Below are 72089 nucleotides of genomic sequence, written 5' to 3' on the forward strand. Positions count from 1 at the left end.
CCGTGGCCCGAGAGCCATGGCTGCGGGCCCCCCCCCCCCCACTGGACTCCAGGTAATTTAAAACATTTTGGGGGGCTTCGGGAGGGTGGGGGATTTATTTTAAAGGGTCGGGGTTGGTTTTAGGGTTTTTTTGGTGTGCCGGTTTTCCCGCCCTCCCCCGATTTATGATTTTTTACGATTTAAAAAAAACAAAAACCATGACGATCAGATTTCCCTCCCCCCCAGCCAAAATCTATCATTAAGATGATCGATCACCCGATTCACATCCCTGCTAAGCATGGGTTATTGTTCTTTATATGCACCACATTAAATTTTATCTGCCATTTGGATACCAAATCTTCCAGTCTCACAAGGTCCTCCTGCAATTATCACAATCTGCTTGTGATTTAACTACTCTGAATAACTATATCATCTGCAAATCTGATTACCTCACTCATTGTATTCCTTTCTAGATCATTTATAAATATATTGAAAAGCACCATTCCAAATAGAGATACCTGAGGCACTCCACTGTTTACCTTTTTCACTGTAAAAACTGACCATTTAATCTTACTCTCTGCGTCCTGTCTTTTAAACAGTTTATAATCCACGAAAGGACATCATCTCCTATCCCATGACTTTTTAGTTTTCTTAGAAGCCTCTCATGAGGGACTACATCAAACACGTCTGAAAATCCACATACACTACATCTACTGGTTCACCTTTATCTACATATTTATTAACCCCTTCAAAAAATGAAGCAGATTTGTGAGGCAAGACTTCTCTTGTGTAAATCCATGCTATATGCTATATGCTCTGTGATTTTGACCTTTAGAATAATTTCCACTATTTGTCCCAACACTGAAGTCAGGTTCACCAGTTTCCCGGATCAACACTGAAGTCAGGTTCACTGAAGTCAGGTTCACCAGTTTCCCGGATCAACCCTGGAGCCCTTTTTAAATATTGAGGTTACATTGGCCACCCTCCAGTCTTCGGATACAATGGATGATTTTAATGATAAGTTACCAATTTTAACTAATAGATCTGAAATTTAATTTTTTAGTTCATTCAGACCCCTGGGGTACACAACTTCCAGTCCAGGTGATTTGTTACTCTGGAAGAAGCCAGTTTGGTGAAACATGGTAACATGTAGGAGGCTGGAAGCACCAGATAGAGACAGCTCATGGCTACTTTTGAATTGTTTCCTTCATGCAAGATGAGTATGATAATGTCTTGGGCATGTGTGGGAAAGGATTTCAACTTTTTTCATTTTTCATACAAGAATCATTGAAATAGATGTGCTTCTTTAGAAAGGATTTTATTTTGCACACGGAAAGCTTATTAGAAAATGTTTTTGGTACAATAAAATAGAAAAAAAGATGGTAACATAAAGAGTAGATTAGCAAGTGATAATAAAGTTCTTTTTGAGCTGTTTCACTATCTATTGGCTGCTTCGCCCAGAATAGCGTGGGCAATAGATACTGTTGTGTGGCTCCCATTGGACTATATAATTAATTAACAATATACAATCAACATTTTAATAGAAGCATGCAACACAAATCTTGTGTTCATAGGTGTCATTCAATTTTACTTTTGTGAAGCCTTTGTTCCATATTTCTCCATTTCCTACTTTTTGCACTGATTTTTTCTTATTTTTTGCCAGTTTTTCCTGCACTTACAGTTTTCAAAAATATACTTCAGTTTTCACCTTTGCTCTTCTTTTGATGCACTATAAACAATGTTGAAAGTGGCTTCATTGTAACAATGCATTAACCTATCTAAGCAGTATTTTAGAAAAACATTTTATGGCACTAGCTACCTTTTTTTATCTTTTAGTACAGGAATATTAGTTCTGGCTCTCCTAATGGAACAGCATGAGCCAAAATCACTTTGGAAAACCTTACTTTCCACTTAGTTAAACATACTTTTGCACAGAGCAAATTGTAAACTCCACAGCAGTCCACTCAATGATTATGTATAGTATATACAAAATGAAAAAACAGCAGTATAGCAATAGTTTAGCTTTCCTATAGATAACAGAACTAAACATCAATATGGTTAGAAGGTCCTGTGGGGTACAGTAATCATGAAAATATATTAAAGTTTAAACTGTACCTGTGGGTTATATGCATAAAACAAAATTGAAATAGTACAGGATGGGTTTATAAGGACCTAATGTGCCATAGTAGACAACATATTGAGTTTGATGCAATATTCAACCAGGTACTACTGAAAAGCAAATGAAATTTAAAATAAGATTTGCAAACCCAAAAACTGAAGGAAAGTTTCTAATGATGACAGAATTTAGGCATTAGAGTTAGCTTAAATAAAAGGCTATTTAGCATGCTCAAAAAAGTGTACTTTAACTAAATTCCTAATGTACCATACTTTCTAAAGGGACCCTGATGATGTTACCAGTTAAGCACTCCTTAAGGCCTAAAATGCAAGACCTTCCTTGGACCAGGTGCTAAAGTTTTAGCAAGCATGCTATTGAAAAGGTTTAGGTAATAAGATGAGCTAGAGATTACTGATGGAAGAGATGGCTGCTAAAGGGGAGATGTATGGAAGCTTATCAAGAAGAGGACAGGAGAGAGCTGGCGGGGAGGGGAGAGAGCAGGAGAGAGAAAATAAGAGAAGGGAGACACAGACATATTCATGAGCACTTAAAAAAAAAGGTTCCACAGTATGAAGAAATAAAATGAATTTTCAAATCAGGGATGGTAACTTGTAAACAAGATCATGAGTAACCATATGCATGAGGTTAGGGAAGCTAACCAAATTGGTAGTGCGGTAATAATGGGTAGTGCGGTAATAATGGGAGACTTCAAGTACTCCAATATTGACTGGGTAAATGTATCATCGGGACACGCTAGAGAGATAAAGTTCCTGGATGGAATAAATGATAGCTTTATGGAGCAATTGGTTCAGGAACTGTCGAAAGAGGGAGCGATTTTAGATCTAATTCTCAGTGGAGAACAGGATTTGGTGAGAGAGGTAACGGTGGTGGGGCCGCTTGGCAATAGAAACATATAGAAACATAGAAACATAGAAATGACGGCAGAAGAAGACCAAATGGCCCATCCAGTCTGCCCAGCAAGCTTCACACATTTTTTCTCTCATACTTATCTGTTTCTCTTAGCTCTTGGTTCTATTTCCCTTCCACCCCCACCTTTAATGTAGAGAGCAGTGATGGAGCTGCATCCAAGTGAAATATCTAGCTTGATTCGTTAGGGGTAGTAGCAGCCGCAATAAGCAAGCTACACCCATGCTTATTTGTTTTACCCAGACTATGTTATACAGCCCTTATTGATTGTTTTTCTTCTCCCCTGCCGTTGAAGCAGGGAGCTATGCTGGATATGCGTGAAGTATCAGTCTTCTCCCATGCTGTTGAAGCAGAGAGCCATGCTGGATGTGCATCGAAAGTGAAGTATCAGGCACATTTGGTTTGGGGTAGTAACTGCCGTAACAAGCCAGCTACTCCCCGCTTTGTGAGTGCGAACCCTCTTTTCTTCTCCCCTGCCGTTGAAGCAGAGAGCTCTGCTGGATGTGTGAAGTATCAGTTTTTCTTCTCCCCTGCCGTTGAATCAGAGAACTATGCTGTATATGCATTGAATAGTGATCATAATATGATCAAATTTGAATTTGAATAGTGATCATAATATGAATAGTGATCAATATGATCACAAATTTGAATAGTGATCAATATGAATAGTGATCAATATGAATAGTGATCAATATGATCACAAATTTGAATAGTGATCATAATATGATCAAATTTGATTTAATGACTGGAAGGGGGACAGTAAGCAAATCCACGGCTCTCATGCTAAACTTTCAAAAGGGAAGCTTTGATAAAATGAGAAAAATAGAAAAAAATGAAAGGCGCAGATTCAAAAGTAAAAAGTGTGCAAGAGGCATGGTCATGGTTAAAAAATACCATCCTAGAAGCACAATCCAGATGTATTCCACATATTAAGAAAGGTGGAAAGAAGGCAAAACAATTACTGGCATGGTTAAAAGGGGAGGTGAAAGAAGCTATTATAGCCAAAAGATCTTCATTTTTAAATTGGAAGAAGGATCCAACAGAAGAAAATAAGATAATGCATAAATGTTGGCAAGACAGGCTAAGAGAGAATTTGAAAAGAAGTTGGCCGTAGAGGCAAAAACTCACAGTAAAAACTTTTTTAAATATATCCGAAGCAGAAAGCCTGTGAGGGAGTCAGTTGGACCGTTAGATGATCAAGGGGGTTAAAGGGGCACTTAGAGAAGATAAGGCCATCGCGGAAAGATTAAATGATTTCTTTGCTTCGGTGTTTACTGAAGAGGATGTTGGGGAGGTACGTGTACTGGAGAAGGTTTTCATGGTAATGATTCAGATGGACTGAACCAAATCACGGTGAACCTAGAAGATGTGGTAGACCTGATTGACAAACTTAAGAGTAGTAAATTATCTGGACCGGATGGTATACACCCCAGAGTTCTGAAGGAACTGAAAAATGAAATTTCAGACCTATTAGTAAAATTTTGTAACCTGTCATTAAAATCATCCATTTAACCTGAAGACTGGAGGATAGCTAATGTAACCCCCATATTTAAAAAGGGCTACAGGGGCGATTCGGGAAACTACAGACTGGTTAGCCTGACTTCAGTGCCAGGAAAAATAGTGGAAAGTATTCTAAACATCAAAATCACAGAACAAATAAAAAGACATGGTTTAATGGAACAAGTCAGCATGGCTTTACCCAGGGCAAGTCTTGCCTCACAAATCTGCTTCACTTTTTTGAAAGAGTTAATAAACATGTGGCTAAAGGTTAACCTGTAGATGTAGTGTACTTGGATTTTCAGAAGGCATTTGACAAAGTTCCTCATGAGAGGCTTCTAGGAAAAATAAAAAGTCATGGGATAGGTGGTGATGTCCTTTCGTGAATTACAACTGGCTAAAAGACAGGAAACAGAGAGTAGGATTAAATAGACAATTTTCACAGTGGAATGGTGTGGGCAGTGGAGTGCCTCAGGGATCTGTATTGGAACCCTTACTTTTCAATATATTTATAAATGATCTGGAAAGAAATAGGACGTGAGGTAATTAAATTTGCAGATGATACAAAAGTGTTCAGAGTAGTTAAATCACAAGCAGATTGTGATAAATTGCAGGAAGACCTTGTGAGGCTGGAAAATTGGGCATCAAAATGGCAGATGAAATTTAATGTGGACAAGTGCAAGGTGATGCATATAGGGAAAAATAACCCATGCTATAGTTACACAATGTTGGGTTCCATGTTAAGTGCTACTACCCAAGAAAGAGATCTAGGCGTCATAGTGGATAACACATTGAAATTGTCGGTTCAGTGTGCTGCGGCAGTCAAAAAAGCAAACAGAATGTTGGGAATTATTAGAAAGGGAATGGTGAATAAAACGGAAAATGTCATAATGCCTCTGTATCGCTCCATGGTGAGACCGCACCTTGAATACTGTGTACAATTCTGGTTGCCACATCTCAAAAAAGATATAATTGCTATTGAGAAGGTACAGAGAAGGGCGACCAAAATGATAAAGGGAATAGAACAGCTCCCCTATGAAGAAAGACTAAAGAGGTTAGGACTTTTCAGCTTGGAGAAGAGATGGCTGAGGGGGGATATGATAGAGGTGTTTAAAATCATGAGAGGTCTAGAATGGGTAGATGTGAATTGGTTTTTTACTCTTTCGGATAATAGAAAGACTAGGGGGCACTCCATGAAGTTAGCATGTGGCACATTTAAAACTAATCGGAGAAAGTTCTTTTTCACTCAACACACAATTAAACTCTGGAATTTGTTGCCAGAAGATGTGGTTAGTACAATTAGCATAGCTGTGTTTAAAAAAGGATTGGATAAGTTCTTGGAGGATAAGTCCATTACCTACTATTAATTAAGTTGACTTAGATAATAACCACTGCTATTACTAGCAACAGTAACATGGAATAGACTTCATTTTTGGGTACTTGCCAGGTTCTTATGGCCTGGATTGGCCACTGTTGGAAACAGGATGCTGGGCTTGATGGACCCTTGGTCTGACCCAGTATGGCATGTTCTTATGTTCTTATGAGTATGTGGGCGCATGGACACATATGCAGGAATCTTATATCATCTGCACAAGTGCACACATATTCTATAAAATATGCTTAGCATGCATATGGGTGCTCCTACTTTTAAGCATTTACATGAGCAACTGCTATTCTTGCATTTTTCTTAGGCTTTGTCATTTTTTATACGCACAAGTAAGCTAATTTTATAACATGCGCTCATGATGGAAATGCCCAGGTTTACCAATTAGTGTACCAGTTTGCCCAGTCTAGGTCATCAAAACCCCCTAGTTCTTTAGCCTGAACTCTACCGCACCCCCCCCCCCCCCCCCAAGTTTCCCCAGACTCCACATTTATTTATTTATTTATTTAACATTTTTCTATACCGACATTCGCACGAGACATCACATCGGTTTCCAGACAACACCAAATTCAGCCAACAGGGCTTTACATTGTAACTGATATTTAACTGGGGGGGAGGAGGGGGAAGGGGCAGGGCAGTAACTTGGAGCTAATGAGTATGCTGGGAACAGGGGAGGGGAGTACGGGGGTTAATTTACAAAAAGCAGGAGTAATGTACATGCTATATACAATCTATTATGTAGTCCATAGTTGCCTATAGTTTTATTCAGACTTACACCTGATAAATAGCAGAAGTAAATATACACAGATACAAGCTCTACATGTGTTGCATTTGCTGGATATAAAATTGCAACTTACATGCATATATTTTGTCCCCAGCCTGGAATACATCTGATCTGCCTCAAATCCATCCCTTTTTTACACCATAAAACATATTTACACATCGGTACTTTCGCGTATGCATGAGGTTTATAAAATAGCCCCAGCATGATTAAGTGCTATTTATTAGAGGTGTGAATCGTGTTCCCAATCGTCTTAACGATTGAAATCGTCTAGCAGGAGAAGAAAATCGTGTTTGGCACACTTACAGAAAATGATAAATTTTGACACTTTTCAGCTCAGTTAAGGTCAGTTTAGGAATGAATCTGTATTCCTATTGGCTGCCCTCTTATTTATTCATGTTACCAAGGTTGCAACTGACAAAATATGGGGGATGGGAAATGGAAACAGTTGGTAGCTTGACAAAAAAAGTAATGTGATCAGTCAATGTGACTAGAACTTGTGCCCTATCCCTGATAACGGGAGTGTTGTGATCTTCCTGCACACAGTGCCCTATCCCTAATACCAGGAGTGTTGTGATCTTCCTGCACTCAGTGCCATATTCTTGATAATGGCAGTGTTGTGATCTTCATGCACACAGTGCCCTAACCCTGATACCTGGAGTGTTGTGATCTTCCTGCATGCAGTGCCCTATCCCTGATACCAGGGGTGTTGTGATCTTCCTGCACACAGTGCCCTAACCCTGATACCAGGGGTGTTGTGATCTTCCTGCACACAGTGCCCTATCCCTGATACCGGGAGTGTTGTGATCTTCCTGCACACAGTGCCCTATCCCTAATACCAGGAGTGTTGTGATCTTCCTGCACTCAGTGCCATATCCCTGATAATGGCAGTGTTGTGATCTTCCTGCACACAGTGCCCTAACCCTGATACCTGGAGTGTTGTGATCTTCCTGCATGCAGTGCCCTATCCCTGATACCAGGGGTGTTGTGATCTTCCTGCACACAGTGCCCTAACCCTGATACCAGGTGTGTTGTGATCTTCCTGCACACAGTGCCCTATCCCTGATACCGGGAGTGATGTGATCTTCCTGCACTCAGTGCCATATCCCTGATACTGGGAGTGTTGTGATCTTCCTGCATGCAGTGCCCTAAATACCAGGAGTGTTGTGATCTTCCTGCACCCAGTGCCCTATCCCTGATACCAGGAATGTTGTGATCTTCCTGCACACAGTGCCCTATCCCTAATACCAGGAGTGTTGTGATCTTCCTGCACTCAGTGCCATATCCCTGATAATGGCAGTGTTGTGATCTTCCTGCATGCAGTGCCCTAGCTACCAGGAGTGTTGTGATCTTTCTGCACACAGTGCCCTATCCCTAATACCAGGAGTGTTGTGATCTTCCTGCACTCAGTGCCATATCCCTGATACTGGGAGTGTTGTGATCTTCCTGCATGCAGTGCCCTAAATACCAGGAGTGTTGTGATCTTCCTGCACACAGTGCCCTATCCCTGATACCAGGAATGTTGTGATCTTCCTCCACACAGTGCCCTATCCATAATACCAGGAGTGTTGTGATCTTCCTGCTCTCAGTGCCATATCCCTGATAATGGCAGCGTTGTGATCTTCCTGCATGCAGTGCCCTAAATACCAGGAGTGTTGTGATCTTCCTGCACACAGTACCCTATCCCTGATACTGGGAGTGTTGTGATCTTCCTGCATGCAGTGCCCTTAATACCAGGAGTGTTGTGATCTTCCTGCACACAGTGCCATATCCCTGATAGTACTCAAAATAATAAATCCAGATGGTCCCTGATAATGGCAGTGTTGTGATCTTTCTGCATGCAGTGCCCTAAATACCAGGAGTGTTGTGATCTTCCTGCACACAGTGCCCTATCCCTAATACCAGTAGTGTTGTGATCTTCCTGCACTCAGTGCCATATCCCTGATAATGGCAGTGTTGTGATCTTCCTGCACACAGTGCCCTAACCCTGATACCTGGAGTGTTGTGATCTTCCTGCATGCAGTGCCCTATCCCTGATACCAGGGGTGTTGTGATCTTCCTCCACATAGTGCCCTAACCCTGATACCAGGGGTGTTGTGATCTTCCTGCACACAGTGCCCTATCCCTGATACCAGGAGTGTTGTGATCTTCCTGCACTCAGTGCCATAACCCTGATACTGGGAGTGTTGTGATCTTCCTGCACACAGTACCCTATCCCTGATACTGGGAGTGTTGTGATCTTCCTGCATGCAGTGCCCTTAATACCAGGAGTGTTGTGATCTTCCTGCACACAGTGCCCTATCCCTGATACCAGGAGTGTTGTGATCTTCCTGCACACAGTGCCCTATCCCTGATACCAGGGGTGTTGTGATCTTCCTGCACACAGTGCCCTATCCCTGATACCAGGGGTGTTGTGATCTTCTTGCACACATCCCGGTATCAGGGATAGGGCACTGTGTGCAGGAAGATCACAACACTCCTGGTATTTAGGGCACTGCATGCAGGAAGATCACAACACTCCCGGTATCAGGGATAGGGCACTGTGTGCAGGAAGATCACAACACCCATGGTGTCAGGGTTAGGGCACTGTGTGTAGGAAGATAACAACACCCCTGGTATCAGGGATAGGGCACTGTGTGCAGGAAGATCACAACACCCCTGGTAACAGGGATAGGGCACTGTGTGCAGGAAGATCACAACACTCCCGGTATCAGGGATAGGGCACTGTGTGCAGGAAGATCACAACACTCCTGGTATTTAGGGCACTGCATGCAGGAAGATCACAACACTCCCAGTATCAGGGATATGGCACTGTGTGCAGGAAGATCACAATACTCCCGGTATCAGGGACAGGGCACTGTGTGCAGGAAGATCACAACACTCCCGGTATCAGGGATAGGGCACTGTGTGCAGTGTGTGCAGGAAGATCACAACACCCCTGGTATCAGGGTTAGGGTCACTGTGTGCAGGAAGATCACAACACCCCTGGTATCAGGGATAGGGCACTGTGTGCAGGAAGATCACAACACTCCTGGTATTTAGGGCACTGCATGCAGGAAGATCACAACACTCCCAGTATCAGGGATATGGCACTGAGTGCAGGAAGATCACAACACTCCTGGTATCAGGGATAGGGCACTGTGTGCAGGAAGATCACAACTCCCCTGGTATCAGGGTTAGGGCACTGTGTGCAGGAAGTTCACAACACCCCTGGTATCAGGGATAGGGCACTGCATGCAGGCAGATCACAAAACTCCAGGTATCAGGGTTATGACACTGTGTGCAGGAAGATCACAACACTGCCATTATCAGGATTATGGCACTGAGTGCAGGAAGATCACAACACTCCTGGTATTAGGGATAGGGCACTGTATGCAGGAAGATCACCACACTCCCGGTATCAGGGATAGGGCACTCCCAGTATCAGGGATAGGGCACTTTGTGCAGGAAGATCACAACACTCCTGATATCAGGGATAGGGCACTGTGTGCCAGAATATCACAACACTCCTGGTATTTAGGGCACTGCATGCAGGAAGATCACAACGCTCCCAGTATCAGGGATATGGCACTGAGTGCAGGAAGATCACAACACTCCCGTTATCAGGGATAGGGCACTGTGTGTAGGAAGATCACAACATCCCTGGTATCAGGGTTGGGCACTGTGTGCAGGAAGATCACAACACCCCTGGTATCAGGGATAGGGCACTGCATGCAGGAAGATCACAACACTCCAGGTATCAGGGTTAGGACACTGTGTGCAGGAAGATCACAACACTGCCATTATCAGGGATATGGCACTGAGTGCAGGAAAATCACAACACTCCTGGTATTAGGGATAGGGCACTACCAGTATCAGGGATAGGGCACTGTGTGCAGGAAGATCACAACACTCCCGGTATCAGGGATAGGGCACTCCCAGTATCAGGGATAGGGCACTGTGTGCAGGAAGATCACAACACTCCTGGTATTTAGGGCACTGCATGCAGGAAGATCACAACACTGCCATTATCAGGGAAATGGCACTGAGTGCAGGAAGATCACAACACTCCTGGTATTAGGGATAGGGCATTGCATGCAGGAAGATCACAACACTCCCAGTATCAGGGATAGGGCACTGTGTGCAGGAAGATCACAACACTCCCAGTATCAGGGATATGGCACTGCGTGCAGGAAGATCACAACACTCCCGGTATCAGGAATCGGGCACAAGTTCTAGTCACATTGACTGATCACTTTTTTTGTCAAGCTACCAACAGTTTCCATTTCCCATCCCCCAAACCATCACCTCAGTGGGAACCTTGGTAACATAGATAAGAGGGCAGCCAGCCAATAGGAATACATATTCATTCCTAACTGACCTGAAAAGTGTCAATTTGTTTCATTTTCTGTTACTCTTAGTGAGTTTCCATTTCCATTTAGTGCATTTCCATTTTCCATCCCCCCAACCATCACCTCAGTGGGAACCTTGGTAACATCAATAGATAAGAGGGCAGCCAGCCAATAGGAATACATATTCATTCCTAACTGACCTTTACTGACCTGGAAAGTGTCAATTTGTATCATTATCTGTTAGTGCGCACTAACTCCCGTTAGTGCGCACTAACACGATTTAATGATTTTTAACGATAAGTCGATAGAATTTCTATTTGATTCTGTTTCTTAACGATTTAAGATGATATTATAAGTATCGGACGATAATTTTAATAGTTGAAAAACGATTCACATCCCTACTATTTATGAACTCATCCCTTTTAAAATTCACCTTAAAGGGTTAAGAACAAAGGACATAAGAAATTGCCATGCTGGGTCAGACCAAGGGTCCATCAAGCCCAGTATTCTGTTTCCAACAGAGGCCAAACCAGGCAACAAGAACCTGGCAAGTACCTAAACACTAGAAGATCCCATGCTACTGATGCCAGTAATTGAAAAGGCCATTCCCTAAGTCAATTTGATTAATAGCAGTTAATGGACTTCTCCTCCAAGAACTTATCCAAACCTTTTTCTAAACACAGCTGCCCTAACTGCACTAACCACATCCTCTGGCAACAAATTCCAGAGCTTAATTGTATGTTGAGTGAAAAAGAATTTTCTTTGATTAGTTTTAAATGTGCAACTTGCTAACTTCATGGAGTGACTCTAGTCCTTCTATTATCCAAAAGTGTAAATAACCAATTCACATCTACTTGTTCATGACCACTCATGAATTGAAAGACCTCTATCATATCCCCCCTCAGCCATATCTTCTCCAAGCTGAACAGCCCTAACCTCTTCAGCCTTTCCCCTTTATCATTTTGGTCGCCCTTCTCTGTACCTTCTCCATCGTAACTATATCTTTTTTGAGATGCGGTGACCAGAATTGCACACAGTATTCAAGTTGCGGTCTCACCATGGAGCGATAAAGAGGCATTATGACATTTTCCATTTTGTTAACCATTCCCTTCTTAATAATTCCTCAAATTCTGTTTGTTTTTTTGACTGCTGCAACACACTGATTACACTGGGAAACACAATTTTCGTTGAGTTAGATCTGACACCTGTTTTTGATTAACCTTTGACATCTGAATCCAAAAATGACCCCAGTTTTTCTCTATCACATCAACTTTTTTTTTTTAATTCTTTATTTATCACTTTTCTAATACAATTTGTATCATAAAGTATAAAAAAAACATGTTACATTACATTAGCATGAAAATAATATCATAATAATTTTAATCGATTCCCAGAGATTAACTTCTAATGTAGTAACCAATTCTCATTTTAATATAGGCTTGGGGGATAACTTTCAAGGAGATTATGGGAAATAATTAATTAATATGATTTTAACCTGAAAAAGGGAGCTGTTTCTCCTTTATTCCCCTGAAGTTACATTATTCCCTGGGGGGTTTTGAGAATCTAAGTAAAGCCTTAATTGTTCTGGAGAAAAAAAAAAAGTATCTACTTCTTTTTTTATGATACACTTACAAGGGTATCTAAGCAGAAAGGTAGCCCCCAAAGATATCACATCCTGCCTCATACTCAAGAAATCCTTCCGTCGTTCCTGGGTTATCTTTGAAATATCTGGAAACATACGAACCTTACTGCCATGAAACAGTGTATTTAGGTTCTTGAAATATGCTATCATTAACCTGCTAACATCTTGTTCCATTATCAAAGAGACTAGTAGAGTAGAGAAATCAATAATCTCAATGGCAGAAGATTCAAGAAAGTTAGTAAGATTTTGTAAATCCATAGGGGGTGCTGCCTGTTGATTTGAGCGGTTCTGTCCTACAAGGAAATATGCCTTGTTTATTAACGGAAATTGGGTTTCAGGTAATAAGAGAACCTCAACAAAATATCTTTTTAAAGTGGTGATAGGCATTTCCCCCATAACTCTAGGAAAATTGATGTCTTAAGTTTAAACGGCAGTTCCAGTTCTCCAACAGTTCAAGCCTTCTAGAGAGAGCAGCTCTATCTTGGATAGTAACCATATTAAATTATTTAATTTGTGAAATTTCGGTTTCTACTTTTCCCACTGCAGTCTGAAGCTGTGTCAAGGTATTATCTTGAGCAAGAATTCTATTATTAACTTGAGAAGCAAACAAGTCCAAGCAAACAAGTCCAGTTTGGTATTGCAATCACGAACAGCTAATGTTAACCCCGCAGAGAGTTCCCATAGAGTTTCAAGGGTGACGACCGCTAGCCTTACCAGAGGTTCAGGTCGTGCACCAGTTGTTGTGGGGATCGATTCATAGATTGCAGATGAAGTTGCTGGTTCAGCGTGAGTTAAAATTTCTCCCCTCGCTGAAATTTCTCCATTTCCTGATTCTTCGAAGCTCACCGTCACTTCTCCCAGCAGTCCTGCAGCTGTGACCTCATCGGTCCGCGTCGGCTGCTGTGCATCCGAGGTCGAAGTTCCTCTGGCTGCCGGTGGACGTGTATCGGGGGGGCTGAGGGAAACCTCGGTCCCAGGTGAATTCGCCTCTCCTCCAGGCGTTTTCACAACAGGATTCACCGCCTCGATTTGTGCAGCTCCCTGGGCGAGGAAGGACATTATCAGAGCTTGCTCGGTTAACTGGGTAGGTATTGAGGGAAAAACCCTCACCTTCCCTTTTCTTTTCGGTGGCATTTTAGGAAACTTCTCAAGAGTTAGAGCAGCTCTCTTCCATACACCCGGTCAGGACGCCATCTTGCCCCCTAAGGTAACTTCTCTCATCAACATTTTAAGGTACAGGATACCCTTCCTTTATCTCAAAAATCATACAAAATGTATATACAAAGGAAATAAAAGAAAAAATTACCTGAATATACTGTTTATTTAGTTATTGTATTCATACAAAGGCTATATATTGTTACTGTAAGTCAAATTGTGTACAAGTAGTAAAGTTCTGCTTATAGCTTTTCTGGCAGTGTTCAATCTGTGGACAATCTCGTCTGATGTTCCAACAATAGTCAGCCATCATGTACATCCCATCTACCCTGATACCATGCCTCCATTACCTTCAAATCTTGGTGGAATCGTTCACCTTGCTCATCACTGACTGCACCAAGGTTTTTCGGGAAGTCAGCAAGATGGCTATGCAGAAAATGTACCTTGATGCTCATGTTGCAACGAAGCATTTTGTAGCTCTCCAAGAGTTTCTGGACAATTTTGGTGTAATTCTGTGCTCGTGTATTTCCAAGAAAGTCCTTGACAAGGTTTTTGAATGACAACCAAGCATTCTTTTGGAGTTCTGACATTGTCCCGATGAAATGTTCATCTTTAATGAACTGCCGAATCTGTGGACTGTCAAACACACCGGCCTTTATCTTTTCAAACAACAGGCTAGGAAATAACAAAATGAGATACTTGAAACAGTCTCCTTCAGTTGGCAAATCTTTAACAAATTGCTTCATGAGACCCAGTTTTATGTGCAGAGGTGGGAATATAATGTTTTTTCTGTCAACAAGTGGCTCATGTAGAATGTTTGGATCCCCAGGTTTGAGGTCAGATCTTGGAGGCCAATTCGACTGCACCCAATGCTTCTAAGAGCTCTACTGTCCCACATACACAGAAAACAGGGATACTTGGTGTATCTGCATTGCTGACCAAGAAGGAAGCAGACCATTTTAAGATCAACACAGATGATCCAATTGTGCTTGTGATATTACAACAGATCAATGACTCTCTTTATGTCTTCATAGTCTTTATGAAAACAAACTAAAAGGCCAATTGGGACTGCACCAAATAAATTGCCATTGTGAAGGACACACTTCAAGCTCCGCTTTGAGCTATCGATGAACAGTCGCCATTCAGTTGCGTTATAGTTTGGAATTCTCAATTCCTCCATTAAACCATGTATGATATGTCAATAGACAAAGCCACCGTCACTTCGAAAGTACTGCAGAAATGCACTTTCTCTTGATCGAAAGTAGGATACTTGCGCTCCTTTTTCAAGTAAGTTTTTCTCGTGAAGTCTTGATGCTAGGAGTTCTGAAGCCTTTTTGGATAGTCCCAAATCTCTTGCCAAATCATTCAGCACATGCTGATCAAATCCCTTACAAACTGAGTCAGCTTCAATTTCAAAATCTTTATCATTGTTGTCACTTAGTTCTTCACCATACTCCTGTTTTTCAAAAGAGGGTAGTTCAATGAAATCTGGCACTGGAATTTCAGATGAATGAGGCACTGGGCATATAGTTGATGGTAGACTAGGATACTCTATTTTACATTTATTTTTCTTGTTATATCCTGACGTTTTCACTATACAAAAGTAACAGTTACTTGAATGATCTCTGGGCTCTCGCCAAACCATAGGTATACCAAATGGCAATTTATCACATGTTCCCTATGTCCACATCCATAAACTCTCGACACATTGCTTGCACACCTTGTGAGGGGGCCCAAGACTTATCTTGATCACCAAGTTTAACTTTAAAATATGCAAAATAGGCTTGCCTGACAAATGCGCTGATGTTTATCCTTTGACTGGAAATGGTGAAACTGCCACAGATATAACAAAACGAATCAGGGTTGTTTAAGCACTTACGACAAGAAATAGCAGAGACAGACATGATCTGAAGGAAAGGAAATAAGTCCATATGTAAATAAAAAAATAAATTCTGCTAACTTCTTATATACAGACAAGAACTTGGACTACACTTCGGAATATGATTCACTATATAGAGTGGCACACAACCTCTCACCACACTGTCTCATGTGTAACCGAATGCCTAGACAAGTATGAACCTGTAGCTAGTCTCCAAGGTCATCCCCCACCCCTCCCCACTCGAGGGAGGTTTGCTCTCTGCCAATCGGAGAGCACTAGCGCTTCCCTCAATCCAGGCTCAAACCAGCCTAGAGTGGTCACATTAAGGGGGTTATTTATCAAAGTGCTAAATGGGTAACATCAAGCTAGGTTGAGACAACATTGTACAAATCTCATCTTTGGGTGAATTTTCTCACTCCGTAGGTCATGAAATCTTCACAAGAGTGCACTGTTCTGTTCGTATGTCGCACTCTGAATGTCAAAGTGGCCCCTAACTAGGTGGGCCTCCTATAGAGGTATAAATACCTACCTAGTATGAGGACCTTATAGCTAGTCTCTCTCTCTTTCTCTCCCCCCCCCTCCCAGTGGTGGTAGGCTATGCTCTGTCTCCCCTAGCAGTTTAAAATACTGAAAACGGTGATTTTTTGCATTGGGGGTAATAGAATCATCTACATTCATTTACATGTGATGAGCGCTATTAGCTACACGCTGGTTTGGATGCATTATTTTGGATGTGCTAATCCCCTTATTGCATCGGGTGTTAGCCTAGCGCATCCAAAACATGCATACAGGTGCTTGTTAGTTTGTGCGCTGGGTTCAGCGCAAGATAAGCATCAGCCTTTATGAGGGAATTTGGATCAGCTGGGCCCATCATATACTGCATGATAAAGATCAGCTTACACAATTTAGTTTGGATGTACTATTTTTATTCTCTTTAAATCAGCTGAACTGTATTGTCTACTGAAGTCAAGCAGCTTTAATTAACATTGAATAGAACTGTTTAAACTAAATCTGCTTTTTAAATTGTTTGCTGACTTGCATATTCGCCTCTCTCTTTTTCCTATAGATATATAATAGTAAAAAAAAAAAGCATGGACAATGAATGCAACAATATAGAAACCAAGCAATGACTCACACAAGATAGATCACCATGTGTGTGGCAAATCAAACTGCCCATTGGATACTTCAATGGAAAACCACCAACAATAAAAACAAACAAAAGCATAAATTGGAACAATCCATATACTCGAATGACCTAGCCTTTAGAAGGCTTTTTTTGATGATTGGATGCTGCTATTGATGTATATTTGATCCTGCAAAAGTAGCAGTCAGCCTCAATGGCATACTCATTTAACAAATCAGGTAATTTGAACGTACTCAAAAATTGCTTCCCTGTCTGTCTAATTCATGTACAATGGAACATCTGCTAAAGTGTCTGCAGCAGGTTTGAAAAACATGACTGATGAAAGATTTTAATAAGAGTACAGTGAGCAAGCTCTATAGGAATCCTTCAAGATGTCTGAATGGGTTAACTGCAATTGTAAGCGAAAAATAAATGAAATGATAATGCAGAGATGGAGTACCAGGCAGAATTATGCTGAGAGGACAGACACTTTCAGTAGGCCCAAAAAATAAATATTCCAAAATGGTAAAATGTGGTGTAAACATAGAAGTTAGACATTGTTCAGATGTAAAAAAAAAAAAAGAAAAAAAAAAAGAGATGTGGGCAAGTTGGATCCATCTATTCCTGTGTGATGCTGCAAAATGATCAACAACTTCCTTGAGGTTTAGGGATCTGGAGAGTTTCTTCTCAATTACCAAAACAGTAATGTCACTTAGGCACTCATTACTCATGCTGTTTCATAGGTATATTTTAATTTTGACGAAGGAAGAACATGTTCTTTCATAGCCAGCACTTGATGGAAGTATCATAATAGCTCATAATCAGTGGCGTTCACTAAATAACATTTTCAGTTCTTCAGGAAGCTGAATCACTTTTTGTCTTGAGGTGATTTTGATTGTTTTCTCATTCATACCTGTCTAGCACTTTTGGAAATAGTCTAAGTTCTGCTTCAAAGTTGTCCATATTACAGCTGTAATGTTTTGCGAAAGGTCTGAGTCTCTCAGCATCAAGAAAGGAAGCACATTTGGTGTTCAAAGTACTAATGCCATTTAAAAGATTGTGATTCTCTGTAAAGTCTGACATTTCATATTTGTATAATCAACAATTGGAATGAGTAGCTGAGTGGTTAGAACAGTGGAATATGAACCAGGGAAGCCAGCATTCAAATCCTGCTGCTGCTTTTTCTGACCTTGAACAAGTTGCTTCACCTTCCATTGCTTCAGGAACAAACTTAGGCCTGGATTCTCTAAGGTCGCAGACCTTAGAGAATCCGGCAGTATCGGGGGGCAGGGGGGCAAAGAGGGGGGCGGGCCTGCGAAAGCCAGCAGCCATCGCACCACTGCAGTGCGCTGGCTGCTGGCTTTCGCACCGAATAACTACACCATAAAGGTGTAGTTATTTGGCACTAAACTGGCGGGAATAAGGCTCCTTACCTTTCACCGCCAGCGATGTTTCCGCAGTCGGCCCCGGAAGAGGAGGAGTCGGGGCAGCACCGGGGCCGACTCTGCGGAAACATCGCTGGCGGTGAAAGGTAAGGAGCCTTATTCCCGCCAGTTTAGTGCCAAATAACTATACCTTTATGGTGTAGTTATTCGGTGCGAAAGCCAGCAGCCAGCACACTGCAGTGGTGCGATGGCTGCTGGCTTTCGCAGGCCCGCCCCCCTCTTTGCCCCCCTGCCTCCTGATACCGCCAGATTCTCTAAGGTCTAAGATACATCCAAGGATACTGAGGGAGCTCAGAGATGTGCTGGCGGGTCCGCTGCGTGACCTGTTCAATAGATCCCTAGAAACAGGAGTGGTGCCGAGTGACTGGAGAAGAGCGGTGGTGGTCCCGCTTCACAAGACTGGGAACAGAGAGGAGGCTGGTAACTACAGACTGGTTAGCCTCACTTCGGTGGTGGGAAAAGTAATGGAGTCACTGTTGAAAGAGAGAATAGTGAACTATCTACAGTCGGAAGAATTGATGGACCAGAGGCAGCATGGATTCACCAGGGGAAGATCCTGTCAGACAAATCTGATTGACTTTTTTGACTGGGTAACCAAGGAATTGGATCAAGGAAGAGCGCTCAATGTCATCTACTTGGATTTCAGCAAAGCTTTTGATACGGTTCCGCACAGGAGACTGGTGAATAAAATGAGAAGCTTAGGAGTGAGTGCCGAGGTGGTGACCTGGATTGCAAACTGGTTGATGGACAGAAGACAATGTGTGATGGTAAATGGAACTTTCTCTGAAGAGAGAGCGGTTTTAAGTGGTGTACCGCAAGGATCTGTGTTGGGACCGGTCCTGTTCAATATCTTTGTGAGCGACATTGCGGACGGGATAGAAGGTAAGGTTTGTCTTTTTGCGGATGACACTAAGATCTGCAACAGAGTGGACATGCCAGAAGGAGTGGAGAGAATGAGACAGGATTTAATGAAACTGGAAGAGTGGTCGAAGATATGGCAGCTGAGATTCAATGCCAAGAAGTGCAAAGTCATGCATATGGGGAGTGGAAATCCGAATGAACTGTATTCGATTGGGGGGGGGGGGGGGAACTGATGTGCACGGAGCAGGAGAGAGACCTTGGGGTGATAGTGTCTAATGATATGAAGTCTGCAAAACAATGTGACAAGGCAATAGCAAAAGCCAGAAGAATGCTGGGCTGCATAGAGAGAGGAATATCGAGTAAGAAAAGGGAAGTGATTATTCCCTTGTACAGGTCCTTGGTGAGGCCTCACCTGGAGTACTGTGTTCAGTTCTGGAGACCGTATCTACAAAGAGACAAAGACATGATGGAAGCGGTACAGAGAAGGGCGACCAGGAAGGTGGAGGGTCTTCATCGGATGACATACGAGGAGAGATTGAAGAATCTAAATATGTACTCCCTGGAGGAAAGGAGGAGCAGGGGTGATATGATTCAGACTTTCAGATACTTGAAAAACTTTAATGATCCAAAGACTACGACAAACCTTTTCCATCAGAAAAAAATCAGCAGAACCAGAGGTCACGAGCTGAGGCTCCAGGGAGGAAGACTAAGAACCAATGTCAGGAAGTATTTCTTCACGGAAAGGGTGGTGGATGCCTGGAATGCCCTTCCGGAGGAAGTGGTGAAGTCTAAAACTGTGAAGGACTTCAAAGGGGCGGGCCATTCGGTCTTCTTCTGCCGTCATTTCTATGTTTCTATGACTCCGCCCCCATTTAGTGATTGCACATGAAAAGGGACTTTTCGCGTGCGATTGCTTTTGAAAATGACCCCCTTAGAGTGGGAGCCTTCTGGGGATAGGGCAATATCTACAGTACCAGAATGTAATCTGCTTGAAGGTGGAATGTAAATACATTTTCTGTTGCATGTTTTCTTCTGAACACAACTCAGCAATACAGCTCAGGATTTGTTTTGGTAGGCAACTGACTCTCTTCTCAGTGCCTAGCGATGAAATAGAATTTTCTTCAGCATTGTGCTTAACATCATTTATAATTTTCTCAAGTTTCTCTGGCTGATTCCTCAAGTCTTGAAGTTTATTAATCAGAGATTGCACTATTAAGCAAGCTTGAGCCACTTCACAGATTTCTGTAAGTAATAAATTCAAGAAGCACATCTCTGAAAATATTGAGACAGTCAATCTAATTTAGAATACTTGTGCTTTGTTGCGCCTTTCAGAATTTGTTTCTTTAATGATGATTTTCAGCAGTAACAAAATAATAGAAAATGCTGATTTGACAGGCAAACATGATGCAAATTGATAGGGGTGTACAGGTCTAAAAAATTTCCGTTTCTCATTTCATTTTTGTTTTTTTTCACATAAATTTAATTTTGCTTAATGTTTTTCATTTCTTTAGTTTTAAAAAAGAAATAACCATAAAAAAAAACAAAAAATGGAAATACCCACAGGAGAGGCAAGAGGTCATCCCAACCCATACCCCTCTTGCTGAACCAAGCCAGGCGTCAACCCGCATGCTCGAGATCAAGATGTTCTCCATAAGGGCGTTTCAGCGCTCTTCTCTGCACCCTGTGTATGTATGAATAATGATCCAAGCACATCCTTCAAAATGCTGTACCCCCAAAAGTTCTACAAAGCAAAACACATTGTATTAGCAAAAATTTTTTTTTTGTATAGCCCCTCACCCCTTCCCCTCTTCCATGACCTCTTCCCTAACTTAATACCTTGCGTAAGACCGAAATGCATTGGACTTCCAATGCCCTATACCTTTTATCCCGACCTCCGACATTCCAGCCTCGGCTGCAGATGTCGCCGCTTCAATCCTGAATCAATGAGAACTGTAGTACCACACATCTCTCATCTCCACAAATGGCCAAACTTAACACTCTGGCAAACTGAAACCTGGTCAAAGGCATCCCATCTTCGTGCACTAACAAGGAACCTTACTACCCCTACTACCTCTAACTAATCAAGCTAGATATTTCACTTGGATGCAGCTCCATCACCGTTCTCTACATTAATGGTGGGGGTGGAAGGGAAATAGAACCAAGAGCTAAGAGAAACAGATAAGTATGAGAGAAAAAAATGTGTGAAGCTTGCTGGGCAGACTGGATGGGCCATTTGGTCTTCTTCTGCCGTCATTTCTATGTTTCTATGTTTCTATGTTTCTTCCATGTCCGGAAGCATTCCAACATATTTGTGGGCCCTCCGTACTAGACATCAATGCACTCTGTGCCGGCAGCAGCGTGATGAATGTGCCCCTCCCCTTCTGGTCCGTTTTGGATTTAGGAATAAATAACGTCATCAATTCATCATGAACTTGCACACATTGGACCGTTAACCCCAATTCCCTGGCGCTGTGCCACGATTTAGCTACCAACTCACTCATCCGCATAGCACCAAAGAAAGCCCACGAGAACGCTACCCTGAACAGTGCCACCTCATACTTAGACCAACATACCCCGGACAAATGCGTCAACAAACTGACCAAATCCTCATAACGGATTGGCTGCCTCCTATCCCCACATTCCCTCAAGCTTCTTTGCTATCCGCCAAGCACTTGCCACAACTGAAAACTGCCCAAAGATTACCCCATCCTTGCAGTTTCTGAAAAAAGGAAAAACCCGCCAATTGAGATCGTACTGTGGCCACTGAGTAACCCGCAAGCTTTGTCCACGTTATGAACTTGACCAGCACATTCTCCTGCACCGGTCCCCAGATCAATCCATAGTGGCTGGCACCACTGAGCTCTGGATCAAAGTCCATTCTTCGTCCTCCCCCGTCTCCATGAGTATTCCTGGAACTACATCTCCTCGCATCTTGCTCCTGGGGCACTCTGCCAGAACACCTTACATTGAAACGAGACAAAACATCATTCCACTCACAGTGTACACATGCATGCTTGTCCCTAATACTGCCATTCTCTGCTAAGATCTTCTAGCCTTTACTCAAAGCAATATCTCATATTGAACATGTAAGTCCTAATGCTATCCTCGATTCTAAGTTGCCCCCTTTAAGATCCCCACTAAGACAACCTCTCCGCTCATGACTGATCCCCTGACTCTCGTCCCACTTGCATAATTAGATAATCACATCAGGTAAACAAAAATGTGCATACCCTCCAAATCTTAAGAAGTACTATCATAAATAAATGGAGGTAATTCAATAAACATTATACCATATCTGAATCCAATTAAATCTGATACTTTATTATCCAATTATAATGAACCTATATGAAACATGATAATTAAAAATCATCCCATACATACTACTCTTTTACTTCTCACACCATTCACATCCATACCACATTTCCATGCTTTGCCCCAACATCATCACACTCTCATTCACCTATTAAAACATACTCTCTATATGAATGTTTATGCAGGACCTATGGATACGTGAATCCGTATATTGAAAATTTTGCAAGTGAAGTCCCTGAAGAAGCCCTGGAGCACAGGGAGAAACGAGGCTCTCGTCGGATCGTATTGTAGAATATTCTAGAGAAACATTGGATTGGGTTTAAATGCTGCGGCCAGAATTTTAACCAGCACCAACCGAAGAGAACATATTACTCCCACTCTCCGAAACCTACACTGGTTACCAATCTACCACAGAATCCTTCACAAATCTCTCACCCTGATACATAAGTCCATCCATAACTATTTTCATCTTGACCTTGAATTCCCTCTCAAACTCCATACTTCCATCAGACCAATTAGAGAAATCCATAAAGGAACGCTACAATCCCCTCCAACCAAAGCTATTCGCCTCGTCTCGACTAGGGTCCGAGCTTTTTCTTTTGCAGGTCCAAACATCTGGAATAGCCTCCCCGCAGACCTCAGGCTAGAACCATGCCTACTAACATTCAAAAAAGACTTGGCTGTTCCAACAAGCCTTCTCGGATCCTTCAGACTCACAATAGCCAAACAACCTATTCACGAACTACGGAACCATGCTACTATTTTGTTGCCTATTATTATGATTATCCTAACTCCTCAGATAATATTGTTTCCTGTTTAATCTGAATCCATTACAACTTTTGTGTTTAAGTTATTGCCCTTCTTGGGCCTTCTATTCTTCTTACTTCTAAGCTGTAAAGCCTCCAAGTTTATAGTCCTTGTTTAATGTAACTTACTGCTCTCTTCTGATTATTTTGTACTGTTCCATTTCTGTTACAAGTTTTCTCTATCCCCCGTTCGATGTAAACCGATCTGATATGGTATTTAACCATGAAGTTCGGTATAGAAAAATGCTAAATAAATAAATAAATAAAATAAAGATCTGTTTAAAATGATGAACGAACTGGACTTAGAATAAGGGAACGTTTGGTTGTAAAGCACACTGATTCATTGTATTTGTTTAGAGATATCTATAGGAATAAGTGGATGTTATAAGGCAATGTAATTATTGCTGAATTTTAGAATGTAAAAGCCTTTATGGGCTATAGAGAGTATGTTTTAATAGGTGAATGAGAGTGTGAAGATGTTGGGGTAAAGCATGGAAGTGTGGTATGGATGTGAATGGTGTGAGAAGTAAAAGAGTAGTATGTATGGGATGATTTTTAATGATCATCTTTCATATTGGTCCATTATAATTGGATAATAAAGTATCAGATTTAATTGGATTCAGATATGGTATAATGTTTATTGAATTACCTCCATTTATTTATGATAGTACTAATTAGATAATCAAGCACATTCTACGCCGTTGCAAAGTTGCAATCGACCTTCCACCTAATCTTCCTTACTAGCCGCTACTACTAGGACCTTGGGCCATAATGCCTGCAACTAGGTATCTGTAGGTGAACACTCTGGTAAATATCCTTTTGTTTTTGCATTCCATGTGTCCTGAAGCTGGTGTCGCAGCAAGGTGCCCCCGTATACATTTGAAACCCGCCTAGCTATCCTGGCCTTACCTCCCCTGGCGCTCTCCCCTGGCGCTATGCCTAAAGATGTCGGTCAACGCGAAAACTAAAACAAAAATGCCCTTCCCCCACCCCCTTATGGAACCCGACCCTTTGACTCCTGTTGCCCTAAGATGAACGCTTGGCCTGATTACTGCCCTTGGCACCGATCTGCGTCTGTGCCTGGGCACACATAGACACCGGATGGGCACCATTGCATGTGGAGCAGGCATGCCTAAACTTACATTCTGGGAATAAACATGTGGCTTTGTTAAACCTCCAACATACATCCGAGCTCCCCACTGCCCCTCTCTGCTCTCCGCTCCCTTTACCACTGTACCCCGCTGTACCTGCATTCCCCCCTGCTGGGCCTACCCCAACTCCCGCCCCCGCATACGCTCCCGAACCAGGCTTGCTACTCCCTGCACCCTTGTTAGTCATCTGTGTAAGCATCAGGTTGATATCTTGTGTACCCCATGACCTGAACTTATTCCCAGCCATCTTGTCCCTAAACTTCTCATCATAGTTGAGCCAGGACCAATAATACTATCCCCATGGGTGAGAAGTGCCCCGTATAGCCTGGGCTGGTAATGCCCTACCACACATGCTAACCTAAAGAAACCACGAACCCAATTAAGGATGTTCTTGGATACTTTGGGACCTGCATCATCCATGCTCTTCCTCTTCTTCCCCTTCTTATGCCCTTTTTTACCTCCCCTCCTTCCATCCAACAATCAGAATATATTTACATATTTTCTTCGACGGATCCTCCTACGTAGTTTCCTGGGTACCCCGGGATGTCCCATATCCTGACTGGGGTCAAACCCACTAGTTCCCCGTATCCTCCCAGAATTACTGTGATCTGATGAAAAAGTCATGGAGGAAATGCTAGCCGAACTAGAGCTATCCGAAACTCTCCTTCTCTTGGCACCTTTCTTGCTATCCTTCTTATTAGTACCCCTTTCTTTACCTGCTGCTGCTCTGTGCAAACTGCCGGACATGGAGTCCCCTACGCCGCTACCATGGGGCACTGCCCAATGCCTCTCTTGATCAGGAACCCGCACCGGCGTCTTCTCTCTCCAAGCTTCCCTCATGGATGTACTAGGAGACTCCTCCTCTTCCTGACCTGCAATGAAAGATGTACCAGCCGCAGTATCCATCCTAAAACCAGCACACTCCCTATGCCCACTATCCACTTTCCACTTCTCCCCTCCTGCTGCCCTGTACTAAATATGTCTCCTCCCTGCCTTCCCTCCATGAATACCCTGCGACACCAGACCCAACCTCCCCACCACTGGAACCAGGGTACCAGGCCGCCCAACCACCAAAGCCTCGAACTCCTCTAGGGCGGGTTTTACTTGACACTATTTCTGCACCCCTCCCCTTCCCACAACCCTTTGCCCACTGAGATCGCTGGGCCTCCTCCCGCACTCACCGCAAGCTTCGGTCTCGTCACTCCGGGTCAATTTTCTGAACCTGGCCTAACAAAAGATGACCCTGGGAAGGCCCTGCTGAGTCTGAGAACTGTCTTCACTCTTTCCCGCTGCTCCGCTATCTGTGGCAGCCGTCCTCGTCATCATCCGCTCACCGAGGTCTCTCTCTGCACCACATGACCCCTTCCCAATCGTTCCGCTCTCAATCTGTCGTCACGTACTCCCATGCTGGCGTCCGCCCTCGAGCCCTCCTTGCCCTGAGGTGTATCCTCCAGATCCGACACAGCACCTACACCTGTGGGCCCAGTGCCCACCGAGGTGGTAAGGGAATCCGGCAACACGCCCCTGAGCAGGGGAGAAGGTGGGAACTCACTTCCCGAGGCGCTGAGGGAGAGGTCCAATGGCATCCTGCTAGGCTTGGGCCCGCTGGAAGGAAGTAAATCTCTCACCTCTTCAGGCCCTGCTTCCGGGCCGATTTCGCTGGAGCTCACCGCCTCGATCTGAGACTGCCGGGCGCGGTGGGGGGTTGATCCCCGCTCCCGTTCGTAGGCTTGATGAAGCGTGCTGCAACTGAAGCACGCTGCCCACGTTTTTGCATTAACGCCTGATTAGGCTCAGGCCTGCCGCCGTGCTCATGACCTCTCCTCATCCTAAAAGCTAATTCCCACCCTGCTCACAGCCGGAGACAAGGCACCACGGACAACAACAATTCGAGCGCCTTCTCCCAGCTTTGCCTGGTAAATCTGGCAGGCAGTGCTGTCCTACATCACTACCTCACAGCCAATGGGAGACTTCCTTTCAAATGTTGGGCCTAACCGCCATTCTCCCTGCCCTCCCTAACTACTACTTTTCCCACCTTGGTCCTATCTCCCTCACCTCCCTCCCATGCTGACTCCCACCTCCCCCCCCCCCGTGGCCTGCCTACATCGCACGTTTCTACCCATGTTATGGTCACAGTGCAAGACGGGCTTGCACTGCTGCTCTTTTATAATCATATTTTGTTCACAAAAACAGCCAATTAAGTTGTTCTTAGCCTCTCATATGGATTTATTGTGAAAACTAATTCACCGTTTATTCCAAAATCCTGACGCTGACAACGTTTCGCTTCCTCAGCTGCTTCAGGGTTTAATCTATGAAGATACAGGTCAATTTTACTTTTCAGAAAGGATTTGCATTTCTTCAACAATGATATAATAGTGTACTTACTTGCAATACAAACACATCTGTGATTAATGGTGGTCCATTAACTAAATGCTTTCAGTCCATTTTAGAAACAGCTCAAGTTCTCTCATAAAACAATCATTTTGCATAGCACCCACCAATTATCAACAATGTTGTTTACGCTGCCATCAACAATTACCTAGTCTGTGGTTAAAACAATGAATATATATGGCTTCAGGCAACTCTTTTAATATAAATGCCTGTACCCCATTAAGAGCAGCACTCATTACACTGCCACCATCATAGTTTTGTGCAATGCATCTGCTTATATCAATGTTGCAGCTGGTTAAAGTATTCTCTGTGTAGCTCAGCAATGAGTCTGCATCCAGGGAAGCACATGGTCAAACACCAAGAAGTCTTTCATAAAGGCTCTCTTTATAATAATAACAAACAACAAATGAAATCTGTTCCTGCTTTCTTATGTCCTTTGTTTAATCTGTAATTAAAGCAAGGAAACCAGCTTGCTTAACTTCTTGAGAAATAGACGCCAGTACCAATCTGCTCATAATATGCAGCAATTCATTTGGAAAGGAAGGATGAGAGTAGGCAAGCAGCTTTTTTTTTAGAATGAATTCTATCACTGTGCTTTTTGCAACTAAGTTTAACACTTTAAGAACATTTCCCCTGTTAGCACTAGTATCTCTCTCCAAATATCTATACCAAGCACATTTTTTGTGTAGTTGTTAATGATTGTGTCTGCAAGAGTTGCAAAGTAATGCCTGATTTCTTTAAGAGGTTTTTTGTGAGCATCAATTATTTACATTAAACCAATTATTGCAGCAGGAGGAGGGTTCAAGGGGTGTGGGAGGACCTGGCTTTTGTTGGGGTGGGAGTTAGCATCTGTGAGACATCTTTTTAACTCCCCGCCTCCCATATACACACATGAAAACAAAAATACTGAAACACTTTCATGTGTTTTCATTAGATATTGTTTTTGGGTGGTTCCTTTTGGAACAAACCAAAAATGGCCTCATTTGTTATGTTTTCAGCATTCACATCCTTAGCAGTTACAACTGTAACTAGCACACTCCCTACGCCCACTATCTGCTGGGCAGGCTGTATAGGCCATTTGGATCTTTATCTGCTATCATTTACTATGACACAGTGACAATGTCCACCTTGCTTTTCCCTTGTTTATATATCTGTGTCTTAAAGTTTTTTCTTTCACTCTGAGAAAGAGCTTCATAATTAGAACCTCCCTGTCTGAAATCTAAAAGGGAAATGACTGGATAAAATGGTGACCGCTCAAAATTACCCTTTTTTTTTTAATTTTCAGGTACAAAAAAGATTGATGAATTCATATTAGAATAGGCTAAATCAAAAAGTGTTTCATCTTTATTTGTCCTCTGCCTTCCTTGTTCCTTTCCACCCTGGCTTGGATCTTTTTCTGGCTTAAAGAGAAAAAACCTGTAGAGTTCCTTGCCTCATTGCTTTTAATGTATATAAAAACAAATGAAATAAAAATCTTGGGAGAAACTAGCCATTATTTGTAGCAACAATAAACTGAATAAAAATAGACTAATTCATCGCATTACCCAGCTCTTCTTAAATTTTAAAATCTGAATTTGATAAATAGAAGAGTTTAATAATACAATTTAAACCTGGTTAGAAAGGATTTTATATTTTTCTTTTGTAAAATGACTTAGCTATTATTACGTGTACTGTAGATTCTTATTGAATGCATGAAAACTTGTAAGTATTGATGACTCATTAAGTTTCTTTTTATAATATTTTCAAATCATAGGGAATAACGCTCACAAATACCAGTCTGTGATTTCTTTCAGTGCTTAATAGCAATGGAGATTTACTGGGCTGCACTGTGGTATACAGCAGTATTTATACCATTGTATGATGTGAGGTTTTATGAGTACAATTTGTTTTATGTGGGAATCAATGATCTCATGAACCCCAGCGATTGATGATTTCTTTTGCTGTCATCTATATATATGGGCGACATTTGCTTTGGTGACTTTAATTATTATTTATGAATTCTCTGTTGATCTTATTATGCTCCTTCTCCATCATAACACTTGATAAGTGTACTAAAGATAATAGTTATATCTGGTATATCATATTTAAGCTTAAAATATTATTAGGAAATTTCTAGAGATAATTTGGAAGAAATGTCAAAAGATAATACTAGAGACAGATTAGCACGTGAGTTTCATAAAAGAACACATTTGCTTGATGATTTAGGTTAAAATTGAATTTAATTGTTTAAATTGATTAGCATATATGCCTTTAAAAGTATCAATCTGAGAAAATAATTGGATCTATGTCTCATTTACAAAGAGTATATTGCTATCCTGTTTCACTAGTTATACAGTTTATAAAGTAATACAGAAAGATCAGTTCCTTGGAAAAGAATAGCTATGGAGCAGGTCAGCTTTTTTTGTTCATCTGTTCATTGTGATCACTTCATGTATCATGCATTGAAATGTACAGATATCTAAACAATTGCTAATCTATTCCTGCTAAATACAATGGGAAATGCAAACACAAAATTGCACATAAATTAGTAGATCATCAAGCCTTGTACAATACTCTTGCACAATTTCAGGAGAAGCAAACATAAGTACAACTTTTACACAATATAATATCATTATAGTGCTATAGCAGTATATATCCAAATATAATCACTTGAGCCAAAACTAATGAGATATAAACTAAAAATTCAAAGATATTTAATCAAAATGAAGACAATTTATAAATTTTGCTTTTGGCTTCCATGAAGAGAACAGTAGATGATTATCGGTTTTTCTGAATATCTTTTATAAAAAGGGACATTAGGCTGCTATTCAGTATGGGGTAGATTTTCAAAGGGGTACGCGCGTAAGATATGCGCGTACCCCCCGAAAACCTACCCCAAACCCCCCCTGCGCGCGCCGAGCCTATTTTGCATAGGCTCGGCGGCACGTGCAAGCCCCCGGACGCGCGTAAGTCCCGGGGCTTGCATGGAGGGGCGTGTCGGGAGTGATGTGGCGTTTTGGGGGCGTGTCGCGAGTGATGTGGCGTTTCGGGGGCGGCGCCGTGGGCGTGGTTTCAGCCCGGGGGCGTTCCGGGGGCATGGCTGCGGCCTCCAGACCAGCCCCTGGACCGGAACATGGAGCGCGGCAGCTGGCCCGGCGCGCGCAAAGTTACGCCTGCTTCTAGCAGGCGTAACTTTGCCAACAAAGGTAGGGGGGGTTTTTAGATAGGGCCGGGGGGGGGGGGTGGGTTAGATAGGGGAAGGGAAGGGAAGGTGCGGGGGGAGGGTAGAAGGAAAGTTCCCTCCGTTCCCGAAATCGGAGCGGCCTCAGAGGGAACAGAGGCAGGCTGTGCGGCTTGGCGCGCACAGCCTGCCGATTTTGGGCAGCCTTGCGTGCACCGACCCCGGATTTTAATGGATACGCGCGGCTACGCACATATCTATTAAAATCCCGCGTACTCTTGTTCACGCCTGGTGCGCAAACAAAAGTACGCGTGTGCGCAGATTTATAAAATCTGCCCCTATGCTTTCATACACTCAAAACTTTATTTGCAAGGGCCTTAAAAATAAATCTGTAGAGTGAACAGGAGGAAGACTCCACGCTCAATATTATATGGCTTTGCTTCGCCACCTCAACAACCCTTAAATGGCTATTTATCCATCAAGATAAACAATTTCAAGTGAAATTTCAAAATATTTATGCAGGTAAAATTAGCATATATGTCAGTAAGTAGCTTGCTTGCTATTTTATAAACATAAAAAATACATTTATATGCTAAAAAAGGGGCAGACTAGGAGTATTCTGGGACAAGGTCAAGAGGTACTCGTGCAAGTTCTTATTTTATAAGGCCTGGATTCTCTAAGTTCTGCGACCTTAGAGAATCCGGTGGTAATGGGGGGCGGAGGGGCAAAGCGAGGGACAGGCCTGAGAAAGCCGGCAGCCATCGCACCGAATAACTACACCATAAAAGGTGTAGTTATTCTGTGCAAAACTGGCGGCGATAAGGGTCCTTACCTTTCGCCGTCAGCGATGTCTTCATGGCGTTGGCCCCGGTGCCACCCCGACTCCTCCCCTTCCGGTGCCGACGCTGCCCAGAACCCGCCCCAATATAGGTATCGCTCGCAAAAAGGGATTTTTCGCGTGTGATCCCTTTAGAGAATGACCCCCTCAGGCACGTACTTTGGCAAGTTATTCATGCACATTTGCACCTGATAATTATCTTATGCAATTGATATCAGACTCATCTACTGTTTACTATTAGTTGGGTGGGAGGTGTAGGTGAACTAAGAGGGTCTCATAGAAGGGCCCATAGAAGGGCTAGGTGAAGTGATAGAGATTTTGGCCAAACTGGTGGTTTCAATCACGTGCACATGTTTTAAAATATACTGACTTCCACATGTAATCAGGGTTCTAGCCAAGGAAATCACAATTTTTTTTCATGCTTGAAATATACTTGTGTATGTTTTTAAAATAGGTAGGAAAAGTACATACTTTCAATGCATTGCAGATATTTGCACATTAAAAAAACCATACAGTATGATATGTTAGGGGCAGAGATATACACATATTTATTATCTGCTTGTACCTGATATGCACAGGTTATATTTATAAAATACTGTAGATGATCTCTGCATGACCATGTATTCATGCATATGGGGCCATGAGGAGCTGTTTGAAAATCACCCTCATGGTAGTGGTCATTTCCCTGAGTTCTCAACAATCCATAAGTTCATCTCATAGCAGATGTAGGACTTTCTGGCTTTGCTTTTCCCATATAAATCCCTATATTCCCTATAAGAGAAAACAAAAAAAAAATTGTTTTCTGTTCAGAGAAAATGCTGGGAATCAACCCATGCACAATGATTCTTTTACTTAGTCAGAACAAACTCCTAGGAAAATATTACAACCCAAAAATACTTGTTTGGAGCTATCCTAAGAGAAAAATTGAACTGGATTAATGTGCAACATATTATAAAGTTTGTAAACCATTGTTTCTTTTTTATGCCATTAGTCACTAAATACACTGTTATAATCATAATATATATTAGGCTGTATGGTTAAATATTTCTTTGAAATAAAAATAATGTGCTGCTCAGGATTGATGGAAACCTGTAAAAAAGTGTTGAAAATGATTGTCTTCATTCATGTTGCTTTCTTCTTCTTATATACTGTAACTTTCCCAAAATTTTTCTTCTTTTCTTTGTTGCTTTGAATATTCAGAGATAATCTCTTTTATTTCAGAATTATATTTGAGTTACATAAGAACTTAAGACTTGCCATACTGGGTCAGACCAAGGGTCCATCAAGCCCCATATCCTGTTTCCAACAGTGGCCACTCCAGGTCACAAGTACCTGGCAAGATTGCGTGGGGTAGATAGATTCCAAGCTGCTTATCCCAAGAATAAGCAGTGGATATTGATGGACATTTCCTCCATGAACTTGTCCAAGCCATTTTTAAACACAGGTACAGTAATAACTTTCACCACATCCTCTGGCAATAAGTTCCAGAGCTTAATTATGTGTTGAGCAAATACATATTTTGCTTATTAGTTTTAAATGTATACCTAGTAATTTCATTGTGTGTCCCATAGTCTTTTATCCATTTTTGAAAGAGTAAACAACTGATTAACATTTACTCGTTCTTCCAATCATTATTTTATAAACCTCTATTTTATCTCTCCTCAGCCATCTCTTCTCCAAGCTGCATCCTAACCTTTTTAGCATTTCCTCATAGGGACTCATTCCATCCCCTTTTTCATTTTGGTCATCCTTCTCTATATCTTTACTAATTCTGCTATGTCTTTTTTGAGATGTGGTGACCAGAACTGCACACAATTCTCAGGATGAGGTCACACCAAGGAGCAATACAGAGGCATTATGACCTTATCTTTTTAATTCTCTATTCCTTTCCTAATAATCTCTAACATTCTAGGATTCACAGTTAAGAATCTTTTTGTTTGTAGTAGTGATCCTGTGGTATATGCCTGAGATTCATATTCAGCTTACTTTGGAATAGGAGTACACTTATTGCAGCTACTATATATAATATTTCTTTTATTCTTATTAAAAGATAACTCTTCTCTGAAACATAAATGTTGTCATAAGGAATCAGGAAAGCAACAAGGCCAATGAATTGCATACAAATTATTGAGGTGAAATCTTCAGATTGTTATGATCGTGGACCCTTGAGCCGGCTAGAAGATAATGAGAATGCGCTGAGGGGAGGCCCTCAGTGGAAGTCGTAGCCGGGAGGCAGATCAGAGCCAGGAGACCAATAGGAACCACCACTGGAAGCCCGAGATCCCCCCGGGAGGAGCCCTTGGGGACCAGAGCCGCTTGGACTTAGGTGAGGCCTCCTGGAGAAGAGTCCAAAGTGAAGTCCGAGTCGAGGCAGGCAGCAATGGAGCAAGAACGTGGAGACGGACTAGTGGTCAGGGCAGGCGGCAGACAGCAGAAACCAGAAAAAAGCCAGGGATTAAGACGGGCAGCGAAGCAGGAAACCAGAAAATGTACCAAAGTCAGCAGCCAGGAGGACGAGCCGAGGGGAGTCAGGAACAGGAGCAGGCGAGGACGGAGCTGGAAATAGGAACAGACTGGAATGGAGCAGGAGTCAGAAACAAACTGGAACAGGAACAAGGCTGGAACGAAGCAGGAGTCAGGAACAAGCTGGAATAGGATCAAGCAACTAGCTACTCAAATGAGACGACCCGTTGCAAGGCAAAGAAGGAAGCTGACAGCCAGGCTTAAGTACACGAAGGCGTCTGACGTCATCTCTTAGGGCGGAGCCATCTTTCCCGCTCTGGTCACTTTAAATTGCCAGCCCCTGTGCACGTGCGCGCCTAAGGGGTGGGCCCAAGAACTGGGAGTTGGCGGCGTCTCCCTCGTGGAGGGAGCACCACGAGAAGACCCCGACCGGGCCAGACGCGCATGGGAAGTGCCAGAGAACTTTGCGGAAGGTAGGGGAACCGGCCGCGGACCTCCATGGGCCGGAAACGTAACACATATGGATATTTTACTTGAAGATTGTAGGAAAAAAACTATTACACGGGAATTTTAGGATGAAAATTACAATTCCTAGGATTGGAAATTCTTTGAATAGTTTGCCATTTTAAATGTTTTATTGATTTCATGATATTTATCATCAAGACCATGAAAAATAAGATGATATAAATAATACAAGTGTTAGCTAATATGGATATTTGTAGAAAAACTTTTATTTTATTTCATTAATTTGTTTTGTTTGCCTCCATAATTAGTTTTATTTGTTTCAAACAGTATTTTTATTTATTTATTTATTTGTGTCATTCATTTCTTTGTTACCCATCAAAAGGGCAGCCTACCAACCCAGGCCACCTCTTTGGCCTCCCAGCCCTGTGCGACTGGCGCGGACCCGATGAGGTCAGGGGCTCGCCCGACCCGAAGACACACGGACCCGAACGTCCTCCGGCCGCCCCAGTCAGCCCCAGCAAGAGGTGGTAGGTCCCGTTCACCACCCTCCATGGCAGAAGTGCGACCGAGACCTCTACAGCGGAAGTGCGACCGGGCCCTTAAATGGCAGACCACCGAACCAGGTGTCACACACCTGGCGTCGCGCCTAAGGAGCGCAACAAAGAGGCCTGCCCCTTAGTGTGCCCTTTCGTGCCCCACACTTGTGCCCCATACAATGCCCCAACCCGACACCCAACTAGAAATCCCCCATCCCTACCCTCTCTACCTTTCCTAATGCCACCCAACACCCCCATAACCACCACCTGATCCCTACCCCCTCTACACTAACACCCACAACCAGCCCACACCTCTCAGCAACCCCAGAATGCACTTGCAACCTGTCACCCCCCCCGACACACAACATGATTGCCCCACTGCATACCCATACCAACACACAACCACCCCTCCCCTAACACAAAACGCCTCACACACCCACCCCCACAAACCACAAACCACAAACACCACACCAACCACAACCAACACACACACCAATGACCAAGACGCCTCATAAACATCCCCATAAACCCAAACACTCACATGGCAACACTATCCCTTCTATCACTTATCCTAATTAACGCGCAGTCTGTCACCAAGAAAATTCCCATACTACAGGATCTCCTAACGGATAAAATTAGTGAAAAAAGCCGTGGAGCAGTTAAATTTGTAGTAGAGAAGATTCAATAGAAAGCTTACTTAGATGGTTAACAAAACTGCAGATATCGGGATGGTGGTGGGGGTATTCAGATCAATGATTTAGCAACATTACTGTGTACGCAGTGCTTTGTTGTTTTACCTCATCACTGAAGTCAGAATATAAATGTGGAAGGTTATGCAAAGCCTGAATTCCAAAAGAAAAAATGATATTGCTAACACAGGCTGCGTGTAGATTAGGACTCACTCGATACCATGCAGGCAAGAAGGTAAATAATGGATTTCCACAATGTTTGAGAATTGGACCAAGCTGGTCTCCAAACAAACTGAGAATAAGACAAATTATGTGAAAAATTATGTGAAAAGATCTTTGCTACAAGGTCCGTGAAAATGATTTAAAAAAAAGCTAGAAAATAAACGAACAGTCCAATGTGCCAATGTGCCAATGTGCCAGAAAGAGACACTCGGCTCTGGCGTTTAAATGGGCAGATAAATAGTAAAAATGCGCGAAAAACAGGGGAAGTCATATGACCCTGGTTTGACAGTATCTAAGAATCAACCAGGTGATACTGTATAACAATTAGACAGACACCTCATATAGCGTCAATGAAATAGACGCTTGAATGAAAACTGAAGTACTAATTGAACTTGTAATTCAAGCAGGATAAGGTGGACAAAATAGCAAATAAAGTAGTAAATATGGGAACGGGGAGAGGGATGGTAGGGGGTGGAGATGGGGAGAAGGGGAAAGGGGGGGAAGAGGGGGAAGGGGGAAGGAAGGGGGTTGTGAGGTTGTTAGTGGAGGTAAACCGTGCAAATCAAACAATCAGAGTTAGAAATTGACTATTTAGAGGCAGATCTTCAAACAATACGTGAGCGCGTACTTTTGTTCGCTGGATTTTATAAGATACGCGCGTAGCCGTGCGTATCTTATAAAATCCGGGGTTGGCGCGCGCAAGGCTGCGCAAAATCGGCAGCCTGCGCGCGCCGAGCCGAGCAGCCAGCCTCCGTTCCCTTCCCCTACCTAACCCACCCCCCCGGCCCTATCTAACCCCCCCCTTACCTTTGTCGGCAAAGTTATGCCTGCCAGCTGGCAGCCCCGCTCCATCCTCCGGTCCTGGGGTCTGGTCCGGAGGCCTCGACCACGCCCCCGGGTCGGCGCCACGCCCCCGGGCCTGCCCCCGAAATGCCACGGCACGCCCCCGAAACGCCGCGTCGTTTCGGGAACGCCCCCGGACACACCCCCTCCCGCCTCTTTTCGAAAGCCCCGGGACTTACGCACGTCCCAGGGCTTTACGCGTGCCGACGGCCTATGCAAAATAGGCGCGCTGGCATGCGCGCAGGCCTTTTAAAATCCGCCCCTTAGTGTGCAAATATAAAATAAATAATTGTTTGGTTGTCATATTGTTATTGTCCAGTACATTATATGCCGCACATTTTTTGTTGTGATTTCCCCTATATGTGTGTGCTGTTTACTCTGCTTCTTTTCCGTGCTATCACCCAATTATTTGCGGAGATTCTGTATGGCGTCTGCAACCCATAAGGATACCTTCAGCTATTCAGAAGAGGACTACCAAGTAGGGGTGTGCATTCGGTCCCTGCATATTGGCAATCCGCAACAGATGTGCCAATATTTGTTGTATTTGTGGGGAAGCGAAACATATCACGATTCCCCACGAATACAATGAATTTTCCCCGAATTATTCGGCCGCCAATTTAAACAACTCTCCCACCCTCCAGATCCCCCAAGACTTACCAAAACTCCCTGGTGGTCCAGCGGGGGGGTCCAGGATCCATCCCCTGCACCCACGGTATGTTTAAAAATGGCGCCGTAGCCCCTATGACATAGTCCTATTGGAATATTGTCCATCGGAGACCCCATTGGAATGCCCTTAATTTGTAGAAAAAATTCCGTTTTATAACTGAAAATATTCCTTGTGAGTGCCAATTCTGTAATCATGGACAAAAATTTCAATCGCTTCGGAGAAATATCCATTTTCAACAGTTCCTCCCTTACAATATCAAGTGCTGCCTCTTGGGGAATACTGGTATATAAGGATGTTATATCCGCAGTTATCAGTAACCAGTCAGATTGAATATCTGGTAATATTGACAAAGAGTTGATAAAATCCGTGATTACAGAATTGGCACTCACAAGGAATATTTTCAGTTATAAAACGGAATTTTTTCTACAAATTAAGGGCATTCCAATGGGGTCTCCGATGGCCTCCAGTGTTGCCTGTTTATATGTGGCACATTTTGAGGAGAAATTCATTTATAGCTCCCCTTTGTTTCAGTATATTGTTTACTGGCGACGTTTTATAGATGATTTGTTTTTCATTTGGAGAGGGAATGAGGATGATTTGTGTAGTTTTTTGAGGTTATTAAATTCGAGTGACCCGAATTTGATATTTACTGTAGTGTGCAACAAAAAATCCACGGTGTTTTTGGATATGGAGGTGTCTATCCATGAAAACCAAGTGGTCACGAGTGTGCATCGAAAGAAAACTGATCGAAACACCTTGCTGCACTATTGTAGTTTTCACCCTAAGTCCTTAAAGGACAATATTCCAATAGGACAATTTTTGCGATATAGACGTTTATGCAGTTCTATTATGGAATTCAAGGTACAGGCTCAATGGCTATCAGAAAGATTTATTGAGAGGGGATATAGCAGGGGCATAGTGAAGCGAGCGTACAAACGAGCACTCTAAGTAAAAGATTATCTCTATTAGAATACTCAGGTTAAAGAAAGACCTAGCCGCCCGATTTGTTCTATCCCTTATTCTACAAAGGTGAATAATATTAAGAAAGTTATTTTAAAACACTGGCACATTTTAACTCCAAATCCTATTTTCAAGGAAAATCCGATTTTTGCCATCAAAAAGCATCAATCCTTACGTGAACAGTTGAGTAATAAGGGTGAGTTTAAGGACAGTGACTTAGATTTTGGTCAGGTTGCATGTGGATCATGCTCAGTGTGCTCGTTAGTAATTGAGTGCCAATATTTTCAACATCCTCACTTGAAACAACAGTATAGGATCCCTGGAAACTTTACTTGTAACTCAAGTGGAGTTGTGTATGCTATAGTGTGCCCGTGCAATTTAATTTACATTGGCCAAACAGCACGGTCTATTAGACTGAGGATTATTGAGCACCGGAGTAGAATTAAATCTCTTCGTGAGCATGCTCCCCTTGTAGATCATTGGGTGAGTCTTAATCACTCTCTGAATGATATTCGTTTTTTTGTTATAAAACAGCTTAAATTAAGATTTGGAGGTGATTTATCGGGTGCCCTTTGAAAGGTAGAACAGCGGTTTATTTATAATTGGTGGACTATCTCTCCATCTGGTTTGAATGGCCCTATAGAATGGCATGCATTTTTTTGATGATTTTTTTGACGCTTTTGATGTGTGGGGCTTTAAATGTAGATGGGTGTTGCTCGTTCTGGAGGAGTATATATAAAGTTATGTGTGTTTCAAGATGTCATCAGCCTGCCTGACGCATTACGTTGCGTTGGATTACGTGTGAGTATGATGGTCATTGGGCGTCTGTGATGGTAGTGAGTGTGGAAAAAGAAAGGTAAGATTTATGGTTTAAATATTCTTTTCTATAAATTGGTGTTAAAAATTTCTTTTAGGAATTGGTGAGCACAACATGTGAAGATCCAGTTGACTGAGGAGAACAGTTAAAAAGTTCTTTACCCCCGTTTAAAATATTTTTGAGAGTCTGGAGGTTTATTGATTAACGCTGAATTAATGTAAGTTGCATGTTGTGAGAAGGGTTATATAAGGTGGAGGTAATATAGAAAGTGGGAGAAAATTCATAAGGTGATGGATTTTGTGGTTTATTGTAGATGAGGGTCACCGGTTAGCTTGTTGGAATTGTGTGCATTGTTGACATGGACCTCCTTGTGGTTCCCAATATATTGTTATGAGCAATTGAATATTGGTATAAGGTAAGGAAATCATTTGAGCACGAAAAAAGTTGTTTAGAGAGATATAAATGTGTGTGATGTGTTCATCTTACCTTATATTCACAGCCTCGGATGATGCGAAAGATCATGATATATGGGATCTTATAGATAAATAATTTTTGAAATTATCATTAATCATGACTAGTAGTCCCTGAGGAAGCCTAGGTTACAGGCGAAACGAAGATATCTTTTGTTGGACAAGGAAGGATAAAGAGGACATGTACAATGAAGATAAAAAATATTTGTTAATTTAATGAAAAGTTTACATATTTGAAATTGATTTTGTAGACATATTTAATTAAACTTATTTGTGCAATATATATGTATTTTTAAATGGATGTGAGTATGGAGTGAATGTGTTAGTTTAGGTTTTATTCTGTCTAGTTAGGAAGTTTGTTGTGAATTCAATAAACGGTTACACATTGATTTAAATGTGATCTCTCTATTTGTGACTTATTGTTAAGATACATTGATGACATTTTTTTAATCTGGACTGGTACCGATATACAGTACTTCCTCTTTCGAGATTGGCTCAACTCATGCAACCAACACCTTCAATTCGAGTTCTGCTTACACCGGAAGCATATTTCATTTTTGGACATTTCAGTCAGTGTTAAAGATAATACCTTCATCACTTCTTGGTTCCATAAACCGACGGATCAAAATACTTTACTTCAATACACTAGTCACCATCCACGACCCTTAAGAGATAACATCCCAGTTGGGCAATTTCTACGTATCCGAAGACTATGTTTCTCCCGCCATGACTATATCCACCAAGCTAGTGTAATGATTCAAAGATTCCAGGAATGCGGATATTCACGACGCATTAACAAATGAGCCTATAAAAGGGCTTTATACATTAATCGAGACCTTTTATTCATCCACCATCATGTGGAACCATCTTCACAACTCACGTGTGTTTTGCCTTATTCTGTACATAGTCACGTGGTCATTAACATTATTAAAGCTCACTGGAACTCACTGGCTCCACATGCCATCTTTCAAGAAATTCCAAGGTTTACTTTCATCCGGGGATGCAATTTGAAAGATAGTCTTGTGTCCTCAGAGCATAAACCATCCCTTCCTGCCATCGAAGATACCATTAGAGGACATAGTCCCTGCAACCATTGTTCAGTATGTATACACTCCTTGAACATCCAAACTTTCATACACCCATCAACTCTAAAACAATATACTCTTCACGATATAACTACCTGTGCCTCAAGTGGTGTGGTATACGCGATCCTGTGCCCATGCCCCTCAATATACATTGGCAAAACCACACACCTGCTTAGGGCAAGAATTATTGAGCATCGCTCATGCCTGAAGTCCAATCGTCTAGAAGCCCCTCTGGTAGATCACTGGCAGGTACAAAACCATTCAATTGCTGATTTACGTTTTTTTGCTCTGGAACAGCAAACTAAACCCTCCCATGGAGGTAATTGGTCCTTAGCTTTAATACGTAAAGAACAAAAATGGATATATGAACTCAATTCATTGGCCCCATCAGGCCTGAATCGAGAAATAGAGTGGTCTGTATTTTTCTAGCTTAGTCACTTCGTAGCTCCCTGAAGTTCAGTTAACTTTGGTAGTTGTTACTCCCCTGCCCCCTTTCAGCTGTTTTTGTTCTTGATCTCCTTGCATACAACAACCCCCCTTCCCCCCTCCCCCTCCCCCCTCCCCCCTCCTCCCTCCCCCCTTTCCCCTTTTTTCCTTCCTTTCAACCTCTTTTTGACCCCCATTCCATCCCGCCACAGTAATCAAGCTCATCAAGTGAGTTAATTCATATATTTTTTATTATTAATATATTTTATTTGTTTGTTTGCAGCACGGTACATATTTTACATTAATCGGGTTTTCCTGGGGATTTTTTTAGTCAATTTCTAACTCTGATTGTTTGATTTACATGGTTTACCTCCACTAACAACCTCACAACCCCCCTTCCTTCCCCCCTCCCCCTCTTCCCCTCACCCACCCTTTCCCCTTCTCCCCCTCTCCCCCCCACATCCCTCTCCCCATTCCTATATTTATTATTTACTACTTTATTTGCTATTTTGTCCAACTTATCCCGCTTGAATTACAAGTTCAATTAGTACTTCTTCAGTTTTCATTCAAGCGTCTATTTCATTGACGCTATATGAGGTGTCTGTCTAATTATTATACAGTATCACCTGGTTGATTCTTAGATACTGTCAAACCAGGGTCATATGACTTCCCCTGTTTTTCGCGCATTTTTACTATGTAACCGGCCATTTAAACGCCAGAGCTGAGTGTCTCCTTCTGGCACATCGCGGTGAGGTGTATAACCCCCTTAGACTGTAAGTTTATTTTCTAGCTTTTTTTATCATTTTCACGGACCTTGTAGCAACGATCTTGTCACATCATTTTTCACATAATTTGTCTTATTCTCAGTTTGTTTGGAGACCAGCTTGGTCCAATTCTCAAACATTGTGGAAATACATTATTTACCTTCTTGCCTGCATGGTATCAGGTGAGTCCTAATCTACACGCAGCCTGTGTTAGCAATATAATTTTTTCTTTTGGAATTCAGGCTTTGTATAACCTTCCACATTTATATTCTGACTTCAGTGATGAGGTAAAACAACAAAGCACGGCATACACAGTAATGTTGCTAAATCATTGGTCTGAATACCCCCACCACCGTCCCGATATCTGCGGTTTTGTTAACCATCTCAGTAAGCTTTCTATTGAATCTTCACTACTACAAATTTAGCCGCTCCACGGCTTTTTTCACTAATTTTATTTTTCGACTGAGTTGAGAATGCTACTATCACTACTCTCCATCCTTTGGGCTAAGTTTACTATGCCTTCTGTTTCACGGCCCCCCCCCCCCTAATTCCTTTGATTTTTCTTTTCATATTTTACTCTTCGTAGGAATCTTTGATCACATTCACGATGTTTCCAGCATATTGAGCTATGAGCTATGAGCCAACTTCAGCCACATGAGATTAACAGCCCGAGTTCTCCTTAGTCATCTTATAAGGTATTTCTACCCCTACATTTTTTCCTGACCAGCTTGTCATCTGCGATGGCAATTTCACATCTTGGCTCCTCACAGCTGTCCTTCAAAACATTCTCTTCTTAACTCTGGTGACATCCCGGCGCAATTTTTGTCTTGGTCTAGTTTGTTTATTTGTTTCAGCTGGATTCAGCGGGTTCCCCAACAGTTTAAATCACCTGATTTACTCAAAATACACATAAGTGACCTTGAATCCTGTAACAAATTCTCTACACATAAACAATATTTTATCCTGACCCCTTCCCCTTCCCCTTGCCCCCTCCCCCTGCCCCCCTGCCCCCTGCCCCCTCCACCTCTCCATATCCCTTTACCTCCCTATTCCCTCTCTCCTCTTTTCCCTTCCCCCTTCCCCTCTTCCCCCTCCCTACTCCCTCTCCCCCCCCTTTTTTTTACACCTTCTGGCACCTGTTTTGGAGTTTCACAATTTCCCGTGCTTGTCTAAGTCCTTTATAGCTACAAAATAAAAATTTGGTGTAATTTGTGTAGGACGTCTACCTGTACAATAATATATTTAATTTTCAATTCGTAGATTTTAACAAAATCCAGTCCCCCTGACGCAGCTGGAAGCGAAACACGGCCGTGTCGGGGCCCTGTCGCATTCACAATTTTGTATACCATACTTTGAATGTAATGCACACTATTTAGTGTGCAAATATAAAATAAATAATTGTTTGGTTGTTATATTGTTATTGTCCAGTACATTATATGCCGCATATTTTTTGTTGTGATTTCCCGTATATGTGTGTACTGTTTACTCCGCTTCTTTTCCATGCTATCGCCCAATAATTCTATCCTTTACATAACTATACTTCGATGTAGTTTTACAATGTCTCAATGTAAGGATAGTATGACCTTTAATCACACTATCTCACTAGATATTATGTAAATCGATGTGATACTCTTGGGTGAATATCGGTATATTAAACAAATAAATAAATAAAGTAAGTGGAGGAGAGGGAAAAGTTAAGATAGCTGACATGCAAGACACTGTGTCCAGGAGTTCTGGGAAGGGTGAAATTTGATTCAAGTTTGCAACAGTGATTAAGAGAAAAGGGAAGGATTGATATTACTCTGAAGTTTCTGCTTCTGTTGTTTGACCCACTGACTCCTTTGTAGCCCAGGATCCACAGTTTGAGGCTTGGGCTGTAATGAAGATGGGGGTAATAGAGTGTGGTCAGACTTCATCAGTTGTTTTCTTAAGCTCTGACTGAAAATAGAGAGTGCATTATGATAGACCTCCAGACTCAAACTGCTAGGATCTTTGGAGTGGACTTGAGGCAGTTGGATATACAAGAAAATATTGTGGAAGAGCTTTCCTTAACTATGGGTATTGTCAACTGCCTGGCTTATGCCCCAATAAAGTGTGTACTTGCCCCTCTGTCCAAGAGTCTACAAAATATTTCCTTGGGAGAGGTTTGGGCCCTAGTCTCATGGATGGAAAATTCACTTATGGGCTGTGTGTCACAACTCTATGAGTTCACTCAGGCAACCTCTTCTGATGTCGCCAGTGCCGCAGTGCTAAGACAGCGACACCTCCAAGCAAAGGACACCGGGGCAGGCCCACCCACACACCACCAACTGCTAACAGCGCCGGTGAGAGAAAGAAAGAACAACAACAGAGAAATAAAGGCAAGTGCCTTTTAAATTACTGGGACCTCAGAGAGGGAGATCACGATCCCTATCCATGGCCCCCCAACCCGACGTCACCAGTGCCTCAGTGCTAAGACAGCGACACCTCCAGGCAAAGGACAACAGGGCAGGCCCACCCACACACCACCAACTGCTAACAGCGTCAGTGAGAGAAAGAAAGAACAACAACAGAGAAATAAAGGCAAGTGCCTTTTAAATTACTGGGACCTCAGAGAGGGAGATTGCGATCCCTAGCCACACCCCCCAACCCGACATCGCCAGCACCGCAGCGCTAAGACAGCGACACCTCCAGGCATCGTGTGCCATGCATCGTGCACCGAAGGGGCGAGTCAAAGGGGATCTCCCCTTTGTGCACCCCTTCGTGCAATCCACAGTGCCAGCAGTACATAATCTCCAGATTTTCTAATAATGTTAAGAAGAATGGCAAAACATCAATCCTCCACAATCTGCAAGGACAACAGAAATGGACCAAACACTGACATCAACTGGAATGAAAGAGGTACAAAATCTAAAACAAAACTTAAATATCAACACACAACCATTACTCACAACAACAACACATCTCTCTATAACTAACACTTTCTTTCCTACTCTTTAATGCCCGATCAATAATAAAAAAAAATACCAGTCATCAATGACCTTCTCCAAGATGAAAAACCAGACTTTATAGCCATCACAGAAACATGGGCAAAAAACACACACAGTAATAATCAACCAAATCAACAACTCCACCTATAGAACTTTTTCTTTAACTAGACCTAAAAAGAAAGGCGGAGGCCTAATGCTCATCACCAAAAAAAACCTAGAAATGAAACTAATTCCAACAAGCAATTGCTCTCCACTGGAAATTGCACTATTTGATTCTCCACACTTAAAATTTGCCTAGTATACTGCCTCCCCAATACTCTTGAAAAAAACTGCTCACCACTTATTACATTTTTCCTGACCAAATTATCTATTAACAAACCCATAATTATTCTTGATGACTTCAACTTACACATTGACTCTATCCCCTACTCGCCTGCCTGCTCCTCAATCATTGATGCACTATCATCACTGGTACTCAATCAAATTATCAATGGCCCTACGCACAAAGCAGGTCATACACTAGACCTAATCTTCATCAATACCAATTTTTGGTCTAACCACCAAACAAAGATATCAAAAATACCATGGTCAGACCACTCTATCATCCACATAAATCTATTTTCAAATTATAAACACACCACAAGAAAAAACACAATCAAATCCTTCTCCTATCATCCACCTTTCTGCATTGAAACTCTTCAGGCAAATCTTCAAACTGAACTAACAGATATAGATCTATCAAACACAGAAAATGCAACATCTTCCTGGATCACCATAATGAAAACAATAGCAGATAAGATAAATCCCATAACAACAAAAATTATAAAAGAACCAAAAAATCAGAATCTCTGGTACAACAAAAACATCAGAGCAGCCAAAAGGAAACTCAGAAAAATAGAGAAATTATGGAGAAAAAACAAAACAACCACACTACTAAACGCATACAGAACACAACTAGCCGAATACAAAAAAACTCATCCATAAAACAAAAAAAGACTTCTACACCAAAAAAATAACCAAATACCAACAAAACCCTAAGATGCTCTCTTCAACATAGTAAAAAAGCCTAACAAAATCATCTTTTGACGATCAATCACTTTCAACACCAAAGATCAATAGCAATGACTGCAGACTTCTTTAACAAAAAAATCAAAATCCTCATAAAGAACAACCTAAAAAATGACTCACAAGACCAGAAATTACTGAACATTCAAACAAAAACCTGGTCCAGCTTTGAAACAGCATCTTCCTTAGAAATCCAAATGATCATTAAAAAATGAATCCAGCTAAACACCCTATTGACACCATATCCATTAGAACAATAAAAAATCACGAACCACCAATAACCAAGACATTAACTAAAATTGTAAAACTACCCAGAATGCCTAAAATCAGCAATCATCAAACCCATTCTGAAAAAGAATAATCTAGATCCAGAAAACCCACTGAACTACAGACCCATATCAAACCTCCCATTCATTGCTAAAATCATTGAGAAAGTTGTCCACACTCGACTCACTGACCATCTATATGAAAACAACATCCTCCTACCCGCTCAATTTGGCTTCAGAAAGCAACTGAACACTGAAACCCTACTACTTGCAATGAATGACTTTGTACTCAAAGGTTTTGAAAAAGGCCAAAGTTACCTTCTAATCCTGCTCGACCTATCAGCAGCCTTTGATACAGTAAATCACTCTATATTGATTAATCGTCTATCTGAAATAGGAGCTAACAAAACAACCCTTCAATGGTTCTTCTCGTACCTGTCACAAAGATCCTACCAAGTGCTACTTAATGATTCCCTCTCAAAGAAAATCAACCTAAACACTGGAGTTCCCCAAGGATCCACTCTTTCAGCGACGCTCTTTAACATCTGTCTGCTCCCATTATGCCACTTCCTTTCAAATCTGAATCTAACCCACTTCATCTATGCTGATGACATTCAAATATTAATCCCAATAAAAAAATCACTAGAAGAAACATGCAAATTAACAGCCAGTTACCTAAACAGCATAAAGGAAATACGAGCCAACCTAAAACTCATCCTCAACTTCAACAAGACTGAATTAATATTACTAGACAGAAAGAACAACTCTCCTCAAATACCACCGCTCAACCTCATGAACCAAAATTCGATCATATCTCCAATCAACCACGCCCGCAACCTCGGAGTAATAATTGACAGATAACTTTCATTCAAAAACCATATATCAACAAAAATCAAAGACGGTTATCATAAACTACTTACACTCCATCATCTAAAACCTTTTCTCTCCAACAATGACTTCAGATCAGTCCTCCAATTACTAATTTTCTCCAACATAGACTACTGCAACTCTTTTCTTCTCAACTTACTTCTTAACACCATTCGCCCACACCAAGTTCTGCAGAACGCAGCTGCAAGAATCCTCACAGGAGCAAAAAAGCATGACCACATCACCCCAACACTTATTTCACTTCATTGGCTACCAATAAGATACAGGATTGAATACAAAGTCCTATCCATCCTACATAAAATTATATATGAACAACAAGAAAATTGGCTAAGCCCCTACATACAACTACATACCCCAAGCAGAAACCTTAGACCAGCAAATAAGGGACTCCTAAAAACACCACCAACGCACTCAAATCAACTCACCTCAACCCAAAAAAGAGCACTCTCCCTTGGTAGCCCAAAACTTTGGAACTCCCTACCGACTAAGCTCAGAACTCAAGAAAACCTAAAAACCTTCAAAAAGGAGTTAAAAATGTGGTTGTTCAACAAAGCATACCAACTCACCCAATGAACAACACAATATCATCACCCTCCAACCAACCTCATGAATAAATAAATGTAACAATACCCTTGTTCGAGGTAACTCACCCTTGTTATTACCCATTTATTGCCAATGTTATTGCCCCTGTTCGATGTAACCTGTTTGATGTAACCCATGTTTGATGTAAACCGATGTGATATGACTTGTCATGAAAGTTGGTACAGAAAATAATTAAATAGAAAGAAAATTTCACAAGATACCAATAATTCTGCCAAATAACAAGATCAAGCTCAAGTAGTTAATGAAAAAAATGGTCATGTCAGAAAAATTATACTGACGACAGATCTTTCACTTGTATTAAATCTGACATGTGGCAAGTACTTCCACAGGAAGACAGACAACTCCAATACAATTCTGCCTTGCTGATATACCCCTTATCCTTTATCTTAGCATTCTTTCTTCCACTCGGCATCACTTGCTGCTACCACTCTGCCTTCCTGCCAGCTCTTGATATACCACCTTGGGTTTCATTCTCTAATATGCATATCTGCCATGCCTATTATACGCTACTATGGGAATTTTGGTACCTCCATGTTGTTTGTTTGGTGCTCAGCATAGTTCTTCTGCCCTAATTGTTTAGTTGTTGGTGATGCTGAGGTGTTTTGTCCCCAGAAAAAATTTGGAAAGACAAAAAATATGTTTATCCTCCCATCCCTTCTCTTTTATGGTTTTATGTCTTGCAGACAAGGCCTGCCTAGGTCTTTGTGCTATCCATGATTGACTGCACTCCTCAGCTTGCATGTAGAATAAACAGAGTGGGAGGACCAGGCTGGGATTATAGAGGGGTAGAACGAAAAAAAGTACCATAAAAAAGGTGGAGTGGGAGGGGAAGCTTGCATTTTTTTTTTACCTATTTTCACATTTTTGTTCTGGGGACAAAACTGCCTAGTTCAACAAATAAGATGAAAGAACAAGGCTAGACTATAGAGAGCTAAGAACAAAACAAAGAATAGTAAAACAGATGGAGATGAAGGAGATTTTTTGTTATTTTACACATTTTTTCTGAACATAAACAAACACCCTAGAATAAACAACAAACTACCAACAGAAAAAACATAGATGCACCAAAATTACCATGCTCATACATAATAAGCATGGCAGGTAGACAGAGCAATAGCATCAAGGACCCAGTGGTGGTATAATGGACATGGCAGGCTGGAAAGACTAGGGGGCACTCCATGAGGTTAGCATGGGGCACATTTGGAACTAATCGGAGAGGGTTCTTTTTTACTCAACGCACGGTTGGACTCTGGAATTTGTTGCCAGAGAGTGTGGTTAGTGCGGTTAGTGTAGCTGTGTTTGAGGGGGGATTGGATGGGTTCTTGGAGGAGAAGTCCATTACCTGCTATTAAGTTCACTTGGAGAATAGCCATTGGCGATGGTTGCATGGAATGGACTTAGTTTTTGGGTACTTGCCAGGTTCTTATGGCCTGGATTGGCCACTGTTGGAAACAGGATGCTGGGCTTGATGGACCCTTGGTCTGACCCAGTATGGCATGTTCTTATGTTCTTATGAAAAGTGGTTACAGTAAGACCCCTGTGGTGGTATATTTGGGAAATAGGATGTCAAAAGGGTAACAGTGAGGCTCCTGTGGTGGCATAAGGGGCATAGTAAGCAAGTAGAACTGTTAAGGTAAATCCCCTGTGGTGGTATAAGGGACAAGGGAGGCGGGCAAAGTGATTATAATAAGACCTCTGTGATAGCATAAAGTGCATGACAGGCAGAAAGAGTGGTTAAAAGTAAGACCCCCATGGTTTTATATCTGGGATATGGCAGGTAGGCAGGCAGAGAGGTAACAGTCAGACCACACTGGTAATATATCTGGGACATGGCAGGCAGAATAGTAACAGTAAAGCTCTTAAGGTCTGGTTCTTGGCAAGTAGGCAGAGATGTAACAGGCCCCTGTGGTGGTATATCTGTGGCATGGCAGGCAGGCAGGCAGGCAGGCAGATCAGTAACAGTAAAACCCCTCTGATGGTGTAAGGAGATTGGCAGGCAGAGTAGTAATAGATCTTTGTGGTGTTATAAGAGTCATGGCAGGTAAGCAGAATAGCAGCAGGACCCCTAAGGTGGTGTATGTGGTATGACAGGCAGACAGGTAACAGGCAGGCCCCTGTAGTGGTATTTGGGAGTGGCAGGCAGGCATATCAGTAACAGTATGAGCTCTGTGTTACCACTCATGATCAGCAGGGTCCCTGGCTCTTGGCGTTTCCAGCGCGCGGCATCATTGGCAGGCAGCGGCATCACACTACGCACTTTGGGCTGAGGCCCCGCCCCCTTTAAGCGCATCACTCCCAGAAGTCCGGCAAATTGTGCGGGAGAACTTCAGTATTTAAAGTCTTGACTTCAGCATAGCTTCGCCTCAGCTACAGGCTATCTTGTGCTGGTGCTTTGCTCGGATTCTGTTGTCTCCCTGCCTGACTTGGTTTGCCTCTCTGTTTATTGTCTTGCCTTGCTACCTGCCTCGACCCGGACCGGACTTGGATTATCTTGCCTTGCTACCTGCCTCAACCTGGACCAGACTTGGATTACTCTTGCCTTGCTACCTGCCTCGACCCGGATCGGACTTGGATATTCTTGCCTTGCTACCTGCCTCGACTCGGACCGGACTTGGATTACTCTTGCCTTGCTACCTGCCTCGACCCGGACCGGACTTGGATTATCTTGCCTTGCTACTTGCCTCGACCTGGACAGGACTTGGATATTCTTGCCTTGCTACCTGCCTCGACTCGTACCGGACTTGGATTACTCTTGCTTTGCTACCTGCCTCTATCCGGACTGGACTTGGATTACCTTGCCTTGCTATCTGCCTCGACCCGGACCAGACCTGGACTACTCTTGTCGGTTACCTGCCTCGACCCGGACTGGACTTTGATTACCTTGCCTTGCTACCTGCCTCGATCCGGACAGGACTTGGATATTCTTGCCTTGCTACCTGCCTCGACTCGGACCGGACTTGGATTACTCTTGCCTTGCTACCTGCCTCGACCCGGACCGGACTTGGATTATCTTGCCTTGCTACCTGCCTCGACCCGGACAGGACTTGGATATTCTTGCCTTGCTACCTGCCTCGACTCGGACCGGACTTGGATTACTCTTGCCTTGCTACCTGCCTCGACCCGGACCGGACTTGGATTATCTTGCCTTGCTACCTGCCTCGACCTGGACCGGACTTGGATATTCTTACCTTGCTACCTGCCTCGACTCGTACCGGACTTGGATTACTCTTGCTTTGCTACCTGCCTCGACCAGGACTGGACTTGGATTACCTTGCCTTGCTATCTGCCTCGACCCGGACCAGACCTGGACTACTCTTGTCGGTTACCAGCCTACCCAGGACCGGATTTGGATCATTCCTGGTGTGCTTTAGCTGGGCAGGTGGACATCATCTTACTTACCGCCTTATATCCTTCTTCTTGGCCCCATTGTCTTATCTTCATTGGCCTCAATATTCAAAGCTGAATGGCTATATAAGTACAAGGAAAATTCAGCAGTATGGTTATGTTGATGAATATCCACATAGAAATTACTAGTTAGCTGGATAACTCATTTTTGGCTAAGTTTAGATCTCCTTTTGAGCAGGTCTAACTTATCCATCTACCATAGGTGGAGAAGTCTTAATTTCAGCACTTATCTGGCTATATTAGATGGATAAGTAGCTCCTCCTCAACCCACCCATTGCCCACTCATTAGATATCCGGCTATCTATTTAGCTAGATAAGTGGTTTGTCTGGTAACCACTGAACAAAGCCAGATATTCAGCAGCAGCCACTTACCTGGATAAGTCATTACTTATCTGGCTAAGTATCACTGAATATTGGCTTCCCCAAGTTTAGTTAGCTCCTTACGAACACACTTTTCTGAAAATTGATTAAGGTTTACCTCACGTCCAATTTTATTTGTGTTCATTTTAGGTGGTGCTGCTCCTGGGCCTTCCATATGACCACTGACTAGAAATATTTATTAAGCAATTTTACTTTTTCCTCATCAGCCTCTGTATGTGGCTCTCCTTCTCCTTTGAATCTTGTAATGCCACTTTTGCACTTCCTTCAATCACTAACATACTTAAAAAATAGTTGTGTTCTCCCATTTTACCATATTTACTATCCATTTGAATGTTTACATTACAGAGTACATTCCCAGATTCTCTTAGCTTTTCCAGATATTGTCACCTGTCTTGCACTTTCTGTGATCTCATGTACTTTATGAACATTAACCTTTTCTTTTTCTTAAATTTTCAGGTACTTCCCTACTTTCTAACTTTCTTTCATCCAACTAGCCTCCCCCTTCCTCTCTCCAGTCAACTGAACCCAACTATTTCCTCTCCATCAGCCAGATACTTAATTACCTAGTCAGCCATCCCCAAGTCCTGCTTGCCAGCACCCCCCAACTAATCAGCAGGCCTACTGTCATGACTTCCTCCCACAGCCAGCCAGCCAGCCTCAATCACCTTTAGGCAGCATCCAGCTATGACTCCCTCCAACAAACAGCCAACCTTTTTCTTCCCAGCAGTCTCCAGCCTTCTATCCCAAATATCACCTTTCCCTCCTCCCCAGCCAGTGCCTAGACTCCCTCCCACTTACCAGCCAGTCTCCAGACTTACCCCTCTCACCAGTTAGTCTCTAGCCTCAGTACCATTCCCACCCCCTCTCCAGCCAGTCTCCAGCCATAGACCCTCCATCCATCCCCACCCAATATCTAGCCTCAAACCTTGCCTCCCTTTCCAGCCCCTAACCTCAGACCCTTCCTTTCTTTTTCTTTCCTCCATCCATAGACTTGGAGTCTTTGTTCATTCCTTAAGAACATAAGAACATAAGAAATTGCCATGCTGGGTCAGACCAAGGGTCCATCAAGCTCAACATCCTGTTTCCAACAGTGGCCATTCCAGGCTACAAGTATCTAGCAAGTATCAAAACATTAAGTAGATCCCATGCTACTGATGCCAGTAATAGCAGTGGCTATTCTCTAAGACAATTTGATTAATAGCAGTTAATGGACTTCTCCTCCAAGAACTTATTCAAACATTTTTTAAATCCAGCTATACTAACTGCAATAACCACATACTCTGACAACAAATTTCAGAGCTTAATTGTGCATTGAGTGAGAAATATTTTTTTCTGAATAGTTTTAAATGTGCTACTTGCTAACTTCATGGAGTAACGATTCACATTTTCCTATTCTAGATCTCTCATGATTTTAAAGACCTCTATCATATCCCCCCTCAGCAGTCTCTTCTCCAAGCTGAACATTCCTAACCTCTTTAGTCTTTTCTCATAGGGGAGCTGTTCTATCCCCTTTATCATTTTAGTCACCATTCTCTTTACCTTCTCCTTCGTAACTATATCTTTTTTTAGATGCAGTGATCAGAATTGTACACAATACTCAAGGTACAGTCTCACCATGGAGCTATACAAAGGCATTATGGCATTTTCCATTTTATTCACCATTCCCTTTCTAATAATTCCTAACATTCTGTTTGCTTTTTTGACTGCCGCAGCACACTAAGCGAATGGTTTCAATGTATTATCTACTATGATGCCTAGATTTTTTTCCTGCGTGGTAGCTCCTAATATGGAACCTAACAGCATGTAACTACAGCAAGGATTATTTTTCCCAATATGCATCACCTTGCAGTTGTCCATATTAAATTTCATCTGCCATTTGGATGCCCAATCTTCCAGTCTTGCAAAGTTCTCCTGTAATTTATCACAATCTGCTTGAATAATTTTGTATCATCTGCAAATTTGATTTCCTCACTTGTCATATTCCTTTCCAGGTCATTTATAAATTTAATGAAAAGCACTGGTCCAAGTACAGATCACTGAGGCACTCCACTGTTTACCCTTTTCCACTGAGAAAATAGACCATTTAATCCTACTCTCTGTTTCCTGTCTTTTAACTAGTTTGAAATCCAATGAAGGTCATCGCCTCCAATCACATGACTTTTTAGTTTCCTTAGAAGTCTCTCATGAGGGACTTTGTCAAACGCCTTCTGAAAATCCAAATACACTACATCTATTGGCTCACCTTTATCCAAATATCTATTATCCCTTCAAAAAAATGAAGCAGATTTGTGAGCAAGACTTGCCTTCAGTAAATCCATGCTATCTATGCTACATTAAACCATGTCTTTCTATATTCTCTGAGATTTTGATCTTTAGAATAGTTTATACTATTTTTCCTGGCACTGAAGTCAGGCTCACTGATCTATAGTTTCCTGGATAGCCCTTGATGCCCTTTTTAAATATTAGGTTTACATCGGCCACCTTCCAATCTTCAGGTACAATGGATGATTTTATGATAGGTTACACATTTTAACTAATCTATCTGAAATTTCATTTTTGAATTCCTTCAGAAGCCTGGGGTGCATACCATCTGGTCCAGGTGATTTGCTACTCTAGTTTGTCAATCTGGCCTACTACATCTTCCAGGCTCATAGTGATTTGGTTCAGTTCATCCCAATCATCACCCTTGAAAACCATCTCTGGAACCGGTATCTCTCCAACATCCTCATTAGTAAACACAGAAGCAAAGAATTCATTTAGTCTTTCAGCAATGGCCTTATCTTCCCTTTAACCCCTCAGTCATCTAACAGTCCAACCAACTCCCTCACAGGTTTCTTGCTTTGGATATATTTAAAAACGTTTTTATTATACGTTTTTGCCTCTACGCCAGCTTCATTTCAAATTCTCTCTTAGGCTGCCTTATCAATGTTTTACACAAGTTGACAATGCTTATGCATTTTCCTATTTTCTTCAGATGGATCCTTCTTCCAATTTTTGCAGGATGTTTTTTTTTCTCTAGAAGAGCCTCTTTCATCTTACCTTTTAACCATGCCAGTAATCATTTTGCCTAACTCTCACCTTTCTTAATACATGGAGAACATCTGAACTGCGCTTCTAAGATTGCATTTTTAAACACTGTTTTACACTTTTAAGCTTTGAAGTTGCACTTTTCATTTTCTAACTATTTTCCTCATTTTATCAAAGTTTGCCTTTTGAAAATTTGGTGTTAGAGCTGTAGAATTACATATTGTCCCCCTTCCAGTTATTAGTTTAAATTTGATCATGTTATGATCACTATTGCCAATTGACCCCCACCACCGTTACCTCTCTCACGAAATCCTGCATTCCACTAAGAATTAATACTAAAATAGCTCCTTCTCTTATTGGTACCTGAACCAATTGCTCCATGAAGGATTCATTTATTCCATCCAGGAATTTTATGTGTCTAGCCAGTCCTGATGTTACATTTACTCAGTCAATATTGGGATAACTGAAATCTCCCATTATTACTGCACTGCCAAATTGGTTAGCTTCCCTGATTGCTCTTAACATTTCATCATCTGTCTGACCATTTTGGTCAGGTGGACGATAGTATACTCCTATCACTATACTCTTACCCAACATACATGGGGTTTCCTTCCTCCCCAGTCCTCTTCTTTCAGCCTCAAATCCTCCCTTATGTCCCTCACTTTCCTTCCCTCCATCCCTTCCCAACTTTGGACTCTTCATTCCTTCCTTCCCTCACTCCCACCAACCATTTTTTCCCAGACTCAGACTCTTCCTTTCTTCCCTCTCTTCTAGCCTCAGGATCTTCCTTCATTTCCGCTCTCCCTCCCTTCCCTCCTTTCTTTTCCATCCTCAGACACTTCCTTCTTTCTTTCTTTTTTTAAATGTCATTATTGAGTTTTCAACATACAGAAACATCAGGAGATAAACAAGTATAGATTAATAATATCATCAATAGCCCATCCCAACCCCTGCCCTCACCTTCCACCTTCCTGTTTCCCATGAAAAAATCTGAAAAATAAAAGAAACAGCATCAACATCACATGATGCAGCCAAAATTCTCAGCCAATCATGATTGCAGAAGTAGCCAAAGAAGAGTTAAGAGCATATCTGCCCTGTAAAGGATCTGACATCGGGCTCCTTATCTTGATAAAGCAGATCTCCTCCCCCCAAGGCCATGATCCAAGTCTTATACTCCAAATTCAGAAGGTCCAACATTTCTAAAAACTGAAAGTCAAACATCGGCACCTTACTTTGTATCCGTTTATGTAATATACATTTCCTAGCTATGCAAGTCCCTTTAATTAAGAAATTGCATTCAAAGTTATTACAGATTACATCATCAGAAAATATTCCCAAGATACCTAAAGATACTTCCATAGGAATTGAAATCCCCAATAATTCAGACAGAAACTTCACCATGGCTTCCCAAAAATTATGAATTGGGGAACATTTCCAGAGCCCATGACAAAGTTGCAGTACTAGCAAAGCACTTCATATACCCCGGAGAAGATATAGTTTTATAAAACTTGATGGTTTGGTGGTTACTACCCTTAATCAATAAGCCTTCATACTGCTGATTAGAGATGTGAATCGTGTGCCCGATCGTCTTAACGATCGGGTTCGGCTAGAGGGGGGGAAAAATCTGATCTGGGGTGATGTGAATCGGAATTGGTTCCGATTCACATCGTTATTTTTTTTTTAGTGAGGCCCGACCCTTTAAAATTAACCCCTTACCTTCCCCCAACCTCCCGAACCCCCCAAAACTTTTTACGATTACCTGGTGGTCCAGTGGGGGTGCAGGGACCAATCTCCCGCTCTTGGGACATCGGCGCCATTTTGGCTGCCACTCTAAAATGGCACCGATGGCCCAATAAAAAAAACCCCACCCGACTCTTTAAAAATGACCCCTTAGCTTCCCCCACTCTCCCGAGCCCCCCAAAACATTTTAAAATTACCTGGTGGTCTAGTGGTGGTCCCGGGAGCGATCTCCTGTTCTCGGGCCAACGGGTATCCATGCCATTGGCCGCTCCTGTCACATGGTAGGAGCACTGGATGGCCGGCGCCATCTTTAAAGATGGCGGTGGCCATCTTTATGATGGTGGCGGCCATCTTTAAATACAGTAGTGGCCATCTTTACAATGGCAGCGGCCATCTTTAAAGATGGCGTCGACCAGCCAGTGCTCCTACCATGTGACAGGGGCCGGCCAATGGCACGGATACCCTATCATATGGTAAGGGCAAAGGGCCATCGGTGCCACTTTATGAGTGGCAGCCGACGGCCTGAGAACGGGAGATCGCTCCTGGGACCACCACTAGACCACCAGGTAATTTTAAAATGTTTTGGGGGGATCAGGAGGGTGGAGGAAGCTAAGGGTTCATTTTTAAAGGGTCGGGTGTTTTTTTTTTTTTTTATCGGGCCATCGGCACCATTTTTGAGTGGCAGCCAAAATGGCGCCGATGGACCGAGAGCGGGAGATCGGTCCCCGCGCCCCCATTGGACCACCAGGTACTCATAAAATATTTTGGGGGGGTTCGGGATGGTGGGGGAAGGTAAGGGATTCATTTTATAGGGTCGGGGTGGGTTTAGGGGTTGTTTTGGTGTGCCGATTTTCCCCGCCCTCCCCCTCCCCCTCCCCCGATTTATGATTTTTCACAATAAATCGGGGGAATTTCTATTGTATCGCGACTCTTAATGATTTTTGACGATTTAAAATATATCTGATGATTTTTTTAAATCGTCAAAAAATGATTTACATCCCTACGATACGACTCCAATATTGCTCTCTGGTTTAATGGTAGGGGGAAAAGAAAAAAAGGGGAATCAGATTCAGACAGCAACCAACAAGGATTCTAAATTTTAAGGTCTAGGAAAACAAATAAGAATGGGGGTAACTTGCTGATGTAGCTGTTACTACCCTTAACCAATAAGCCTGATCCTTTTGATGCTACCATAAGTTTGCTGGAAAGACTGGATGGATCATTTGGCCTTTTTCTGCCATCATTTCTATGTTTCTATGTTAATGTCAGCAATCCCATAAAGAAGATCATTATCATCAAGATCAGACCCCATATCCAAATTCCACAACCCTGCTAATACCACAAACAATTTGTAAGAGGTAGTGGAATAGAGAAAGTTATATAGGCTTGCCAATGATTATTTCCTCCCTTGAATCATTTGTAGTAGTCTTTGAAATGGTCCAGAGGAATGGGATGACTGACTTATCCTAAGAGTTTTTGTTATAAAACTAGCAAGTTGTAAATATTATAAGAAAATTTGGGTTTCAAAACTGAGGAACTTTCGAGAATGAGGGAAGGAACATATTTGCTTATTTTGATAGCCACTAAAAGCATTAAACATGCTATGGCCCATTTGAGTTAATTGTGTAAGATATTGTCTTGCCTTGTCCGGGAAAAATCAAGGATTACCTCAAATTGGTAGCCAAGGAGAAAGCATCCAAGAGAGCAACAACATCTGTCTCACAGTCTTTCAGCCAAATTGTATATACTTCATGAAGATATTATGGGAAATATAAGTGGAAAGATCTTTGGATCCTATATGAAGCAAAAACCGCAAGTCCTAGGGGTAAGCAAAACATTGCTCCACAGCTATGTACTCAATTCATATGAACATCATAAGTAATAACTGTTTTGTAGAATGTGATACTTCATATAATGTGGGAGCCTCTCTATATTTATCAGAGGGTACTCACTTCAAAGGTGTCAAATATATACAACGCTAACCATAATTCTGAAAACTGGTTTAACGCAAAAAGACCTTTTTTATAATCATTGGTATCAACATTCAAATTTTCCGTGCTTTGCAATTTTTTTGAAAATTTTATAAAGTATATATTAAAGACAGATCACTTATCATTCATTATGCGTGGCGTAAAGAGGTGACAGCTTTTTCCAAAACACCGGCATGAACCCGACACGTCCGTGTTTCGTGGACTTCTTCAGGGGTATAATCTTGCAACGGTGTATTTTTTGAAGTCTGTCCCATCACATAATGCTTTCAGCATAATCACAGCTTTAAATGAAGCTTCATTTTGTAATAACGAGTAGTAAACAAAGAACTGTACAATTATGATGTATTAGGCAAATACTCAATTCATACGAACATCATAAGTAATAGCTGTTTTGTAGAATGTGATACCTCATATAATGTGGGAGCCTCTCTATATTTATCAGAGGGTACTCACTTCAAAGGTGTCAAATATATACAACGTTAACCATTATTCTGAAAACTGGTTTAACGCAAAAAGACCTTTTTTATAATCATTGGTATCAACATTCAAATTTTCCGTGCTTTGCAATTTTTTTGAAAATTTTATAAAGTATATATTAAAGACAGATCACTTATCATTCATTATGCGTGGCGTAAAGAGGTGACAGCTTTTTCCAAAACACCGGCATGAACCCGACACGTCCGTGTTTCGTGGACTTCTTCAGGGGTATAATCTTGCAATGGTGTATTTTTTGAAGTCTGTCCCAGACTGTCCCTAAAACCCTCAAGGCACTCACTAAGGGCCTCATTTTCCAATATCGCATTGGTAACGCATTAGGGGGTGTTTCCAATGCAAATGAGGCTTCTTTCGTGCAGCGGGGAAACATCGCGTGCAGTGATGTTTTTGCCATTTGCGAAAACATTAGCGCCATTCGCGATGTTTTCCCGGTGCGCGAGGAAACCCGAAGAAACATCGCAGCACACGATATTGTCGGTATCCGAAGAAGCATCATCGCAGCACACGATAGTTCTCTCTCTCTCCCCCCCGAGCCTGAAACAGGCTGTCCGGACATATCGTGGACCGCGATAACCCTTTATTGGCCCGTAGCGCACTCCGTAACGCAAATCAGAGGGTTATAGTTATTAGCCGCGATAGCAGCCGCGCTACCACTGCGGCTGTTTCGCCGCACACGATAAACTGGTTCCCGTTTTACATATGCTCCGCCCCAACTCCGCCCCCTGACTACCAAATTATTAATTTGCATTCGCAAATCGCGGTAACAGCTGTTAGCGCAATTTGCAAATTTATCGCACGCGGTAAACTGCTTGGAAAATGAGGCCCTAAGTTATAATATTTCAAATTAGGAAACCCCCAGCCACCCTCTAAGGAAGGTATCATCAGTTTAGCAAAGGAAACCGTTGCTTTATGGTCATCCCACAAAGGTGTTGAAGCCCTTTAAGGTCTTATTTAGTTAGGATTAAAAGCATCATCTGCAAAGTATATAATAATTTGGGTAAAAGTGACATCTTAAACATTACTTTCCTTCCAATAAGCGAAAGGGACATTTCATCCAACTGAGAGTACGTTTCTTAAATTCCCCTATAAGTGGTGAGATATTCACCTGTACCAGAGATTGGTATCTCTATGAATATGGACCCCAAGATATTTAATCGAGTCCCCCACCCACCATAAAGTAATAGCTGGCCATGATCCCTTTAAATGTTTCTATCACAAGAAAGATAAGGTATTTAGACATACAAAGTCTTTGTGTACAATCTATGCTTCCTCTTTCATCCTGGGCCACTCTATTACTCCCTTTGCCTGGGTATTTATTAAGGATATAAATTCATTTGAAACAAATGGGCAAAATATAACAAATGAGTCAATATTGTTTTTATATGATAACATTGCTATTTTAAATATATTTCATTTCTGAAAATAAGACCCAAGAACCTCTATCCTTGGAAAAGAGAATTGGAAGCTCTGACTCATTTTCTATTCACATCTTTTACAATAAATTGAAGTGTATAAGACACAGAGAATCTATTAGTCTACATTTCTAGCTGTCAGCATGCATTGTCTAGTTAGAGGGGTCAAGAAAAGGTTTGTGGCTTATTTTTCTATGTACATCTTTTACAAAAAAATTGGGGTCATTCTGCCCATAGATTTTATTAAATGTGCTTATATTATTCTTTATTGTGGAAAGTTTAAAAACACACATATTACAAATAACTGCTTACCGCTTTCTGTACTTAGTACTGCTGTTATTACAAAATGTATCTTGGGTCACTTCGAACACCTATTAGATTTTCCATTTCTGAAAAAGATACAAGAACATCACTGTGCTGCTTTAAAAAACGAGGTACACTCTATTCACAGATTATTCAGTCAGCAAACCTTATTTTATCTTAATTGCTTTTGGGCCTAGCAAGATGATTTAGGGCTGCCTGGGAGTTCTCTGCGTTTTTGACAGACTTGATAACATCCATAAACACATTTACATCCTCGCTACAAAGCCTCAATATCTTCATCTTACACCCCGCCCACACCAATATTCTTATGACACGCTTGAGACATAGTCTATCTCAAACACTTCTTAGTTTCTGCTTATCCCAGCACCATCTCAGACACTGGTGAAAATTCTGCCCCTGTATTTTTATGACACACACTTTACAGTCATCATGTAGAACCCTGTACCAACATTTTCTTATAATGTAGTGCAAGAAAGCACCATTTCTTTCTGAGAATGAATTGACTATGCTTTTATGATAAAGAAAATGTATGCATGACTGTTTATAAAACTCCATTTCATGCCACCATCATCCCCCACATCTTCCATTCCGAAAGTCCGTTTGTGATCTCTTTGTTTATTTTCCATGTTTTTCAGGTACATTGTTATTGCAAGTGCAAAAAGAGCAAACACAGGATATCTTTACCACCAGTGGGTCTCCTGCATCTTCATTTTCTCCAGTCAGGAAAGATCCATTCATAAGCTATAACATAAAATGTTTACAAAGTTGAGAAAGTTGCTCCAAAAGCTTGTTGGGTTTTCTGCCATAACATCCATAAAAAATAATATATATATTTATTCTTAACTCCGCTACTAGGGATAGACAATCTTTTTCTTCTAGTTTAATAAAGTAATCCATCATCTCGGCATCCACCACTGCATGTTTCAATTCCATGTCTGTACAATTTATACAATGGCCACCATTGTCTATGTCAGCTGCTGGATCTGCATTTTCTCAGTACACTTTGTTATCAGACAGTTCTTGGCAATCAAAACAACTTTTGCAGATCATCTATCACTGCATCGGTTAGCTCTTCATCACATTCTACTTTGGCTCCAGTAATGCTCTCCAGAGATTCAATCAACATTCCAACAGCCAGTTGTCCTTCTGATTCTGTTTTATGGCTGAGGTGTCTAAGAACACTGCACAGCATTTGCCACTCCTTGAAAATGATGGCCACTTCTTCTTTTTCTGTCACCTGCCTTTCAGGTGTTTCTCAGTCCACAATTTCTGCTCATTTCTTTGAACAATTTTTGCACCAATGGCATCTTGTCTATTTCTGTATCAGATGCAATTACAATTGTAATGCTCTCTGGAGAATCAAATCTGACTCTGCTCCTCTCATCTCCCACTTATGGTGGCTACAGTGGCAATTATATGTATGTCGTAGTAGTCATATGTAAACAATATGTATGTCGTATGTAGTTGTATGTAAACAATACGACTACATACATTGTACATACGTTTCTACCTTGTTGTATATATATTGCCTGTTACAGTCCTTAACTGTACTCTTATCCTCTTTTGAAGTTCACCGGTTAAATGTATCTCTCCTCCTCGTTAATAGGTTCCATGTAAACCGATATGATGTGAAAACGAATACCGGTATATAAATACTAGTAATAAATAAATAAATAAATAAATAAACATTTAATGGGATTTGTATTGTTCTGTAGTAGAGTAACCTGATGCTAAGCAAATGAATGCAACCATAAAATGAACCCTCCTTCCAGCCAGGTCTCCTATAAGAGAAAAGAGGTATGAAACCACCCAGACAGCCTCCAGGGATAGGGAGGGAAGGCAAAGTTCAAAAATAGAATAATCTAGAATCAAAATTATTAATGATTGAAATTTAAAAATTAAAGTATTTATTTGCTTATATAAAGAATTATCAACAAATAATTATATACAATAAGAGAAATCTACATGCAAACAAATTTACAAATGCAACTAATAAAAGCTATTTTCTTATAGATTATTGAACTGGCTCTTCAGAATTTGTTACTGGTTAAGAATTGTTTTGTTCTTCTTTAATAGTGATGTGAAAGTGTGATGATGAATTAAAGATATAATATTGTAAAAGAATTGGATTCTTTGTATGGTTTGTCTTTCAGATATAACAGACCCTCACAAGTGTTATATACGATATTTGTAGTAGTTGTTTATATGTTTCTCTTCATTTCTTCTTTCTCTCTCATTCTTTTCTGAATGAAACATAGAAACATAGAAACATAGAAATGACGGCAGAAGAAGACCAAATGGCCCATCAAGTCTGCCCAGTAAGCTACGCACTTTATCCATTTTTTTTCCCTTTTTCTCTCTCCCACTTGTTACTATTGGCTTCCAGTACCCTCCAGCCCTAATTCCCCTCCACCCAATTTAGAGAGCAGCTTTGAATCTGCATCCAAGTGACATCCAGCTCAATTGGGGGTAGCAACCACTGCAACAAGCAGGCCACCCCCTTGCCCCATACTCTTACCCACCCCTGTTTTTATTTTTTTGTTTTTTTTTGGAAATAGCAGCCCTCCATCCTTCCGCTCCGTGAAGGTGGAACACCAACTACTGGCCACTGGCATCCCGCTCCGTGAACGCCTCTGTGGCTACTGCCGCTCCGTGCAGTGTTTGAATGCCTCTGTGGCTACTGCCGCTCCGTGCAGTGTTTGAATGCCGCTCCGTGCAGTGTTTGAATGCCTCTGTGGCTACTGCCACTCCGTGCAGTGTTTGAATGCCGCTCCGTGCAGTGTTTGAATGCCGCTGTGGCTACTGCCGTGCCGTGCAGTGTTTGAATGCCGCTGTGGCTACTGCCGCTCCGTGCAGTGTTTGAATGCCGTTGCACAGATCTCTGTTTATATGTTGTATCTGTATTTTCTTAACCTCTTTGTCTTTCCTTCTGTTGTTATGTAGGTTTCTGTCTAGCTAGACTTTCTGACTTTGGCCTGCTTTTCAAGTTCATATATAGTTCTTCAAACAAGCAGCTACAGAACGCAGCTGGAGTTTGATGCTCATGAGTGGTGATTCATCTCCCCATCACAGCTAGGGGGTACAGTTTGAGAGCATGGCTGGCATTCATTGCTTGCATAGTTAAGAAGTTCAAGTTTATCCTCACACTGCTCCAGAAATCTTTAGGTCTTCTTCTTGGTCTTGATCTAGAACCCTTCTATCCTATCCTTTAAATAAAATAAAAGCAGTGAAACTATCTAGGCTAGCATGTAAATAGTAAAACTGCAGGCTTGCTTGTCATGACGTGTTCCTAATATCAGTGCTTAATTGAAACTTTTGATAATCAAAAAATGAAGTGTGAAAAGTACAGAGAGTCAAATTAAAGCATTTTGTTATCAAATCCTAGAATAAGAGTGTTAAGTTTGAGGTTTAGCAGATAAGTTACATATACTTTATAAAGAAATGCACAGAATACAGGGAAGAGTTTGATGCAAGAACAACACAGAGATGCTTAAAAAATGAAGACATAAGTTTTACAGTCTAAGAATAGCTGTTTAACAAAATCCCTTTTGTTTTATATTTTAAAAAGCTATTGAGCATGTGTGAATCACTGGCTAGTTTCTCCACATGCTTTCTCACTATACTAATTTTCAATGTGCCAAGGATTTAAATGGAACACAAACAAATGAAACAAAATATTCTCATTTGTTGCATTTCACCCATTTGTTTCAAACAAATTCACATCCCTAAACTAAAGGGATATTCCTATTTTGTTCCTTTAGAAGGTATTCTTACTATTTCTGGCCCTAACACAATAATAACTAATGAGGTCATTACTAAATGCTATGCTATGTACCTTTTTAGCATGGTCACTTCTAATGAAACCACATATGTGCTAAAAAAAAATGCCATCTGGGTCTTATTAAATTGCATTATGTTTAGAGTAGGCACTAAATGTGCTTGCCACACAAATTAAAATTAGCCATGTTTAATACATAGATCCCAAAACTTGATCAGATATTCATTTATTTAGATATTAGCCTACCTATGCAGGTTTTGTTGTAGTTGCAATACACCAAGTAATATTTTTTGGAATTTTAGTACTATGTAATTGGAATTCTGAAAGTCAATTTCAAAAAACCTCAGTCTGTTCAATCCATAACTTTTATAAGTATCTAAGAAAAGAAGGATTAGGCTAAAACAATAGTAAGTAACCTTTCTTTTTTTTTTTGTTTGTTTTAATTAATTGCAAAAGCTAGATTTATAAAGTATGAAAATCAGAAAAATTCAAAAAACTTTTTATCACAGAATTGTGCTCAAAAATTTTTTTGTGTGAATAAGACTGACCGTATCGGCAAGCCTGACGACAACCCCTTAAATGATTTAACAGGGGTTGTCCGGACTTCTCGTCATTTACAGTCAACCTTTTTCAATTAAATTTTTACAATATTTTTCAATTATTTTTTGTTTTTAAATAATTTTTTACAAATGTTTTTTTAAAAAAGTTTTTTAAGTCCAGGGCATTGTATCCAGTTATCTCAATCCAGAGACACAATTGTTTCCATTTAACTCAGTCCAAAAAATTATTTTCAAAGCCAAAGAATGTGATTTTCAGTAAACGAAGGACAAGAATATCTGTTAAATAACCTCGACACCCGGCCGATGTTTCGCTACTGCTTCATCAGGAGCGTGACATTGTTTACTTCCAATATCTCCCGTCGATATTCTATACAAGGAGCATATGAAAATCTTTCTTGTCCAAGCGTGGTGTCTCCCGTCAGATTTATTTCATCGGGAGCTTACCCAGCCTGTATCCGCTCGAAATTTAAAAGCGGTCTGCTTCATATACACCCACTCATTTTTCAGGGTTAACACCCATTCATTTTTCAGGGTTGTCGCTTCTCATTATTGCCCGGAAAAATCCTTCATTGTGGACATGTACCGTCTCAACTGGCTTCCTGCATTTCCGGAAGCCAGTTGAGACGGTACATGTCCACAATGAAGGATTTTTCCGGGCAATAATGAGAAGCGACAACCCTGAAAAATGAATGGGTGTTAACCCTGAAAAATGAGTGGGTGTATATGAAGCAGACCGCTTTTAAATTTCGAGCGGATACAGGCTGGGTAAGCTCCCGATGAAATAAATCTGACGGGAGACACCACGCTTGGACAAGAAAGATTTTCATATGCTCCTTGTATAGAATATCGACGGGAGATATTGGAAGTAAACAATGTCACGCTCCTGATGAAGCAGTAGCGAAACATCGGCCGGGTGTCGAGGTTATTTAACAGATATTCTTGTCCTTCGTTTACTGAAAATCACATTCTTTGGCTTTGAAAATAATTTTTTGGACTGAGTTAAATGGAAACAATTGTGTCTCTGGATTGAGATAACTGGATACAATTGCCCTGGACTTAAAAAACTTTTTTAAAAAAACATTTGTAAAAAATTATTTAAAAACAAAAAATAATTGAAAAATATTGTAAAAATTTAATTGAAAAAGGTTGACTGTAAATGACGAGAAGTCCGGAAACCCCTGTTAAATCATTTAAGGGGTTGTCGTCAGGCTTGCCGATACGGTCAGTCTTATTCACACAAAAAAATTTTTGAGCACAATTCTGTGATAAAAAATTTTTTGGTTCTTTTTTCCTTGTTTTTTTGGTGATTAATTGAATGGAAAATTATTAGCTCTTTTTTTTGCATATTTAATCAGAAAAATTCACCATGTTACTATATTTTTATAAGGAAATAAAAAAAGAAAGTCAGGTAAATACGCATTCAACCAGTGGAGAAAATGAGTCCTCAATAAGGATAAAGGAAGAAAGAAGAATGAAAAAAAAAAAAAGGAAAACAGAGAGAAAGGAAAAGAAAATCTAAAGTCCCCCACCCCCAATAAGTTTCACTCCTCATATCCCTTGACACCTAATCCTCTTGGACTCAAATAATAACCCCTATTCTAAGGGCAACACTAATAGATGGAAACAGAAGTATCATTTCACTACTAGTATATCACAAAGAAACAATTCCAAATGAGCGGGATCAAAAAAATGTGTATTTGTCTAGATGACAAGGCATTTAGAGGGAACCTTAAGAAAAAAAGTGGCATCAAGTGTTATCACTGCTGCAATGATTTTCCAAGCAACTGCATAGACCTTGCCACATCAAAGATGATACATATGAATTGACAAGAAAATGAATTTTTCCTATACTTCAAACACAATCTGAGCACCAAATTCTTGTCAGACTGAAGACAAAAAGTCACCGATAGTGTGATTCTAGTGGCAATCTCATCCTGCAAGCTCTCCAGGAATGCTGATAAATCCAAATTATCTAAAGATGAAATAATGTCTGTCCATCTTCTATAGGATTAACTTCTCATTTACCTGATGGTAAATAAGACATATCTGGGTAACTTCTTCTCTGAAATATTCAAAACTTATTTCTGTTATCCTTTGAAAAGTTCCTGAAGCCTAGAAGTTTATTCTTAGGAAAAATTTATCAATCAAGGATTCCTTGCTCTGGCTGAATTCTCTTCAACTGTTATTTATTGTATAAGGCAAAATTGGTTTTAATCAAGGCTATACTAGAGGTCTGTAAATCAGCATAATGTTTCTAACTTAAAACTGAAGTAAAATAGTTATGGTCTGTAAACAATAATAATGTGCCTAGCTTAAAACCGAAGTAAAATAGTTATGGTCTGTAATCAATAATAATGTGCCTAGCTTAAAACTGAAGTAAAATAGTTATGGTCTGTAATCAATAGTAATGTGCCTAGCTTAAAACTGAAGTAAAATAATTAAGCCTATGAGGAAAGATCTTAGCTAAATTTTTATGAGAGATTAGTTATTTATAATACATCTAGTGCCTTTACTCTCAGCAAGAGAATGAGACAAGAATGCTCTTCCTCCAATGTTATTTGATTTAGCAAGTGTGCCACATATAGATGGTATACTGTTTTATAAAGAGCAGATCCATCCCTGGCTAGGAAGGGGGAATGCCATAACCACAGAGGTGCTCCACCTCTGGAAAAAGGAAAGGGTCAGAGGCTGGGAGGTGAGCTGGCAAACACAATTTAAAGGTGGGTTGGCCTGCTCTCCAGCCTCTATTTTTTTGGGTGGTTTTCCTGCCCAACCTGCTCATTTTAGGTCTTGATGTGCTGTGGCAGATGTTGTGGGATTGCAGAAAATCATGGTTTAAGGACAAGGTCCTTAAACCATGATCACCTCCTGGGGTGTGTGACAAGTGCAATGTTTGAAAGCTAGCTGGATAGAGAATATCAATTAGCGGGGTATTCTAGCTTCTACATTGCATTGGTGAGAGTTGCCTGTCAAGTCTTTGCCTTTAATGGCTGGGATTAGCATGCTCCCTACCCAAGGGGGGTTATTTTTCAAAGCATTATCGCATGCGAAAAGGGCCTTTTTGCATGCGACATAATGCAAATTAGGGGGAGGGGAAGAGTCGGGGAGGGGGGAGGAGGAGTCGGCCGCGGCACCGCTGCCGCCGATAATGTGAGAAACATTATCGCCGGCAGTAGCGAGGCAAATAGCTACCCCTTTTACCGTGTTGCTTTTCGCTGCAAAAGGCTGCAGCTGGCCCCCCCCCCATGGCCGGCGAAATCACACCGCTGCGATGCGAATGGCTGTGGCCTTTCGCAGGCCACTCCCCCCTCCTTTGCCTCCCTGCCCCCTTTTTCGCGGGATTCATCATTCTGCGAGGAATGATGAATTCCGCCCCAAATATGTTTATCATGCTTAATAAGTAACTCCTGCTCTTTTATGGACCAGGACTGTTCACTGTAGAGAACTTCATCTGTAGTCAATGATCAAATTTCAGGATAATTTGAGAGCAGAGGCTTTGATTTCCCTGCATCCCCAACAGTGCTACATTGATGTAGCAGGATGAGGATACTATTGAGTATTTTTTAATTAAAATTCAGGAATGAAGGGTGCAGTCACCCTTGGGGATTTAGAATATGTTTAGCAATAAAGCTCTGTAATTTGTTGCCAGAGGATGTGGTTAGTGCAGTTAGTGTAGCTGGGTTCAAAAAAGGTTTAGATAAGTTCTTGGAGAAGTCCATTACCTGCTATTAATCAAGTTTACTTAGGGAATAGCCACTGCTATTAACTGCATCAGGAGCACGGGATCTTCTTGGTGTTGGGTAATTGCCAGGTTCTTGTGGCCTGGTTTGGCCTCTGTTGGAAACAGGATGCTGGGCTTGATGGACCCTTTGTCTGACCCAGCATGGCAAGTCTTATGTTCTTAATTGACCTATGCTGCAGCCATATCCATCCAATAAAAATATTCTTTTTGTATAATGGTGTGACAGAGTTGTCTCTTAGAAATGCAATAGGTAAATTGAGATAGGAGGTGTGGGAGGTGTGTGTGTGTGTGAACAATTATTAAGTAAGCAAGAGGAAGTGGTTGTACCTGAGATGGTTTTGTCTTCCCTACAGTTCTCTCTTCCTATGTTTCTTCACTATACTGAGAATCTGGCTAGATCCAGAGTACAAAGTCAATGTTATGAATACTGAAATTTTCCTGGTGGATATTAGCCAGGAAAAGGTACAGAAAATTCAATGACTATTTTCCTTTAAATGGAATCCAGCAAAATGTAAATACTTAATCCTTTCTTTCTGAGGACTGATGTAGGGGAGGCCTAGATTAATTCTCAGACTTGGTTCCAACAATTTGGATTAGCTGCAGTTTGGAGCCCAAGAGTTAGCATTCACAGCAGCTGGGAGTGAGGGAGTTCTAGCTATTACCCTTTGGTAATACCTGCCAGTCATCAATAGAGCACATGCATTGAGCTTAAAGGAGGGAGATGATCTGACCTCTTTCATAAGGACCATTACAGAGATGACTAAACTGAGAAGGGGATAAAATGGAAGAAAAATCCTGTAAACTGAGAATGAAGACACACAGTTTCTGAGCCTTGGTGGGCAGAAGCTGCTTAAGCTAAAAACACAGAAATGAGTACTTGAAACTGTTAGGCTGAATACATAATTGTGTATAATGTATTTATTTATAACTTGCCTATGCCAACACAATTTAAGGATGATGCAAGAAGGTGACACAGTATATGAATCAGGTGAGTACATATGTGTGAGTAGAATATGTTCACCTAAAATGCTTTGGATATTCTATATGCTCCCTATTATTACCCCAATTGTTTTCATTGATCTGAATAATGTTAGCTAGCCGTTTGTAGAAAATGGATCAAATTCAAAACATTAAATCCTATAAAAGAGAGGGGCAGCTTTTCTGTACTTGATTTCCATTTTCACCACCTGACCTCAGAAAATATTTCTTCATGAAAAGTGTGATGGATGCATGTAAAGGGCTCCAAGTGGATTTTGTTCAAGTAAAAACAGAAATAGAATTCATGAAAGCAAGGAATAAGCACAGAGAACCACTAATTATGAAGAGAAAACCAGAAATTAATTAGATTTATGGCATGTAGCTCTTTGATAAGTTATGCTGTTATTGACAGGTCGGGCCCTTAGGTCTTCTCAGACAGCCCAATTGGTGGCAATTAGAGCTTGGAAGTTTCAGCTGATTTGTTATTCAAGGCAGGTGCTTGTGTCAGTTGCACCAAAATTGTGGAATGATTTATCGACTCATGTGAGGACAGAACTTAATTATGTGAAGTTTGGTAAATTTTAGCTAAGGCGCATCCATTCTCTGGGAGATAGAAATTATGAGCTTGCGGGGTTTCTGTCTGTACAGGTACCAGGGAAGGTATTTGGAGCCTGGGTCAGTAAAGCTGACTGCTCATCTGTGGTCCTGCAGTTAAGTAGTAGCAGGGCACATTTGGGAGATAATAGGACCCGTAGCCTTGGACAGCCATGTTTCAGTTAGGAACAGAAAATCCATTTGCTGCTCCTGAATCAAATCATATACAAACACTGCATTTTTCTCAGCGGACGACCTGACATTAAGCAAACAACAATCAAATTCCCCTCAGATCATTTAAATCTTCCCTAAAGCACCATGCTTCACTTAATTCACCTCTAAAACATTATTCGGATTGTGCTACATTTGTCCATGATGACTTAAACCCAGGTGACCATAAGGCCCCCCTCCCCATAATCAGAGTAATCTTCCCTTCCTCACAATCCATAATAACAAAACAATAACTCCCCACTGAACACTTTTGCAGTGTTTGTATATTAAAACCACTTTCATGAATTGTACATTTTGACCATCTTCTACTATCTCTTAAACCAATGGCACACCAGGCACCTAGTCTGACGTTTCAGTTTCAAAAAAATTATCTGTGAGCACAGGAGTCTTTTATATTGCATAATAGGTACAAACTTTAATAAAGCCAAAAAGTCAGCTGCTCTATTAGCGTTCCTGTTCCTTTTTTTTTTTTTTTTTTTATCAAAGATACTACCCAAAACTATATTATTCTTCCTCGAAGGGTGAAGAGTCTGTAAAATCATTTCTACTGTAACTTGATACGTTTTCTGAATTGTCCTACACTTAATACCACACTTATTTATTTATGTATTTATTTATTTATTTATTTAAATCTTTTTCTATACCGTCGTTAAGGTGGGTACCGTCACAACGGTTTACAGTAAGGCACATAAAAGTAATGCTATTAAAATCTATCAGTTTACACAGGTGCCATAAGGTTCGGTAACACAGTTTTTAATTAATGTTAGTTGTTGAATGAATGTGTTCAACATCATGTCCAGGTCAATTCTATAGCAGTTTTGAGTCTAAGACTCATTCTATAATTGTAACTTATCCCTTAGTGATGAGTTCTATTAAAAACTACACCCTTACTGTTTGTGTGGAAGCCTTTGAGAGGGAGAAGATGACTATGGGCTAGATTTACTAATACTGCTGGGCTCTTTTAATCCCGCGGTAACAGGGTGCGGGGAGAGAAAGTGGGGGGCGGTCCTGAGATAGCCAGCAGCAATCACACCTCCGCGGTGCAATCGCTGCCGGCGTCGCACCAAATAATTACACCATAAAAGGTGTAGTTATTCGGCTCGAAACTGGCAGCGAAAAAGATGTGTACCTTTCGCTGTCGGCGAAGTCTTCAAGGCAACTGTCAAACCATAAAAAATTACTAGGGGTGTGCATTCGTTTGCAACGTATTTGCAATCCACAACGTATGTGCCATAGTCGTTGTATTTGTGGGGGTCATGAAACGTATGGCGAACCCCCACAAATACAACATATCACTAATGAATAAACCCCCACCCTCCTGCCCCCCCTCAAAACTGGCCAAACGTCCCTGGTGGTCCAGCGGTGGTCCTGGAGCGATCTCCTGCACTCGAGCCTTCGGCTGCCGGTATTCAAAATGGGCCGGTAGCCCCTTACTATGTCACCGGGGCTACTAGTGCCATTGGTCGTCCCCTGTCACATGGTAGGAGCAATGGACTCTGTGATTATCGCATTGAATAGTTGCCGTCTTTATTCTTCAAATTCTTTATTTATTATATTTTATATTTTTTTGTATTTTTTATTTATAGCTTCATGTGCCTTAAATCTTATGTGAGGTGTCCTCTTTCCGGTGGCCAACCCGACCCCAGGCATTCTCAATACTATTTGTATGTGTACTTATCAATTTCCTTAGGTGCCCGATAGGCTTCTGCCGCTCCTGGGGGCGTCAAGGCTGCCTGCCCGACATCGGCCGTGTTTCGACAACTGTCTGCTTCAGGGACCTCAGAGAGATCTTCTTTCTTCCATTCACCTCATAAAAATTAATCTTGAACAGTTGTTTCTCATGAGTGAGACACACGGCCGATGTCAGGCAGGCAGCCTTGACCCCCCCCAGGAGCGGCAGAAGCCTATCGGGCACCTAAGGAAATTGATAAGTACACATACAAATAGTATTGAAAACGCCTGGGGTCGGGTTGGCCACCGGAAAGAGGACCTCACATAAGATTTAAGGCACATGAAGCTATAAATAACAAAAAATACAAAAAAATATAAAATATAATAAATAAAGAATTTGAAGAATAAAGACGGCGACTATTCAATGCGATAATCACAGAGTGGTTGTCCCGCATATAGCTGCCACACATTACCACATATCAGGGTGTTCCCTTGATGATTGGTTGTTGATGATTATTAGTAGAAGGGAACAGAGGTTTGGTTGTTGATAAGTCAATTTTAAAGACAGCATCTCCTAAATAACCTAAATACACTTTTTCTAAAATCCATATAAAACTTTCAATCTGGTACTCTTTTATTTGTGCACAGACCAGAGCTAAAACAGTTTCTACAGAGGGAATCAATACCCTGGGGGCCAGGAACAGCGCAAGGGTTTGTAACTACTATGATAAATGCTTTTTTTACTGCTATTGAACTGAACATAAGAACAAAAGAAATGCCATAC

The 72089-nt window shown here is 41.5% G+C and overlaps 1 long non-coding RNA gene across 4 annotated transcripts; it reads right to left on the minus strand.

Annotated features, from left to right (window-relative positions):
- Positions 1-14458: 14458 nt before the first annotated feature.
- Positions 14459-60680, minus strand: LOC115078044. Of its 4 annotated transcripts, none has more exons than XR_003853073.1 (7): positions 60596-60680; positions 60436-60492; positions 59740-59816; positions 54750-54779; positions 50376-50443; positions 31344-31549; positions 14459-15719 (listed from the first exon to the last, which is right to left on the minus strand). It is a non-coding gene; the product is annotated as an uncharacterized LOC115078044 (long non-coding RNA). The 4 variants fall into 4 exon arrangements; XR_003853075.1 differs by lacking the exon at positions 14459-15719 and adding an exon at positions 26486-26698; XR_003853066.1 differs by lacking the exon at positions 14459-15719 and adding an exon at positions 57198-57323 and having other exon boundaries at positions 30168-31549.
- Positions 60681-72089: the final 11409 nt, after the last annotated feature.

This window comes from Rhinatrema bivittatum, chromosome 1 (assembly GCF_901001135.1).
Source record: "Rhinatrema bivittatum chromosome 1, aRhiBiv1.1, whole genome shotgun sequence".
In the NCBI taxonomy this organism is placed as follows: domain Eukaryota; kingdom Metazoa; phylum Chordata; class Amphibia; order Gymnophiona; family Rhinatrematidae; genus Rhinatrema; species Rhinatrema bivittatum.